Source organism: Pinus tabuliformis, chromosome 9 (genome assembly GCF_031772625.1).
Source record: "Pinus tabuliformis cultivar Carrire ecotype Pingquan chromosome 9, CPIR1, whole genome shotgun sequence".
NCBI classification, from domain to species: domain Eukaryota; kingdom Viridiplantae; phylum Streptophyta; class Pinopsida; order Pinales; family Pinaceae; genus Pinus; species Pinus tabuliformis.
The window spans coordinates 783,206,838-783,278,926 of record NC_142307.1 but is presented as its reverse complement, the minus strand read 5'-3'; positions in this window follow the sequence as shown (position 1 = coordinate 783,278,926).

Sequence of the window (72,089 nt, the reverse complement as noted above, 5' to 3'; positions counted from 1 at the left end):
AGCCAATGTACGACCAGGTTTGGGGTCTAGTGTCCATCGACCATGGTAAGAGGGGACATCTAGATCCTCCTAATCATCTGCATAGTTTATCATATGGAGCACCCCATTCCACACTGAAGGGGTAGAGGGGCATAGAAAAAAGAGGTGGAATGAATCTTCTCTAGAGGAGAGGAAATGACTACAGTGATGAGGGCCATGAAAACCTTTCTTACACAAGATTTCCCAAGTGAGGATGCGATTGTGGGCAACAAGCCATGAAAAAAATTTGAGTTTCAAAGGGAAATTCCATTTCCAGGCCCTAACCATTCACGAGTGAACCCTCATTTTTCTAAGGGGCATAAAGATGAGCTTATATGCTTCCTTTACATTTACTCTCCCCTGCATTGACCCCCCATATCATATCAAGTTTTCATCTTTGAGGGATAGGACTATCCCAAAAAGTTTTAGATTGTAAATCTAAAGTTTCCATTCTGGAATCATTATCTCAAGAATCTCCAACATTAGCTTATCTTTTGAGTGGGTATGAAAAGAAGAGGAGAGGGCAAAAATTGCTAAATATTTATTGCAAATAATCCCATGTTATTTAAGAAGATGATGAGATCAGGAGATAGTAGGTGTGGTCCATTCATACCTGCAAGTGAATCTAGGCCAATTTGTGGAATGGATCAGGCACCATCTACCCATCTGAGATTTCCAAAATACTAGTGTTTTGTGAACAAAAGGTTACACCAAGAGTGGGAGACATGTGAAGGATCAAGAGCCCCATCACAGATTCAGATAATGAAATCCCATTTTTGTAAGTATTTTGCATGGATAACTTGTTGCTAGAGGCCTTCATTGGTGACTTCTCTCCATAAGTTTTTTAGTAAAAGAGCCAGGTTGAAGAACGTGATATCTTTTGTCACCTATCCACCCAAGGCAGTTGGAAGGTTAATCAGTTCCAAACTAAAGGGTGAATTGTTCGCTCTCTTTAAGTGCTTGCCAATATAAAATAACATATGATTGAATTTAATTTCTTGATCACACACTTTTGGAGCTTGAAAATACACATATAGTATATGGGGATGCTAGGTAGGATTGTTTTAATTAGAACAAGAGTGCCCCCAAGTGAAATCCATGTGTGAGCCCAATGATTGAGCCGCTTCTCAATTTTCTTAGTGAGAAAACCTGAGTCCAGAGTTTTGTAACTATTTTATTTCAAAGTGAAGCCTAGGCATCTTAAACCAACATCCATGTGAAAAAATTTGACCACAAAAGTGGTAGCAATCTGAATATTCAATGTAGGGTCTAGGTCATCTCTAATGAGAATGGACTTGGATTTATTCATATATAGTCCTGAGGCAAGACAAAAGTCCTTTAGGATACCATAAAAGGTATTCCATTCTTTGGGGTCTCGTTTAACAATTTCCATCAGATCATCCACCAAAAACTGGTGAGAGAGGGTGATTGTTGACACTATTCTACAACCTGCTATGATGCCCTATGATCGAGTATCTTTGGTTTTCCTGTTGAGTCCAACTATGATTGAGAGGAATAAAAGTGGGGGCATTGCACAACCCTATCTAATTCTTATAGATGCTGAGAAAAAATTCGTATGAAGGACATTGATCAAGATGGAAAAGGATGCAAACTTTATACATGCTTTGATCCAGTTAATCATTGTTTTGCCCAAAGCAATATTCTCCAAAATCATCCGAAGTTCCCAATCAACACAGTCAAAATATTTTGTTAAGTCAATCTTCATGAGACAAGCATCCATTTGGTTTCATTTTACAGAATGATGGCTTCTTGGGTGATTTCAACCACATCATGAATCTACATGTGCTTAAGAAAACCAAATTGCTCCATAGAAATATATTTGGACAATAAGGGTTTAAGTCTATTTGCAATTGTTTTTTAAATCAATTTTTAAATAGTATTACATAATGAAATCAGGTGATAGTCAGAAAATGATACTCAATTTGTAATCTTTGGAATAAGGTAAATGAAGGTTGAATTTATGGCGCTAGATACCCAACCAAGTTCCTTGTATTTTTCAATCATCTTAGTCAACTCATGAATCATTTTATCTTGAAAATGCAAGAAAAGTTCAATGGTTCATCCCTCTGGGCCCAGACTTTTACCTCTGGCCAGATTGTTTAGAACTTGAAGGACTTCTTGTTGTGTTACTAGGCAGTCCATTTGATTTATTTCCTCCAGATGCGCCCAAGACGGGAACATGTCACATACTTCAAGTTGTTTGCATAAATGAACCTGAGCTCAAGGGAAATATAGATTGTTGAAATAGCTTCTAGCCTCCTCTTTGATGTCTTATTGATTGGTAAAAGTCTCACCTGATTCCGATGTTATATACCAAATTGTTTTTCTTTGTCCTCTACAGGAAATCTGGCTGTGAAAAAATATATTGTTATTATGACCAACTTGAACCCATAAGATTATGCTCTTTCGTTATAATTCTTCAGCTTGACCAAGAAGAATTTTTGAACTACAGATTTCCAGCTGAAGGATTTCCTTTTTTTCTCATGTCAGCGAAGTATGTAGGAGAGCTCGTGCCTTCTAATATTTTCTCATGATAATCAATCATGATCAGTTATTGATATGAGAATGGGGCATTTAGGCTTCTTTTCTAACTTACAATAACTTCTCCCACTTCCAGAGCTTTAAATATTCCCAAGTCTTATTGATTAACCAATGCGGAATTGATAATATGCTTGACAATATAGTGTATCCTTATGTTTGTTTTAAATTGATTATATGCTTTAAAATCTATTGTCTGTGCTATAAGTTGATATGCTTAAACCAATATATAAATGCATATAACAGTAAACAATGCAGCAATAAACAATCACACAGAAACAACAATTTAATTAGGCATTCACCCACAACTCTTGCACTACATCTCTGTGAGCTCTAGTCAACTCAACTAGGCTCTCTCGAATTATGGTATAAGTCCATTTTACAAGCTCTTGGCTCAACTCCTGCTTTTTTACACAAAAACAGTGGGTTCAACCACCATTTTATCCCTTGTCCCGTGAATATCTGGTTCTTGGCTCCTGGCTCTGACTCTAGAGCTTTAGATCTAGCTTTGGCTCTTGCTCTTCGGCTCTACCTCCTTTCTGCTCTCTATCAGTTTACAACACTCTTGTCTTTTCACTTGACTTCCAAGTGACTCCCTCGACAACTGTTTTTGCTTCTGCGATGCCTCCTTCACCTTAGCTTCCTGCTTTGGCTTCACTTTCAACAAAAAACCCCCAACAACCAACAACCAACCACCCTCTCTATCTTTTACATTCATGACATTTTAAGCCAATTAGCATTGTCTGTTTGTTTTCCCTTTCGGGCTCTCTGTCTTCCAGCCTTGGCCTACTCAAATCCACTCTCTGAGTGTTAGCAATCATTGCTAAATGCCCTAAGGGATGGTGGCCACCTATTCTGTAACAGAATGGAACCATCGGTGCTTGAAATCCCTACAAATAGTCGTTCCATGTTTACACAGAGAAACGTTGTAAAACACGGGATAAATCACAAAATCTCTGTTTATCAGAGTTCAAATCTTCATAAATGTGCACTATATTCCTATCCGGTCTGCCTAAAATCACTTATCGCATGTTGCCACTACCCTATTTCATTGCTTCCCCTTTGCATTTTAAAAATTCATTGAAACATGGAAAAATCTCGTAAATGGCTTTAGACGGATTTGAAAGAATATGCATTTTCATTTTGGAACCCCTTCGGGTCTGGATTCATCACATCGACGCATCCCTTTGCTTTTTGTTTATTAAATGAAATATGCGAAAATACATAGAAAAATGCCCTTTGGCAGATTTTAAAATATCTCAACTATAGCCTATAGCCCTGTCGGGTCTGGCCATCACATCGCATATATATATATATATATATATATATATATATATATATAGATATATATAATGTATATCCCCACTCCTTTGGGTGGCTCTGATGCAATATTGTGATGTGACTTGTCGCAATCGTATATCACATAAGCCCCGGGCTGTTTGGTAAGCACTCCATTGTTATCGCCGATTGAGATATCTCAGTCGCGATAATCATATAACATTTTCTGATATTGTCCACCTACCACCGCTAATTGTGATTTGACGATCAGATCTGGACCGTTGATTGGCCAGATCCGACGGCTCCTGTTCATTGCTTTGTTGATCATCAATAAGCCCGTTTTTCAATGTTTTCTCTATGGTTTTGCCTCCCGATAGTGTAATATGATATTTCAAAAACTTCTCCTTTTGCAATTGTTTTTGGATTTTTAGAAGACTTTGAAGAATTAGAGGGTTTTGAGGATTCTTAGGGTATTTTACCGCTTTTTCCAAAGGAAAAGGGGCAACTTCATTTTGTTATAACTTGTGCATCCTAAGTCAGTTTTTTCCCATCCAAGTTGCAGTAGATTCAGAATGAGGAGATATTTGCAATGAGACTATTTCTGAGAGTAGCCAGTGACTTTCATTTTTCTCTGATTTACAAATGATTTTTTCCATTTGACACCTTTTACCTCTTTTATGAAGTCTTTTAGACTTATAGGTTTATCTAGGATCCATTTTTGGATCACGCCTTCCCACTAAGAGAACTTTTGGTCTACAAAAGACTGATATACTGATCTAAATAGTACCTGAGAGTAACAACACCCTCTTCTTTCAGCCTCCATACACTTGCATTGCATAGTACCTTTAACCAAAGTTTCTGACCACTTCCCCTCTGGATGGGTTGGTCTTCCGGGGAAGAACTATCTTCCTCCTTGCCTTCCTGTAGAACTTCCGCTAAAATGGTCAAAGAAGGTAGTTTGAATTTCCCTGCCTTGATCATTGATCCAAGGTGGCTCAAAGAAATGTGAAGTACACCTACTCCACAAACTCTCAATTGTACCTGTTTGAAAAACTATCAACAACAACTGTTAACAACAGCAGGCATATAGACAATAACTGGATGTGCTAAACTCCTGCTTCAACAAAAGAGACATATTTCACATCTTGTGAACACCTCCATGTGTTACATCTGCATACAAATGATGGAATAGACAACAAGCCCACAAAACATGCCTTCAAAACAAATGATTCTTCAATTCAAGCATGTAGAAAAAGACCATTAGGACTCTTTTCAAAAGATGAAACATTTCATCACTATCTCCATCTTGGAGACCAAGTTAACTTCTTTCAAGTCAACATTGCATGCATGTTCATATCAAAGCAATCAACCCTTCAAGTTAATTACATACATATTCAAAGACAATGAAAAAATCAACATCCATGTGTTCATGCATATCGTGCTTATGCATGCATTTCATCCTTCAACTTTCACTTAAGTACACTGTACTTTCGACGCTGAAATGAAATATATTGTTGCAGCAAAAGAGTGAGTCCCCTACTCAACCTTTCTCCATTCACCTTCTTGGTATAAACCTGCAAATTGCATCTCACCAACAAAGAAATGCCAATATATGCATCAATAGACATGCAATCCTTAATTGGAAAAGAACTCTAACCATTTCTTACCAATCCAATTCAAAGGGCTTGCCTTTGTCTACACATCAACATCAACATGTGAATCATTTTGACACACATCATTCATGGAAACTTCCTTTCCATTTCTGCCATCTTTTCTTTCCACTTTCTTCAATTTTTGTGGAAGCATCACTGGATTCAAGGTCAAAAATTTTGTAGCAAGATGTCCTTGCTTATGGCAGTAAGTACACTGCATGTGCATTCTCTTGATAGCATGATTTGCCTTGTCCAATGGACCTTTGGCTCTTTGCTTATTTTCTTTCAAAAGTTTCCTATATGTGGCCATTCTCTTCCAACATCTAGAAACATGATGGTTATCCAAACCACAAAAGGAACATGCAATTATTTTCCCATGCTTATGTGGAAATTTACCATGCTTTAAAAAATCAAAAGGAATATGATTAGAATCAGATTTATGCCTGCCTCTTTCACCTTTATTGCCTTCATGAGGAGTTGAAGCAAATGAAGAAGTGGCTCCCTTTGGAACACCATCAATCTCTTCAAGGCTGTCAGAGTTTCCACAACTCTCCGGTTCAAGTGTGTGGTTCTAAACACCTACATCCTGCAAGTGACGTTTCAAGTTATTGCATTCCTCTTGAATACAACCTTCACACTCTACAATGCAACCCCTTCTTGGAGTTGTTTCAATGGCCTTTATGGCAGCTTTGGAACTCTCTTCGGAAGATTGTCCATAGCCAAGACCAAAATACTTAGGCCTCTCCTCAACCATTATTTGTTCAACAATACCTTGTGCATGCTTTTCCAAGCCCTTTCCTTCATAGCCCATCTTGGACATTAGCTTGGAAACTATGCCTCTAGTATGTTTTTCAAAAGAACCAATATAAGCATTCTTAGAAGAATTTGAAGACAAACTAGAATGGTTTACCTCTTCTTCAAGCTGTTACTTGATTAAGGCTTCTTTGGAAACAAAGAGCTATGACTCTAACTCATGCATCCTTTTCAGGTTCATATTTGCAAGATGAAGTTGCCTCTCCATTTCCTGCAGTCTGTCAGAAAGCAACTGCTTCTCTTCCTTCATGGAATTCAACTGCTCTCTAAGTATGCTACTCTTTCTTCCATCCTCATACATTTCTCTCACCTTGTCCATGATGATAAACAAATCTTGCTTCAAGTCTCCATCAAAGATTCTTGTGATGAAGAAGGGAGAATTCAAGGATACACATGAGGAAGTTGTCATTATGCCAATGAACAAAGAACTTCAAACAAGATTAATAAAGAGCTTATTTCAGCAACCTTTTGCAACAAACCTCTTGTGCTTTAAGGACTGCCTTGATGTCCTTGGGATAGGAGAATGCCTTTAGCCCTTCTTCCTATTTTTCCTTCCCGAACTGAGCTATCAGTAGCTTCTCCTTTACCTCTGCAAACTCAGAAAGTAGTCAGTCTACAAAAGAAGCATATAATCCGCCTCTTGCTATTCAAACACCTTTCAGACATGCAGTCTTTGCTTTGTCAATAAAGAATTCTGATATAACCTTCTTAAAGGCGTGGTTAACCAAACTTAGGCTCTGATACCACCTGATCTAAAAATGGGGCACTTAGGATTCTTGTCTAACTTACAAGAACTTCTCCCACTTCGAAAGCTTTAAATATTCACAAGTCTGATTAACCAATACAGAATTGATAATATGATTCATAATATAGTGTATGCTTATGTTTGTTTTAAACTGATCATATGCTTTAAAATATATTGGCTTTGTTGTAATTTGATGTTCTTAAACTGATATGTAAATGCATATAGCAATAAACAATGCAGCAATAAACAATCACACAGAAACAACAATTTAATTAGGAGTTCACCCACAACTCTTGGGCTACATCTCCGTGAGCTCTAGTCAACTCAACTAGGCTCTCTGAGATTATGGTGAAAGTGCTTTTTACAAGCTCTTGGCTCAACTCCTACTGTTTTACGCAGAAACTGTGGGTTTAGACACCATTTTATCCCATGGCTCTTGAAGTTTTGGCTCTTGACTCTGTCTCTTGGCTCTCGCTCTTGGCTCTTGGTTTTGGCTCTTGGCTCTGGTTTTGGCTCTTCAGCTCTAGCTTTGACTCTTGCTCTTTGACTCTGGCTCCTTTCTGCTCTATCAGTTTGCAGCCCTCTTGCCTTTTCACTTGACTTCGAAGTGACTCCTTCAGTTGCTCTTTTTGCTTCTGCGATGCCTCCTTCGCCTTAGCTTCCTGCTTTGGCTTCACTTTCAGCAGCAAATCCCCAACAACCAACAACCAACCACCCTCTCTATCTTTGACATTCATGGCTTTTTAAGCCAATTGGCACTATCTGTTTGTTTTCCCTTTTGGGCTCTTTGTCTTCTAGCCTTGGCCCTCTCAAATCCCCTCTTTGAGCATTTGCAATCATTGCTAAACACCCTCAGGGATGGTGGCCACCTATTCTATAATGGAATGGAACCATTGGTGCTTGAAATCCCTACAAACAGTCATTCCATATTTACATAGAGAAATGATGTAAAACACAGGAAAAAGCGCCAAATATTTGTTTATCAGAATTCAAATATTCATAAACGTGCACTATATTCCTATCGAGTCCGCCTGAAATCGCTTATCACATGTCGCCACTGCCGTATTCCATGGTTTCCCCTTTGAATCTTAAAAATACATTAAAACATGGAAAAATACCTTAAATGACTTTAGACGGATTTGAAATTATATTCATTTTCATTTTGAAACCCCTTCGGGTTTGGATTCATCTCATCGGTGCATCCCTTCGCTTTTTGTTTATGAAATGAAATATGCAAAAATACATAACAAAATGTCATTCGACGGATTTTAAAATATATCAACTATCGCCTATAGCCCTGTCAGGTCCGGCCATCACATCGAATATATATATATATATATATATATATATATATATATATAACATATATCCTCGCTCCTCTGGGTGGCTCCAATGTGATATTGTGATGCGACTTGTCGCAATCACATATCACATAAGCCCCAGGCCTTTTGGTAAGTGCTTTGTTGTTATTGCCGATTGCGATATCGCGGTCACAATAATCATATAACATGTTCCGATATCCTCCACCTGCCATCACCGATTGCGATTTTCTGATCGGATCTGGACCGTTGATCAGCCAGATCCGACAACTCCTATTGATTTCTCTGTTGACCACCGATAAGCCCATTTTTTAATGTTTTCTCTATGGTTTTGCCTCCTAATAGTGTAATCCTGTATTTCCAAAACTTCTCCTTTTCGATGGTTTTTGGATTCTTAGAAGACTTTGAAGACTTAGACGGTTTTTGGGACCCAGTCTTAGGGGATTTTGCCTCTTTTTTCAAAGGAAAAAGGGTAGCTTCATTTTGTTATAACTTATGCATCCTAAGTCAGTTTTTTCCCATTCAAGTTGCAGTAGATTTAGAATGAGGAGATCTTTGCAATGAGACTATTTCCGAGAGTATCCCGTGACTTTTGTTTTCCTCTGATTTACAAAGGATTTGTGCCATTTGGCACATTTTACCTCTTATATGAAGTCTTCTAGACTTAGAGGTTTATCTAGGATCCATTTTTGGATCAGTTATTGGATTTTTTCCCACTTCTTTTTCTGATCCCACAGTCAGAACTTCTTTTTTAGCATACACAACTTGAGGTTGATTGGGTCCATCCTATGATGAGCTAAGTCTTCATAAGGGAGCTGCCAAGTTGAGTGAACCAGACCAAAAAAATTTGATCATTCAACCAAAAATGATTAAATTGAAATGGAGGTGCCTTATGACTGAGTTAACTAGTCAAATTTAGGATGAGGAAGTGATCAGATATTTTGATTGGAAGGATGAAGGAGTGTAGATCCTTTAGGATTTTTGCTAAAGGAACTTGGATATACAAATTATAAAGGTGTTTGTCTAGGCCCTACTCATCCTGCCTTCCATTCTGCCAAGTCAGTTCCTATAGGAATTTACAGGGTAAGTTCCTTAGATAGAACACTAAAGGACACCACTCACAAACAGATCACAGATTAGTACACCAGTATTCTTAACGTGGTTAAAACACTCAAAGAGGAAAACAATCCAAGGCTTGAGCCAACGCGACCACTTCAAGCAATTTATTAATGTAAAAGAAAGAAAATTTACATAATCTTCTCTCATGAATGGTCACCTTACAAATGACCCTCCATGCTCTTTAAATAGAGATCATGGACCGATCGGGTGTTAAGTGTTATGAAACCAGCTCACAAAATGATAGAAAAGATAGATCAAAATCTTGGAAATAAGCCTCTTCGAGGGGGCAACCTCTTTTGCATTACACAAATGAACAATTCTTGGATGATACAAATGACACGACCTCTTTTCTGTATATAGGAATCTAAGGGGTGATAATATAATTAGAGCTGACATAACAATAATAATGTAAGGGCACAACAATATCAATAGTGGGCTTCTGGAATGGCTATGATAAGAAGTGCTTTCTTTAACTAGTCCTGAAAAATCATTGTTAAGCCGGAGAGCGGAGCAAGAGATTGAGAAAATGGAGGGATGAGATTCGAACACTAAATCTACTCTGCAGAAGATACCTCTGCTATCTACCATAGTAGGCCCCATGGATGGAGCTGCTTGGACCCAACAGCTGAAGGAAGAGTACCAATCCCTCATCAAATACATGGGTATGAACAAAGCCAATGATAATGACTGGTTCAGGATCTCAGCAAATGTAGATGGCACTCGATGGACTGGCAAGTGCTGGTACATTCACAATCTCCTCAAATATGAATTCGATCTGCAATTCGATATTCCTATCACATATCTAGGCACTGATCCCGAAGTCAAACTACCAGAGCTCGATGGGAAAACTGCCAAGGAGTGGCGAAGGTTTTTCTCTACGATGACAATGTATTTGATCCAATCTTCCTATGGCTGCAAAACTTCCGGTGAGTCCTTAAACCAGCAACCTGAATCCACACGACTATCACTGGTTAATAATGCGTCGTCGAGAGTAGGGTTTTCTTATTCTCTGCTAAAGATAAGGTTTCTAAGTAGCTCGGAGGTGGAAACCCAGCCAGCTTTATTGCATGCCGTGGCCCCTCTGTCGGATCTTATAGTTGGTAAATCGATCGGCTTTAATAAGTTGGCTTTGCCTTTGAGACACCTGCGGATCATGCCCTTGTCAGTGTGCGCTACGGTAGCTAATGATGGAGACGAAAACGTTGTCCCTTTGGGGATAAGGAAGCCACTGCAGAGTTATGTAGATAAATACCCTGGCCTGATCATGGGTTTTTCCCTCTTTATGTGGTTTCCTGGATTAGAGATTGGTGTCATCAAAGCACTGGTAACCCAGGAAGGGGGATATAATGGAATAGAACAAAGCCTCCATAATAAATTGACAGATGGGTAGTTTCAATCTGAGTTGATATCAACAACGAGGAAACAACCTCCTTTTGGCAATGGATCGGAACATGCAACACAGTTTTGGGGATATATAATTGCCAAGATAGCCAAATGTTGAAGAAGAAAAGAACGATAAACAGAATGCAGTGAAAAATCTTAGAACCCCATTGACTAAATGGATTTGATGCTCAATTAACAAAACAATCCATACCAAACCCAAATCTAGATTCCTGACAATAAAAGGTCTCCTTCCAGGTCAGGATCACAGGCCCAGATCACAGAACGGAGCCGGCAACAGAGAAACCCAAATAGTATGGGCAAAGACCGGATACAAATCTTCATCAAACTAATAGGGGGCAGAAATCACTGCATGCGGCTCAGAAAGGGGCTTTATATTCTAGAATTAGAGAAGGAAATCCAGATTCAAATTGGAACCCCCACAAAATACCAAATCTAATATATACAGGATGCAGTCTACAGGATATCGATAAACTTAAGGAATATGGTATCTACAACGATTCAATTTTCATTCTTAATCTGAGACTGTGAGGGAGATGCAATGGACCCAATTCAAAAAATACAGGTACCTTTCATGATGCAGTCAAAGGAAAAGAAAAAATAATATCTAAACCTGCACCAATATCAAAGCTTCCAGGTCCTTATATTGTGGAACAAAAACTGGAATATCCAACGATCCAAATAACTTTTCCAGAGGTAACTAATCTACACACTGATCTATCCACAAATGCCTTTATCTGTAGATTTAATGGGTTTTGGCCAAAATCCGACGTCTTGCATCAATGGATCCTCACAACATGGTGACCTGACTCTGAAATTCACCTATGCTCAAAAGGTTTTTTCATAGTTAGATTCAACACAGAACAAGAACGTGACAACATTATCAGTCACGGGCCTTGGTTTTGGGTTAATGCTGGCCTCTTCACCACCCCCTGGTTTCCTGAGTTTGATGCAAATACTAAAAAAATTGCAATAATGCTTGTTTGGGTGAGGCTACATAACCTCCCTCTACACTTTTGGCATCACAAAGTTTTAACAGCCATTGAAATTTCCTTAAAATAGATAGAGACAGAGTCAAGCAGGAAATTTTCATATTTTCCAGAATATGTGTAGAAGTGGACCTAAGTCAGGAGCTACTTGATCACATTACACTGAACTATAATAATACACCGAGGACTCAACCACTTTACTATGAAAACACATCATTCAAATGCTATAGCTGCATGCAAATAGGGCAGCTTCAAAACACCTGTCCACTAGCCAGGAAGGACCCCAAAGGGGATAAGAAACAACAAAAAAAGCCCAAAGGATGGCAGCATACCGGCTAGAGGGAAGAAGAGGACATGTAGACAAAACCTACAGTGTTAGAAAATTATATATTACGGAGCAATGGAACACTTAAAATATTGCAGAAATATAAACACAGAAAACGCATAAAACAAGAGAGACACAGATATACGTGGTTCACCCAGTTTGGGCTACATCCACCCCAAACAACCAGTCATTCCTTTCTATTATCTAGCAAAATGAAGAGACACAACCTACAGCAGATCCACTGTAATATCCTCTATTTTCTCTCACAGTCTTGCGTCTCTGTTTCTCGCTCACAGAATACACATCTATTACACAGCCTCAAATACAATGCCCTCATACCAAGAGGGGGTTGCCTTCTAGGGAAAAAATCCCTAAACTAAACATAAGTTCTACCATCAGATCATCCGCCTAATGAACGGCCCAGATTGACTAGAAATTACTATACTTTTACAAGGCAATTTTACACCTGTTTTTAGCTTCGGGGGCGCTGACCCCGAGCCCCCGCCAGAGGACCACTGGCCCTCGGACCCCCCAACCAGGGGGATCGGTCCCCCCAGACCCCTGTGGGGGGGACAAGTCCCCCCCACACCCCCCCGCGTGGAGGGGTGTACAAACTTCCTGGGGTATACATCCGGCTGAAACAAAGACCTCTGAACAATCATGCTCCACACATAACAATCTCCCACTTGGAGAATGATTGTAGCAACTCCACTGCTGCTTCATTTGCTGGACAATGACTCCTCTTTGGACCTGGCTATTTCTCATCTTCATCGTCATCCTTGAAGACTAATTGAAACTGAGCATGTTCTCAGTTTCTCCCTGGTTACAACTTTTGTTAGCATATCTACAGGATTCTGCCTAGTGTGTATCTTTTCCACCTTCAACTCTCCATCTTCCAACACTGATTGTATGAAATGGTACTTGAGATGTATGTGTTTAGTCCTGGAATGAAATGCTGAGTGCTTTACAAGATGAATGGCACTTTGGCTATCACTATATAACGTGCCCATATCATGCTCCTTACCCAATTCACCCATAAACCTTTGTAGCCAAATCATTTCTTTACCAGCCTCTGTAGCAGCAACATACTCTACTTCTGTTGTTGAATGTGAAACAACACTTTGGATTTTTGAAACCCAACTGACAGCTATTCCACCAATTGTAAATGTATATCTTGTAGTGCTCCTCCTGTTATCTTTGTCACCTGCCATATCTGCATCAACATATCCTTGTAGGGAAATGTTTGAACCACCAAAGCATAATTCTTGATTTGTGGTACCTTTCAAATACCTGAGAATCCATTTCACTGCCATCCAATGTTCCTTTCCTGGATTGTTCATGTACCCGCTTACAACTCCCACTGCATGTGCAATATCAGGCCTTGTGCAAACCATTGCATACATTAAGCTTTCAACTGTTGATGCATATGGAACTTTAGACATATAGTCCATGTCTTCTTAGGTCTTTGGGCACATTTCCTTACTAAGTTTAAAATGGATAGCAAAAGGTGTACTAACTGGTTTTGCATTGTGCATGTTAAATCTTTTCAACACCATTTGTATGTACTCATTCTCAGACAATGTTAATTTGCGATTTTCCTGTCTCTAGTTATTCTCATACCAAGGATTTGTTTTGCAGCTCCCAAATCCTTCATTGCAAATGAATTTGCCAATTTTCTTTTGAGAACTTTTATTTCCTGCATGTTAGATCCTGCAACAAGCATGTCATGATCTTCCATCATTTTTCTTTTTCAGATAAACACAATGATCAGAGTGACATCTAGTATAACCTTGTTCAGACATAAACTTGTCAAATTTTAGATACCACTGCCTTGGAGCCTGTTTTGAGCCATACAAGCTCTTCTTCAACCTGCACACTAGTTTCTCCTTCCCTTTCACTTCATATCCTTCTGGCTGCTGCATATATATCTCTTCCTCCAAATCCCCATGGAGAAAGGTTGTCTTTACATCTAACTGCTCAAGATGCAAATCTTCAACTTCCACTAGACTTAAAATAGTTCTGATTGAAATCATTTTAACAACATAAGAAAATATTTCATCAAAATCAATACCTTTCTTCTGTGCAAACCCCTTCACCACAAGTCTAGCTTTGTACCTCTGTTTTCCTCCATCTTCTTCCTTCAGCCTGTAAACCCATTTATTCTGTAATGTAGTTTTACCTGCAGGCAACCTCACTATGTCCCAAGTCTGGTTATGCATTAAGGAGTCCATGGCTACCTCCCACTTCTTCCTCCTTTCAACCTGCATTGCTTCTTCATAACATTCAGGTTCACCGGAATCAGTCCACAATAAATAATATAATGAAGGAGAGTATCATTCAGGGGGTCTACTTATCCTGGTAGATCTTCTAACACCACTTACAGGTGTTTGGGGTTCCTATTGCTATTGTGGTGGTTGTTGCTGTTGTGGTTGTTGATTATTATTATTTTCAGGCACCTTTACTTTTTCAGTGATTTCATCAAGAACTGTGTATTCCTTGTTTTCTTTTTCCTATTTCTTTTCCTACAACTGATTCTTATACAAGACCTTTTCATTGAATATTACATCTCTACTCCTAAATATTTTGTGATTTTCATAATCATATAAGTGATAACCAAAATCATTAACACCATATCCAATAAATGTACATTTATTTGACTTTGCCTCAAGCTTTGTTCTATTTTATTTATAAAGATGGACAACCAAAAGGCTTTAAAAAAGAGTACTTTACCTTTTTGCCTGTCCATGCTTCTTTTGGAACACCACCATCCAAGGAACTTGAAGGCCCTCTATTTATTAGATAAATAGCAGTATTCACAACATCTACCCAAAACTATAAAGGCAATCCTACATGCAATCTCATGCACCTTGCACGCTCCATGATTTTTCTATTCATCCTTTCTGACACACCATTTTCTTGTGGTGTTCTTGGAACTGTCTTCCCTCTACGAATTCCATGCTCTAAACAGTACCTATCAAACTCTTTGTTGCAATATTCACCTCCATTGTTTGATCTAAGACACTTCAATTTATTTCCTGTCTCAATCTCAACCAAATCTTTCCATTTCTTGAAAGTATCAAATACATCAGATTTATTCTTAATACAATAAATCCAATTTTTTCTAGTTGCATCATCAATAAAAGTAACATAATAATGAGAACAACCGAGAGATAATACCTGAGCGGGTCCCCATACATCTGTATGCACAAGCTCTAATTTTTCATTCTTCTTTTCTTTCCCAACTTTGAGAAATCTGACTCTCTTCTTGTTTCCATAATTGCAATTCTCACAGAAGTCCAAATCAACATTCTTCAAACCTAGCAACAAATTCCTTCAGTGAATAATCTTCATCCACCTTTCACTCATGTGTTCGAGCCGATGATGCCATAAGGCTGCATCTGCTCCTTTGGAAGTTAAAGCATTAATAGAGTTAGAAATACCATTTCATAAATACAATGTACCAACCTTTTCACGTTTTTCTATTACCAGGGCTCCTTTGGTGACCTTCCAAGCTTTATTTGTGAAATTTGTCACATAACCTTCACCGACTAACTACCCTGTTGCAATCAAATTTTTCTTTAGATCTAGAACATGCCTTACCTCCTTTAGTAGCCATTGGTTTCCATTCTGCAGTTTTACAAGAACCTTACCCATTCCAACAATTTTACAGGGCTTATCATCACCCAAACGAACTTGTCCAAAATCTCCTTGAACATATTCATGAAAGTATTTCTTATCAGGTGTGGCATGGAATGAGGCCTCTGAGTCTACCAACCACAAATTAGTAATATTTTCAAAAGAAAGAATCAAAGCATCTTGTAACACCTCACTTGTCACATTTGCTTCATGATTGTTTTCTTGCTGTGAATCTCCTTCTTTTCCCTTCCGAGAACTACAGTCTTTCTTTAGGTGTCATTTCTTTTTGCATTTCCAGCACACTATCCTCGATCTGGACTTGGATCTGCCTTTCCTTGATTTACTGTGATATCCTGAGCTCTTTCCTATTTCAATTTTTCTTCCCCTAGACTCTACACTCAAAGCATTTCCCGATGTCTCACCGGAGCATTTCCGTCGCATTTCCTCGCTAAGGATAGCACCGACAACATCATCAAACTTTAAAGTACTAGATCCAAACACAGAGTTACTAATGGCCATTACTAGACCATTCCAACTTTCTGGAAATGAGCACAAGATTAACAGATCTCTAACTTCATCATCAAAGCTTACCCCTACAAAACATAACTAACTTGTAACAGTATTAAAATCATTTAAATGATTTGCAACAGGTCCACCTTTCGACATCTTCATATTAAATAACCATTTCATAAGAAATACCTTGTTTGAGGCCAAGGGTTTTTCATATAGTTTCTCCAACATCTTAATCAAACCCTCTATCGTTGTTTCCTTCGAAATGTTGAAGGTGACCGATGCTGCAAGGCACAACTGTATTGTTCCGAGTTCCTTTCTATCAAGAAGGTTCCATTCTTCATCTTTCATACCCGTCGGCATCTTTGCTTTTCCGCCCAATGGTAAGTATAGATATTTCTGATACAGATAATCTTCCATCTGCATCTTCCACAGTGAGAAGTTTTGGTCGTTAAATTTCTCGACCCTAAACTTACCATCTTCCGCCATTGGTCCCACTTGAACGAGGAACCCTTCTTTCCTACGTGTTTATCAGCCAAATAGACCTTCGGCTTTGATACCATTTGTTAGAAAATTATATATTACGGAGCAATGGAACACATAAAATATTGTAGAAATATAAACACAGAAATCACATAAAACAAGAGAGACACAGATATACGTGGTTCACCCAGTTTGCGCTACGTCTACCCTGAATAGCCAGTCCTTCCTTTCTATTATCCAGCAAAATGAACAGACACAACCTACATCAGATCCGCTATAATATCCTCTATTTTCTCTCATATTCTCGCCTCTCTATTTCTCACTCACAAAATACACATCTATTACACAACCTCAAATACAATGCCCTCATACCAAGAGATGGGGTTTTCTTCTAGGGCAAAAAACCCTATACTAAACATAAGTTCTACCGTTAGATCATCCGCCTAATGAACGGCCCAGATTGACTAGAAATTACTATACTTTTACAAGGCAATTTTACATCTATTTTTAGCTTTGGGGGCGCTACCCCCGAGCCCCCGCCGAGGGACCGCTGGCCCCGGGAATCCCCAACCGAGGGGGATCGGCCCCCTCGGACCCCCGCAGGGGGGACAAGTCCCCCCCGCACCCCCCCATGTGGAGGGGTGTACAAACTTCCTGGGGTATACATCTGGCTAAAAGAAAGACCTCTGAACAATCATGCTCCACACACAACATACAAAGAACCAATCAGAACCTGACATACGAATGGGGTAGAAATATACACACGAAGAAAATACCCCAAATTCACATTTGGGGCCTAACAATATGAAACAACAACAAGAACCTTAGCTAGAAGTAAGCGGCATCAAATGAACTCATGGATCTGAAGGATTGGAATCTGACAAAGAACAACTAATAAACACAATGGAAAACCAACTTGCTATAACTGCACCAACTTCCAACTTTGAAGGTTGGTGAAGGGTGCAGAAGAAGAAGGGCAGGAAAGTATAGGCGAATTTATTTTTTTTATTTATTTTTTTATAATTGTAATCTATTTTCTCCTGTGATTACAGGGACAGCCAACTACATATGCTTAAGCATCTACAAAATGTAATTTTTTCATATGAATAAAATTACAACTTTTTCTACGGGGAAAAAATCAATATCGGGCTTCTATGGTGCATAATACAATATGGGGACTACATGGGCACAACAATATAATAAGGGGGGTGTGCTAATAACTATAAGGGGTTACACTAGTAGTATAGGGACCTAACATGCCCCTCTCCTTCAAAAAGTTTTGTCCTCCACGCTTGAGTGGTTATGGATGATTCTGTATAAATTTTTCATCCTCCCATGTGGAATCTTCAACACGTAAGTTCTTCCACTTGATGAGATACTCTGAAATTAATCGATTTTGTAGCTGTCAATTTCTTGTTTCTTTGACTACTTCAGGTTCCAATATGATTTTTCCTTCCTCGTCAAATTTTGGAAATATTATTTGAACTGGGATCTTCTGCAACTTTTGAATGAGTGGCCACACTTCTTCACCATTATTCCTTTCATCCCTTCATTTATCAAATCTAGTTGGATAATGGAAATAACAAAAAAAAATGCTTCCACATCCTCATCCTTTCTTGAGAGTGCATATGCAACAACATTTTTCTTCCCTATTTGTAGATGATTTCAAAGTCATAACCCAACATCTTTGTGACCCATTTTTGCTTCTCTTCAGAGGATAATCTTTGTTCTAAAAATTATTTAAGACTACCATGATCTGTTTTTACCTTGAAGTGTCTTCCCATTAGGTAGGGTCGTCATTTGTTAAGTGCATGTAGTATTGCAACTTTTGAATGAGTGGCCACAATTCTTCACCATTATTCCCTTCATCCCTTACTTCATTTATCCGATCTAGTTGGATAATAGAAATAACACAAAACAATGCTTCCACATCCTCATCCTTTCTTGAGAGTGCATCTGCAACAACATTTTGCCTCCCTCTTTTGTAGATGATTTCAAAGTCATAACCTAACATCTTTGTGACAAATTTTTATTTCTCTTAAGAGGATAATTTTTGTTATAAAAAGTATTTAAGACTACCATGATCTATTTTTACCTTGAAGTGTCTTCCCATTAGGTAGGGTCACCATTTCTTAAGTGCATGTAGTATTGCCAACATTTCCTTCTCATAAATAGCTTTGTGTAAATATTTTCCTTTGATTGGACAACTTCCGAAAGCAATGGGCTTTTCATATTGCATTAAAACATCACTAATTCCATTTTCTGAAGCATCACATTCCACAATAAAGGTTTTTGTGAAATCCAGCGTAGCTAAGACCAGTGCTTGGCACATTGCTTTTTTAAGATGTTCGAAGGCCTTTGTTGCTTTTGGAGTCCATGAAAATGCATATTTCTTCAATAATTTTGTTAGAGGTGCCGCTATTCTCCCATAATTCTTAACAAACTTGCAATAATACCCTGTCAACCCGAGAAATCCTCGCAGATGCTTTATGGCTGTGGGGATTTTCCATTCCTTAATGGCTTTAATTTTGCTAGGGTCTACCTTAACACCTTCATGAGATACAATATGACCAAGATATTCCACCTCTTGTACTCCAAAGAAACATTTGGATCTTTTTGCATATAATTGTTTCTCCTCCAATAGTTTTAGCACCCTGTCAACATGTTGAACATGATCCTTCCAAGAATTGTTGTAGATTAGTATATCATTGAAAAATATTAACACAAACTTTCTAAGGAAGGTTTTGAAAATGGAATTCATCAAACCTTGAAATGTATAAGGTGCATTGGTAAGGCCAAAAGGCATACCAAAAATCCATAATGACCCTCATGATTTCTAAATGATGTTTTTGGAATGTCTTCATTCTTCATTCTGATTTGATGATATCCTGAACGCAGATCAAACTTGGTGAAGTAAATTGATCCATGCAGTTCATCCAATAATTCATCAATGACGGGAATGGGAAATTTATCTTTAATAGTGAGCTTGTTGAGCTCCCTATAATCCGGACACATGCACCATGATCCATCCTTCTTGTGCACCAATAGTACTGGAGAAAAGAAAGAACCTTGACTATGTTGAATTATACCAGACTCTAGCATTTCTACAACCATACATTCAATTTCACTCTTTTCTGCATAGGGATATTTGTACGACCTGATGTTTAGAGGAGCACTTACTGGAATCAAATGAATAGCATGATCATGGTCAAGAATAGGTGGGAGGCCTGTTGGAGTCTTAAATACCTTGGAATGATTGTCCAAGACTTTTTGGAGATGTGGAGAAATAGATGATTTCGTTGTGGGAACCTCTAGCGAACATAATTGTGCAATTACACCTCGTTGTTCCTTCTTTAGAAGCTTTGTCATACCATTAGAGCTGATTATCTTTCCTGGTTTCCCTACAATACCCTTTAATTCAACTTCCTCTCCTTCCGCATAAAATTTTGTGAAAAGTTCTTGAAAATTAAAAGCTATTGTACCCAAAGATTGTAGCCATTAGACTCCTAGTACAACATCAACACCACCCATTGGAATTGAAAGCATTGGGCTATTCAATACATATTCTCCCATGAATAGCTTGATATTATGGCACTTTCGAGAGCAATTTATGGTTCCTCCACTTGCAACCATCACTTTACACTTTGGTGCTAGGTATAGGAAGCAATTCAATTCCTTGGCTATCTTACAATGAATAAACTTATGGGTACTGTCTGTATCAATCAACACTACTACCTTTTTCTTCTTGATATGTAATTCTATCTTGATAGTTTGAGGAGTGGTGATACTGGCCAATGCATTACAAGATATGGTCGGATTCAATTCCTCTTTCTCGATGTGATCTTTCATTTCTTGAACCCTTTTATTCTTGATATGTCCTTCTATCTTGAGATTTTGAGGACTGGTAATTATTGCCAATGCTTTACAAGATATGGTCAGATTCATTTCTTCTTTCTCTAGGGTTGGTTCCTGCTATATATGCTCTCTTTTGATGTTTCTTGATCATTTTCTTCCTCCTCTTCATAATCTATGTAAAATAATTTCTTCTCAGCACACTTATGACCTTTAGTGTATTTGCTATCACAAATGTAACTAATCCAGGTCCAGGTGTGACGAAGGACCCTTCCAAGACCTTTTAATTTCATGATGTGTTAAATTGCATTTTTGAAAGAACATTAATGAATACATCTGCATGTTGTAAAGAAGAGGAACATGTCAATCATCAGTAACATAAAAAACATAAGCATTGATAATGGAATTCTTCCAGGACGGACTACGTCTCCAGGCCCCAGTGTCAAGATGGTGTAGGTCGCTGCATTAAGTGTTGTCAATAGTGATGATGTACATGTAGAAGTGATGTCGCTATCATACAAGGAAAATTCCCTCACGCAGGAGTGGCTCCAAGAGATGTTCCACTACAGGAACTCTTAGTCAAAAGACTCCTATCAGTATGAAACAAACTCATGCATGATGAGCATCCCGCCAACATGGCATAAAAGGGATCTCAATGTAAACATCCATGACGACAACCTGAGTATCCCATCAACATACAAAAAAGGGATCTCAAAACATGACATGACGAATCATGACACAAGTACATCACATAGACGATTCCGCATCACATCAGGCATGAATCATGAAAACAAGTAATAAACAAGATCCACCATCAACAACCAGGGGCCATCTGAAGAAGTGGATGTCAAGTTGTTGAAGTTGCTCGGACCATCGATCTCACGACATCGAATCACATGAAAATTGCTACTCGCATATGAACGTTGACACCTACTTTCCACTTAGAAAAGCGGCTGGAGAAAAGAATGATAAAATGAGAAATCTAAACGAACCATCAACTTTGTGACATCAAATAGTGCAGAATTGACTGTCCAATTTTTGAATTCTGAGAAATTGAGAATCTAGGGCTCAAGGAATCTTTTAGATTCCCCATATATTCCTCAAAGATTCTACTCCATGGGTGGACTGGAAATCTACAACTCCAAAGGCAAATCTAACCTTGCCATTGTGATCCCTGCGAAAAACAATGAAAAACGACTATAAAGTTGACTATATTTCGACATGGAGAAAAGTTACCTCCTCGGGAAAACTTCATGGATCATGGTTTTGCTCCCTATTTCTGCAACAGTCATGGTTCCACCGGCATACTGAAAAATGACCAAAAAATGCATAAATCTGATGTAGATACAAATAGCACCATTGCGTTCATGGCGTCAAGAAGTGATGAAACCATATAAAATTTGTCAAAATCTGAGCCTTGTAGGTTGCGGAAGGCTAGGAGAAAAAACAATTCCATATTTATAGTTGTGAGTGGTGGGCTTCCTTGTTTCCATAATTTCACTTTCAATTTTTCTTGCCAACATGAATCCTTCTCTAATGAATTAGGTTACCAAAGATGAACCTCATGTTGAATGTTATCCTTTAAAGTCCCTATGAAGACATCAATCCTTTGCTTCTCTGAAATATCACTTACCCTTATATTCCATTTTTGAAAGTCCTCAATGTGCTCTGCCATTGAGCCCTTTTGTTTGAGATTTATCAATTAGCTAAAGAAGGTGTTTCCTTTTGTATCCTCATAATGTGCTATCATTTCCTCCGTGCAAACTGACCACGTAACAAGTGGTTTACGAGAAAAAATCCCTTTATACCATAAAAATTGATTCGGCTCTAAATAATTAGATGCAATACATACCTTTTTTAATAGTGGTAAACCATGTAGATCAAAATATTTCTCCAACTGTAGTATCCAATTTACCGGATCTTTGCCATCAAACTTCCTCATCTTGCTTTTTCTTGATTTTAGGAGCTCGATGTTGAAATGACTATAACTCTGAAATTTCAGATCTTTAAGTTCTAAAATTTTTCCCTATAATATCCCTCTGCATCCTCTTTCTAACTCCGCAAATATGATCACAATTGGATTTGTGAAAAAAAATTTATTTCCAATATCCCATGATGACCTAATTATAGAAATGATGTGCCACGTGTCATTGTTTCAACCTTAGGTTTTGAAAATTATAACCAAACAAAACACAGTCCATACAATTTCTGTAACTTCTTACGAAATTTCAATCTGATGCTCAGAGAGAAAGTTATGATGATTTTCCAAAAGTCACCTCGTTAGGATGTAATTCAGGAGTATTCAAAAACCCTAACTTCTTCAGATCATATATTTGAAAATGTAGCAAGACAAGCTCTGAAATATGGACCTGAAGTTTAGAACCATTTCTTCTCAAATGGGTTTTTTCTTTAGCTTTTTAAACTTTGTAGAAAAAATGTTACAGCGAAAATTCCACAATGACCTGTTTTAGATCAAATTTTGGAACTTGCAAAAACCCTAACTTCCACAGATCATATATCCCAAAATATAGCGAGACAAGATCTGAAATTTATACCCGAGGTTCAGCAAGATTTATTCTCAAATGGGTTGTTTTTTTAGCTTCTAAAACGTCGTAGAAACAAAGTTATAGCAAAAATTCCACGATGACCTATTTGGAGTAGAGAAACCCTAGAATCCAAAGCTTTTATACCAAATGTTATGAATCCATCTCACAAAAGGATATAAAACATAGATCAACGCCTTAGAAATAAGGCTCTTCTAGGGGGCAACCTCCTTTACATTACAAAAATGAACAATTCTTAGATGATACAAATGACAAGACCTCCTTTCTATATATAGGAGTCTAAGGGGTCACAGTATAATCAGAGCTTACATAACAATAATAATGTAAGGGCACAATAATAACAATAGTGGGCTTCTATGGGGCACAATATAAAAATATGGGGACTAAATGGGCACAACAATATAATAAGGGGGTTGTACTAATAACAATAAGGGGTTACACTAGTAGTATAGGGACCTAACATTAAGCCACAGATCAAGTGTCGGTAATACTGACGAGAGAATAAACTGTCGGATCACTTCATGTCTAGAACATATCGTGACCATTAGATTGTAAGTTACAAAAGTACATAGTAATGAAGCACACTTTACCTAACTCTACACTAGACCAATTTATACCTAACTATTTCGTATGTGTCGAAATATCCTAACAGTCCCAAAGGGTCATTCATGATGTCTCGTAGGACCTTCTGCGTAAAGAGATCTTTAAAGTAGCCTCCTAAAGGGTCTGGACAACAGAGTGAAACCGATGTATCTGTAGAACCAATTGTGAAGTTTAGATCCGGTTATCACTCAGAATGAACGTCAAGGCTGAGAAGAGGTCGTTACGAGGTAACCACAAACAAAGCTTTCGATCTGGAATCTAGCCCTGCCAGGCCAGAGAGGGCTCTCTCTTTGCCGCCTAAATGTGGCTACATTGAGAAAATCTTAGGCTAGTTATGGAGTGTGGGGATTTGTTTGAAAGGTTTTGGGTCGAAACAACAAGAGAAAGGACGATTGGGCTATGGAGTCAATACCAGTTTCTGCTGGCAAACTTGGGGCAAATTAAGTGCCATGTTTAGCCATATAGAAGATTGCAAATGTGAGAATAAGAGAGGGGAGAAATCCTGTTGCCTTGCATCCATAAAATAGGCAATGGATCTCTAATAGTAGCATTAGACGAAAGAGAAACATGAGGTTGCTCAATAGAGCATCTAGCAAAGGATGAATTATGCAAAGGAAACCATTACATCTAACAGCAAAATCATCATGAAAGGAGCATCATAGGGGATGGATTCCTAACACATCTCTTAGATAATGCTGTAACAAGGTAGAGAAAACAAAATATGTAAGTGAATTACAGGAAAAACATACTGAATTGTAAACACCATGATGGATCCTAGGTCCAAAGGGCAAGAACTACTTTATTAAAATGATATTCAGGAAAACTTTACACAGTGCCAAGTAGCCTCTTTTTTGCCAAAATTGAACCTCTATATTTTAAAAATAATCCTATATATACTAAATTACAAATCTATTTTTATTTCCTCAACATAGGAAATAAAAAATAAAAAATAAAATCGTATCATAAAACGCTATTATAAACTAATTTGCAACTAAAATCCCAAACTATCTCAAGAACCATGAGAAATAGTTTTTGAAAACCCAAATTATGTGAAGGTTTTCCAAGTGGATCAATATTACTATATCTACTCCTTAAGGTGTGGAACTATATTCCACAAAATCTTCATTTTGACTACCAACTTGCACTTGGCTGCACGAATTTTGGAGTTGTTTGATCGATCTGTTATTCTTGTCCCTCCTTGAATGTTCTCTGACTGCCTTTTGTAATGCTCTTACTTTTATTTGCTCACCTTCTATTTTTATATTGTTTCAATGATGAATATAGGTGTTCTTCTCTCATAATAATATTTTTGGAATTCCTTCACATTGACTTGTTTCAAATGCAAGACTTTCTCGACAAGCCCCATCTATCAATTTCCATGTTGGTTTTGTCTGCCCATTAATTTTTTCAGTTCCCATTTCTTTATATAAAATATCTCTTGCATTCAGTGACACATCTAAGAGGCCATGCAAATAAGTAGATATGATTCCTACGCAACCAATGGCATCACGTTCCTCTATCGTGCTTGCAACAATGCATGTTCCCTTTCGTATTTCTGTTCCTCGACAGATTTCATCTATCAATACAAGGTTTTTGTTTGTAGCTTCACAAAGTGTTGATCGCATTTCATACATTTCCATCTGGAATGAGCTTTTTCCATCGGCTGGGCTTTCATATGAACCCATATGAAGCAGGATGGAATGAAAGGTTGGGATAGTATGAATTTTTGCAAGAAGCATCAATCCATGAATGCCAAGCAATGTTGTTGAACCAACGGATCTAAGTAAACTGGACTTTCCACCACCATTTGGACCAGTAAGAAGAAATAATGACCATATTTGAATCATATTCTGAAAACAAATTTTATAAACTCAACAAACGTTCCAGCACAGTTCAACAAACCTTGTTTAATAATCATTAATAAAACAACTAGTTTGTTGTCTGTTTGCTGAAGGTGTCATCGTTGGACATCTGGAACATTTAACAGTTGTACTCTACCACCATTTCACCTTCCAAATCCCCTATAATGGCTTCCAGATCAATCTTCGCCATATTCATATCCACCACCAGTGCTTGGCTCACTACTAGTTGCATTAAAGACATTCTGCTCGATTCTGGGCACCTGCAGAACTTTGTTTTATAGGATGGACCTACGCGTAATGCCAAAGGGATACACACAGCACCATAGTCTAGAAGCATAGCGCCATAGCCAAGAGTGCAGCGCTACACTCCAGATAGGCTTGATTTCAATTTTTGACTTGTGTGTGTTTGTGGATGCAGGGGCACTGATTTGGGCCTTCAGCTCTCATCGTAAGCATGACAAAAAAAACAAGAATCCTTGGAACCAATATGCAAGTTTCAATGCCTACAATTTTTCTTCTTTCTTTCTCGATTTTTCTGCCTTCTCCTCTTCACGTGATAGGAAAGCTTCAGAAGAGTCTTCTTCATGAGCTACAACAAGGGCTGCAGCTTTTACCATAACATTTGCAATAGAAGCATCATCTCTCAGTATTTTTGGATCAACCAACCTCATAATAGATCCAGATGCACCTGAAATATCTCCAGACTACTGACATGGCAAACAACCATCAAGAACAAATTTTGAACCAGAACCAGAGACTCTAGAATTATTCCTAGCCTATAGAAAAGGTATACCACCGCTGCTTGATTGAAGTGAGATGCATTACCATCTTGACTAGGACTCACACCAGCACTTCCAATCCCATCACTCTCTTCTGACATACCTTTCAGTATCTTGTGTAGAATCCCTCCACATAAAGTTCCAGGTTTAGATGCTACTCCCTGTTGAGGCCTCCGTGAACCCCTGGTAGGAGCCATCACAATTACAGCAGCTGTTTCAGCACTCATCTACCTTTTCTTATCACTATCCTTAACTTCTGTGGTACCTTGAGAAAGACCACAAAAATCTTGTCGGCATCTTTGTAGCTGCTCTAACAGCTGAAGCAGCAGCTTCGGAAGTCATGCCAAGAGGCTTTCCACTCCCATGATCGTATCCATCGTTCTTAGAGCCACCAAGTACTATTTTGAATTTTGTATTTTTAATCTAGATTTGGCGTCTTTTTGGCATGAATAGGGTTGATATATTTTGAAGAAGAACCATGTGCAGCATGTAATGACTCATCGCCTGTTGAAATATTCATTTTCTTAGGTTGGCTAGTTTTTCAATTTTCACTGGTTCGAACATCTATTGGAGAAGTTTGGTTTGACCTCAAACCCTTTTCATGCAACTTACCCTATTATGTTGCCTCAAGGACTTTGAGATAGTATGGATCATACTGATTTGTAGGCAAAATAAATGGGAACTGTCCCTTCACTCTATCTTGAGTAACAATAAGACCTTTGAATTCCTTTCCAATCCTTGCAATAAATTCAACCATCTTTTCTTCTACAGGCTTTAAAAATGATGGTGGCTCCCATATTGGTGAAATTTCTCTATGTGCTTGATTTCCTAAAGTTTTAACTGACTCTTTGTTATTCTCACCAATTCATGTGAAGGCGAAGCATGGCTTCCTAAACAATCACCTGAAGGATGTCTAGAACCCTCTAAAACAGATGGTTGGTCTATGATAGATGTATCATGCTCGAGAGCTACATCTGGTGTAGTGTTACAAATATCATTTTGAAGGTACTTTCCTTTTGAAGATTTAGCTATCTCTAAAGCCATGCTACTATCTGCACTACAAGCAGTGTTATCAACAGAACAATCTTGGATGGAGGATGCCCCTTCTTTTGAATCTATAGAGACTTGAACCGTTCCTTCATCTTCATCATCTCCAGTACCATACACTAATCCAAGAACGGAGAGGCCCTCTCCTTGAACAGTGCCCTTCTCGACATGTTTCTTGTCAACTTTGTTATCAGGATCCAAAAGTTCTCGATGATCCACCAGGAACTTGAAGTATATATGAATATGGTGATCAGGCATTAGGAACCCAAAAATTGGATTACTTCCCTGCTTCACCCTTAGAACAATTTCTGGCTTCCCTCGATGCTCACTGAAAAACTTTGCAGTTCTAGCCATTCTGTGATGTGTCTTCTCCATAGGTGGTTGCACAATACTTAGTCATGACTCATCAGCAGGATTAAGGCCTTGAGCTTCCCATTGAAAATCATTTCTTGACTGAAAACATTACTCCTATAAAGATTCCAGATTCATCCTTCAAAACTATAATTTTGACCGAAGAATTCTTGCAGGTGCTTTTCTTTAATGTTCTCTGACACTTATGAAATTGCCATAATTCTTTTTTTTTTACTATGTATAAGCGTACAATGAGATGGAGCGAAATTCTGATAACAATGGTATTTTGATTAAATAGGACAATTTCATATTTCCCTTCACTTCAATTTGGCCAGACACTGGGAAAGCATCATTTCTAGTGCCATCATTCAGACCAAAACACTAATGGTTGCCTGCTACAATATTTTCAACATTTGAACACACTGATGCCGTAATAGAAGCCTCTGAATTTGCAACTTTTATTTTGCTCTAGTATCATGAATTTCATGGAAGAATGATTTTTAGGGTTTCAATAAGCATGGAGCCATCTCACCAAAATCTTTTAAAAATATCCATGTCTTCCTCATAGCCATGCACTCTGCAAAGTGATTACTTGCAGAAAGAACCCTAATGAAAAGATCTATCAGACCCTATGACAAAGGGGGAGCTTTCCATTTGTTTGACATGTCAAGTATTTTTGAGTTGAAAATCTTGGAAGAAATGTAGGTAAGGATAACAACAAACACTGTATGAACATCTACAAATCTTCAAGTAATTCCTCTCTAAAACCATGAGACAGCAGTTGTAAATCAACCTTTCACCAGCAATATCCTTGTCAACAATGTACAGTGCCCTCTGCACAAGATATCTCTTTTAATGAAAGAAAAAATTTCTCACCATATATTGAGATGAGGATTAGCAACATAGAAATAGACCTCAAATGTTATGTTCTCTTCTTCTCTATCACAATATACCCACAAGACCATCCACTGACATCTCCTAGCTTCCTCTGGATCATTCAATACTTGAACTATTGCACAGGAGGCCTTTGAGTCAACCATTTGTTCGGTCATATCTTTTGATCTGGGAGCTGCTTTTGTGAGTGTGGTATACCATTGGAAAGTTCTTTCGGAGCTGCTCTTGATCAACATGCTTATGAGATGTTTTGCGCTGAAGATCATGTGCAAAACATCTAACCTAACCAAACCTAGTAAGAGGCCCATTTTGATCACTGCAGGAAGGCCAAAGGACTAACTCTAATAGTGGCGCAATCATGGATGGCAGTTCCTTGGAGGTGCCAAGAGCCTCAAATCTCTCGGAAGATGTAGATTAGTGCCTCATCCATTGGACAATACGGTCAAATAGTTGCAAACTCAGAACAACTCATACCAATCCAAAAAAACCATATACATACTGCAACCTGTACATTTGGAAACTAAAACAAATGCCAAAAATTGAAAAGCTTCTTTTAGTAGCTTATTTATTTAAAAACCTATTATACTTTGCAACAAAATCAATATATCAAGTGATTTTGTAATGTGAGATCAACTGATCAAGTAATTGTGACAAGGATGCTGCTTGGAAGTGCTTCAACCAGGACACAACTGGAAAGGCTAATAGCCATACAAGCACATAATGAGTTTGGTTGTGTAAAAGGAAATCTGATCTATCATTCAAAATGAAATTTTTTTCCATATATGCAACAATAGGATCGAAGAAACCAGACTTTGTTCGCTGCCCCAACTCCTCAATACATGCTTCTAGTTGCAAATTATCAATGAAAATATCCACGGGCAGCCTTACCTTCTCTTCCTTCTGCTGAAAAAGGTCCCCAAATAAAGGGACTCGATAGTCCAGATCTTGGGACTGTATTTTGGTCTCTAATTCAGTTAGATCTCCTTCAATTTTGATGGCAAAATCTTGCAAAAAATTGAGCTTTTCTTCATGGCTACATCGACAAGACTTCTAATAAGAAGAAAGAGATGAAGGAAAGTTCTCATCTACCTCATCATCTGTCAACATATCTTCCCATTCTCTAAATCCTTGAATAGAGGTCGCCTCTATTTCAAATTCTTCCTCTTTCTCCATCCATGTTTCAAGAAAGATATGCCAAAAATTTGCAAAATACTTAATAGATCTCATAGGAAAAATTTTGATCCATTGTCTACATTTCACTTGAAACGAATCATAGAACAATCTGATAAAAACATCCTCTTTTTTTACTCTAAGAGATTCTATAAATGTTTTGAAATTTGATACATGTTTAAGAGTCAAAGTCAGATTTTCCCCATTGAATTTAGGGCCATTGCTCAAAATATATGCATCCTTCAGTAATTGATTAGGAAAACCAAGAAGATTGGAAAAATCAATACATGAATACCTTGAACAAATAGAAGCAACATATGAGTCCTTCATTTACCCAGTGGAGCCACCATCAATACTTTGAAACTTGGAATCTCGAATAGTGGAGTCGTCAGGTAGATGATTTCAGCCTCCTTATGTGTATGACTGTTGTCCACCATTAGCAATCAGATTTGACACATGAATGATATTTCCCAGAGAAGATCTGTCACCTCGTCCCTGACAACGGCACCAATATGTTATCACTCAAAATGAATCTCAAGGTTTAGAAGAGGTTGTTCCAAGGTAACCACATGCCAAGCTTTCGATTTGGCATCTAGCCCTACCTAACCAGAGAGGGCTCCCTCTTTGCCACCAAAATGTGGCTACAACCAGTGAATCTTAGGCTATTTGTGGAGTTCGGGGATTTGTTTGAAAGGTTTTGGGTTGAAACAACAAGAGAAAGGATGATTGGGCTATGGAGTCAATGCCAATTTCAGTCGACAAACTTGGTGCAAATTAAGTGCCATGTTTAGCTAGATAGAAGATTGCAAATGCGAGGAGAATAGAGGGGAGAAAGCCCACTTCCCTGTGTTAGGTTCCCATTTTTTCTATTTTTTACTGTATATTTTGCCATTGTATTACCCTCTTCAACCCTTAAGTGAAAGCCTTTGCTAGTGTTTTGGCTTAATCACTCCAAAAGGTATACAAGAACTTTCCTCATTACTACATGTTTAATTATTTAACACGTAATCATGCTATCTTTATAATTATTCCCTGAAGTTGATTAAAGTGTTGACTAATTGCTGAAACTACCTACCTAGCAGGATCACATTTTGTCGTTGCTGAAACAGCGGAAACAACGCAAACTGTGAAGCTGAAACAACAAGAATATCATGAACCTCGATGCTGAAACAGCACGAACAACACGCTCACTTTGAGGAACAGTTGGGATTTGCGTAACAAATATGCATCGGCAAAGGAGTCTGACCGATTACTATGTTGGTCGTAATGATCATGATCCTCATGGCTGTAACAATATTTTGTTATCAAGAACTAACTTTCTTATTTTTGGTACAAAAGGGTTGAATCCGAATGTATGAAAATCTGTTGTAATAGATGTCTCCTCTATAAAGAGGAGACTACATTAGAGGAGGGGGGGAAGAGGGAAACATATTGTAACACAGAACTTATAGTGAAGGGATGAGACTAAATCTCTTTTTTTAATATGGTTTATTGGCAGATGAATACAATTCTGTTCTGAGTATTTTATTTTAATTCCTATGTTCTGAGGGATCTTGTGAGAAGGACAGAGGCCCACCTTCATCACAAGATTCACCCATCTTCTTTCTGTTGTGTGGTGTGTGTGACACTTCTGGTTATATTATAGTTACTGCTTCTAATGATATTTACTTTTGCTGAAACTCTATTTTCCTTTTAGGTGATTGATGTTGCATATGAGTGCCTCACCGGTGATTAGGATTTACAGAGTGTATGTGTGAACTGGACAAAAGAGGCAGGTGCTGAAAGTCCTTACTCTGAGGATAGGGTCCTGATCCTTTGTTGCAGGAAAATCATCACTCCCTTTTGCAGATTTGTTTCCTTTAAGTTATTTGTTCTTACTTCATTTTCTGCAATAGGCTGGAACTACTATAACTGCTGTAAGACAGAGTAGGGATTTTATAAGATAGTAGACTTTTTATACTACAACTTTTAATACAATTAAGATTGAGTACCTACAGTACGTAGTCACCTTTGGAATAATCAAACTTTCCTGGGTTGATAATTAATGCGGCACATGACTGTTTTATTATTAAACAATTAAAGTGACCAACATTTTGGCGCCATTGCCGGGGAAGGTGACTGAAGATTTTAAGGGTATTAACATTTTTGTTTAGGAATGCAGGATGCATGAGAGGACGCAAGAAGGTTAACCATTCAGGTGGCAAAGGAAAAGGAGGAGGAAGAAAAACTTTTATTGACGATATTATTTCAAAAGCTGAGACATCCAAGAGGTTAAGCTCTCGGAGGCCACAGACCCAACACTCTTCCCAGACAGATTTTCAGACAGAGGAAGTAGTGGGGCTAGAGAGGGCTACGAATAATCAGAATATACTAAGGAACTGGTGGAAGAAGACGAATGACTAGTAGAAGAACCAATAGAGGAAGTTAAGGTGGAGGAACCAGTGCAGGACATTGAAATCCCAACAGAAAATTCCGAAGAGCGGGCAAGCGCATCAGGAAAACAACCAATGGAGGATAACAATGAAGGACTTTTCGGTGGAGGTTGCAGAATAGAGGGAAGGGGAGAAAATTCTCTCTCCACCCTGGAATTCCCCATTGGAGATCTCCCGAGAGGAGCAACTCCTATGAAGAATATCCCACTTTCAGCTTTACCCAATTTCCATGGGTTATCCACAGAAGATCCTGATGAATTTCTCTTTAAATTTGATATACTGTGTAGAAGCTATGACTATGTTAATTCTGCTCAGAAATTAAAATTGTTTCCAGCCACATTAAAAGGGAACACATTAAGATGGTTCATGAGCTTGGGAGCTCATGTGATTACAACATGGGACCAGATGAAGGAGAAATTTTTGGCTAAATACCAAGATTATTGTCGAACAAGAGAAAGGAAGGAGGAATTATTCAAGATGACTCAGAAGGAGGACGAAAGTCTAGAAGACTTCGTGGAAAGGCTACAATATAACTTACAGCGATCTGATCATCTTGATATGAGTAAGGATATTCTCAAGTCAATATTGCTAAGAGGGGTGTGAGATGATTGTTTAGATATGCTGAATATGCTTGGAAAAGGGGACATATCTAAGGAATCCTATGATGAGATTATCAATCTCTGTAAAAGATGTTCGAGAGGAGCAGCAAGCAGACCAAAGAGTAAAGACAGTACATACTCAAGAGTCTAGAAATCAGCAAGTGGAGGAGCAACACGGGCCGAAATAGGTAACTTACTTGAAGAATTTAAAACTGAAATGTTAAGCTCTTTTGCTTCACAAATTGATACCTTTCAGGTTAAAAAGAAGCAGGCAGAAGCAGAAGCTGCTCTGGCTATTTTCTTCTCTAAATGCAGGGAAAAACACCCACTAAGGGAATGCCCCCTGGACAAGGCACCAATCTGCACTATCTGTGAAAAGGACCATGAGACTCAACAATGCCCTTCTTTGCCGGAATAAAGGCAGCACTGCAGCCAACTGAAGAAGAAGCTGAAGCAGTGTACCTCCTCACACAGAGAAGATAATGGCAACCATGAGGACCAGGTACGAATTCTAGCATGTCGTTTAATCATTGGAATAATCATCCTCCTTTTCAAACAAATTACCCACCCTTCAACCAAATGCAGTACCCACACGTTAATCAAATTAATTTTCCACCCATGCAGCAACCAAACCCTCCTTTTGTTGATCCTACGATGTGGAATCCCTGGGCTCTACAGCAAACCTATTTTAATCAATGGAACCCGAATTGGACAGCTCCACAGATCCCATTTCCAAACCAAATACCTCAGTATCAGCAATCTCTCTCCTTACCATCAAATGCCCCACCTAATAATCAAACAATAAGACCTTAGCTGCCTATACAACCTAACCCGAACCCGAATAATAATAAAGCTCTGCAAGTAATTGATGTTCAAAACCAACTGGTTTCCCCTATGCAATGTAATGACATTCATTTACGCTCTAGAAGAATACTTGAACCCATCATTGATGAAATCACTTCCGATTCTGATAAAGAAGAAATCGGAAAAGAAAAGTCATCTAATGCTGAAACAGTTGGATCATCCTCTAATAACAATGCTGAAACAGTTGAAACATCCTCTAAAAAGACTGCTGAAGCAGCAGAACCACCATTCCCTGAACGATTGGCTCTTACCAAAACACTTGAGCCACCTGCTTTTAATCTGTTAGGAGAGCTGCAGAATTTATATGTTAAAATTCCACTCGTACAAGCACTAAGAGATGTACCGATTTATGCTAGAACTGTTAGAGATATTTGTATTAAGAAACCTGGGAGGAAAGCTAAAGACCCCCTCCCAGTTCATGTGATGGGTGATCTAGCTGCTCTAATGTCAGAAAAAAATCCCCCTGTGAAATATGGTGACCCTAGTCACCCTACAGTCATAGTCCAGGTTGGTAAAAACTTTGTTTCTAAAGTTCTGGTAGATCTGGGTGCTGCAATAAACATCATGACGCTTGAAACAACATAATTACTGTAGTTAAAAAAATTTATTAGGGAAACCCCAACCATTCTAGAGCTGGCTGACCGCTCCAAAATCAAACCTGAAGGAGTCATTGAAGACCTAATAATTTCAGTTGAATCTTGGAACTACCCAGCTGATTTTGTGGTGTTACAGACCAAAAATAAGTTGGGGGGTCATCCATTGATTCTAGGGAGACCTTGGCTGGCTACAGCAGATGCCTTCATTAGCTGTAGGTCAGGTTCAATGACAATTTCTAATGGATGTGAAACCAAACAGCTTACTCTGTACCCTCATGCCACACCTATGATTAACAATGATAAATCAGTGTGGTTAGATTATGAGGATGATGAGACTCAACCCATTTTGACTGTCGGACAAGCCCTAACTTTTAAAGATTCAACCGAAGATGAATTAATTAGTAGCTTTATTTCTGAACCTTCTTCGGTTAACTCTAAAATACATGATCACTTGACTTCAATCTTGGAATCTGAATCACAACAGACTCTTAAAACTGAAGACTTATCTCAGACATCAGCTGACACCCCCTCCAAAAGTATAGCAGTCGAAATCGAGCCTGGCAAAACATTAAATATAAATCCTAACTTAACAGATGCTGAAACACAACAGTTAATGAAGTTACTCCACGAGAATAAACAAGCATTCGCATGGGATTACACAGATATGAAGGGAATTTTTTCTGAATTATGTACTCACCGAATTTATATTAAAGAAGGATCCCACCCAGTCTGCCAACCCCAACGACGAATGAATCCCAATTTAAGGGAAATTGTAAAAGAAGAACTTCAAAAACTGTTGAATGCAGGATTTATATATCCTATATCTGATAGTGAGTGGGTTTCACCATTAGTAATGGTACCTAAGAAAAATGGGAAATGGAGAGTATGTGTGGATTATAGAGCTCTGAATAAGGCTACTCAGAAATATCATTTTCCCTTACCATTTATTGATCAGGTACTAGATAATTTGGCAGGTAAGAGATTCTTTTCCTTTTTGGATGGATTTAGTGGTTATAATCAGATCAAGATTGCACCCCAAGATCAGGACAAGACCACTTTTACTAGTCCATGGGGGACTTTTGCCTATAAAGTTCTTCCATTTGGACTATGTAATGCCCCAGCAACATTTCAAAGAGCGGTGATAGGAATTTTTTCTGATATGCTTAATTATTCCTTAGAAATATTTATGGATGACTTTACTCCTTATGGTGTGATTTTTGAAGATGCTTTACAAAATCTAGAAAAAGTACTTAAACGATGTATAGAAGCACATCTTGCCTTAAGTACTGAAAAATGTCATATGATGATGAATCAAGGTATTGTTTTGGGACACTTCATTTCATTCCTAGGAATTCAAGTTGATCCAGCTAAGGTACAAGTAATTCAGACTCTGCCTATCCCGAAAACACAAAATGATGTAAGAAGTTTTTTAGGACATGTTGGATATTATAGAAGATTTATCAAGGACTTTTCTAAAATAGCTTCTCCTTTGTTTGTGTTACTTATGAAAAATGTTGAATTTAAGTGGACTGATGGTTGTCAAAAAGCATTTAATGAACTTAAACATAAATTGTCTACAACTCCCATTTTAAGAGGACCTGACTGGGCACTCCCCTTTCATATATCCTCTGATGCTTCAGACACTGCAATTGGAGCTGTCTTGGGTCAAGAAGAAAACAATCTTCCCTATGCTATCTATTTTATTAGTAAAAATATGACCCCTGCTGAACTTAATTATACAGTCACCGAGAAAGAATTCTTAGCAGTTATTTATGCTATTAATAAGTTTCGACATTATATTACTGGTTACACTACTTTTGTTCATACTGATCACTCAGCCATTAAATATTTAATAAACATATCAGTTACAAATGCTCGAGTTACCAGATGGTTATTATTATTACAAGAATTTGATATCACAATTGTAGATCGACCAGGTAAAGAAAATGTAGTTGCTGATTTTCTTTCTCGGTTAAAAACTGATGAAAATATTCCAATAGATGATTCTTTTCCTGATGAATATTTATTTGCAGTATCTGCTCACTCACCTTGGTATGCAGACATTTCCAATTACTTAGTTGCAGGGAAACTACCATCACAACTATCGCACAGAGAAAAAAGAAAGATCGTTCAGCAAAGTGCTAGGTACAGCTGGATAAGTGGGTGTCTCTTTCACACATGACCTGATCAGGAAATTCGAAGATGCATTAGAGAAGATGAAGTTTATGATATATTGAAGGCTTGCCACGATGGCCCTTGTGGAGGGCATTTTGCAGATAAAAGAATAGCACACAAAGTTCTCAGAATGGGTTACTATTGGCCCTCACTTTTCAAGGATGCAAAGAAATATGTTAGGGCCTGTGATAGCTGTCAGAGAATGGGCCAGCCTAATCACAGGGATGAAATGCCACTTAACCCCCAGGTAATACTTGAACCTTTTGAAAGATGGGCACTAGATTTTATGGGTCGCATCAATCCTCCATCCAATCAAAGAGTTTATATACTGGTTTGCATAGATTATATGACTAAGTGGGTAGAAGCTAAGGCACTCATCAAAGCTAATGAAGAATCAATGTTAACTTTTCTATTTGAAGAAATCTTTGTTAGGTTTGGTTTGCCTAGAGAACTAGTCACAGATGGGGGACCTCCTTTTAATTCTCATGGCTTCAAAGATACACTCCAGAAATATCACATTAAGCATAAAATGACTACACCTTATCACCCCCGGGCAAATGGGCAAGTGGAAAGTACAAATAAAGTCATAGAAGCCATTTTAACAAAGACAGTCAAGGAGAATAGAAGGGATTGGTTTCAAAGGTTACCTGAAGCATTATGGGCTTACAGAACTACTTGGAGGAACACTACGGGTTTTTCACCTTATGAATTAGTCTATGGTAAAAATATTGTTTTTCCTGTGGAATTTGAAATCAAAACCTTAAGGACTGCTTTAACTGTTAACTTTGATTTGACTGATGCACAGACAGCTAGCTTGCAGCAGCTTCAGGAATTGGATGAAAAAAGGTTGGATGCCATCCATCAAACAACCATGATACAACAACAAAGAACCAGGTGGCATGACAAAACTATTAAGCACAAGCAGTTCCAAAAAGGTAATTGGGCCTTACTGTATGACTCCCGTTTTGAAAATTTTCAGGGGAAATTAAGAACAAGGTGGCTAGGACCTTATGAAGTAGATGTTGTTTTTCCAAATGGAACAGTCAGACTCCTAACGATTGATGATAGCAGAACACCATTATTAGTGAATGGGTATCGACTCCGTTTGTATCAACAACCTATTTCTAAAGAGGATTTCAAAGCTACTTGCATGCAAGACATACACTATACCTTTTTGGGAGAACCTTCTATCCCTCAATGCACTTAATTTCCTGTTTATGTATTTATTTTTAGATTAGATTTCTTAACTAATAACCCCTGTCAAGGGTTGCCATGTTGCAATTAATTATTTTGCAGGTCTTAGCTTTGGATGGTGGCTGAAAAAGAAAGATTCCAATATAGGAAGAATTAATTTGCGGATTGGAAAAGCATTGTCATTCCGGATCATAATCCATTTCCCGTTGTTGATACACCATTTCCCGTTACTGATACACCATTTGTCGATGCTGATACACCATTTCCCGTTGTTGATACACCATTTCCCATTACTGATACACCATTTCCCGTTACTAATACACCATTTCCCGATGCTGATACATCATTTCCCGTCATTGATACACCATTTCCCGATACCGACACACCATTTTTCATTGCTGAAACACTACTTTCCAGTGTCGAAACACCAAATCCCACTGCTTAAACACCAATATTTTCTATTTTTCCTAAATATCCCCATTTCTACTCCCGAGAATGAACTATTATTTCAAAAAGAAATATATCATTCTTTATTCAAAGGAATCAGCCATTTATCCTGTTAATAATACCCCTTCACTACTGCCTCTCTGTGGAGCACTTGAAAGGTATGTTTTTGACAAACAATTTAGTGACTTTTCAGTAACATTTGTAACCTTTTCTGCATCATGAACTCAAAGAAATAAAGAATTCTAATAAAACGAGTGAGAACTAACATGGGAAGCTTAATCGCTAATAATTGTCATTTTTTCTATGCAGGAAAAGGTGGAAACGAAGAGCTGCCATTCAAGAAGGAAAGGCAAAGGAGGAATAACTGCTGTCCCTCTAGAAGGGAACCGAATGCAAACGAGATCGAGCAGATCGAAGCAGAACGACCCAGGAAAGGAAGAAGGGATACCAATTCGGCGGAAAAAGGAAAGAAAAGTAAAGGATTAACAGCTTGGCGAATCCCTCAGGATCTTTGATCCTGAGGGATCGCTGTTTTACTTATTTTGTTACCTAGATATCTCTGCCGTTACTTTTATAAAAAGGAACAAAATCGTTAAGCAAAGGGACTTTTGGGGGATGTAATTTTCAGTTTCAGACTAAACTTTGATCATCGACTCTCTCTGAGACTTGGTTTACTGTACATTTGTTGATGCGTTAATATAAAAGACTTGGTGTTTATTTCATCTTTGCGTCTGGAGTAATCTAAGGTGGTGTACCATTGGAAGCTAAGGGCCCGACTCCGAAGGACACTTGCTTTTGTATCATTATAACTTGATTTCTGCGTGGTTTGCTTATCTTTATTGCTCGGTAATCTGATATGCTTTTCATGTGCTATTCCATGCTCTACTACGATTAATTCATTAACGGTTCTTTCAGGAAATCCATGTAGAGACTCTGCATTGCATGATTGAATCTTTTCAGAGTTGATTGCATGTTATTAGTCTAAACCAGCTATTTCTGTTACAGAGCGTTTGTACTGAATATTACTGTTATTGGATTCATTTGAAATCCCGATTATTGGAATCCAAAAGTAATGTTGTTCTATTTTGGAAACAAAGTCATATTCTCCTCAATCGTCAGATTACTATATTAGCGTGTTGCGTGTATGTATGGTTGATTCCTGCTGTTCCATAATTCATCAATGAGTGTTGTTCCATAAAGTACATTCCATCCAATTTGCTTTAAGAGAGAAGATTGTTATTTTATCGCAGAGTGTGAGTTTGGTTCAATAGAGCAAGTTTGGTTCTGACTCGCGAGACTTAGTTTATTTGATTGCTGTTCCATTTATTGCAGTTCCATTTTAGACTTGTTGTTCCATTTCCTATTTGTTGTTCCATTTTACTTGTTGCCGTTCTATTTACTTGCATTTGCTGCTTTGGTGTGAGAGAAGGTCTAAGGCTGTAGTGAGCCTCAGCAGTCGCTGCCTAGCTCCCAGACCTATGGTCCATGCTCTAATTTCCTTTCCATCAGTTTCTAGAGGGATGGGTTATCGCTTCCGCACCCTTGACTGATAATCTGTCTTGTGTGATTTTATCCTTTCGAAGTAGTTTAGTCATATTTTAGCATCCGTTTACTCTTGTATTTTCTGAACACTGTACTACTAAGCATTACTCTGACGAATAGCCTCGGATTGAGCTACTCTTTGCAATAACAAAACGTTCCCAGATTGACTTGTTAATGTGGGATAACTAGAGGTGAAAGAGACCCTTGTTACAACTCTACATTTTGGCGCCGTTGCCGGGGAAAGAGTATAGCCATTTGTCTTTTACAGAGTAGTGTACGAATCTGCTAGGGGAGAGTTGGATTTTAAAAACGAAAGGTAAGAACCTGCGTACGGAGCATGTAAAAGCCCTGCTCCACCGTCCGCTTTCCTAGCAGAATTGTTGGTTGAATAGGATTTAGTAGTTTATTAGAGTGCATGACTAAGCAGAAAAAGCCAGAAAAGAATATCAAACCTCCATTCAAACCCGAAAAAGCCAAAGGGCCGGTGACCCTTGGCCGAACAACCTTCATAGACGAAATCTATAAGAAAACTGAATCTCAGCCATCAGTAGGCCCCAGGAAAACCAATTCTAAACAGCCTACTAGCTCCCTTCAGGCCACAGGATCACCATCTGTAGCCTTCGCTGAGGTGCATAGTCAGACTGATGAACAGGACTTTCAAGAAATTGAAAATTCTATTCCAGAACGACTGCAGGAAGGGAATCTAAGCAATCTTTGTGAAGGAGAAGGGGAAACAGGGGAAGTTGGGGAGCCAAGATCTCCTCCTAGGATAATTCAGCCATTAAATAGCCCAGATAAGGGGAGCGTGGTAAAAATTATTATTGAAGACACCCCATTTCCTCAGACAGAAATTCCAGATAGGGGAAGTGCTATTAAAACTGTTCCTGTTAAAAATATTCCTCCTCAACCTAGGAATACCCTCTTAGATCTTCCAGAAGGTTATTGGCATATATTTGACCTAATGGCTCAAAATCCGCCAAACACCCAAACTTCTACATTACAATACCCCATAGTGGATTCCGCAGCAAATGCTCCTATGAAAGAAATCCCCCTTCAACACATTCCTACATTTCACGGGCTTACATCAGAGGACCCCGATGCATTCTTATTTGAATTTGATGTGCTATGCAGGGGATATGATTACACCACTGACCCCCAGAAATTAAAATTGTTCCCCTCCACTTTGAAAGGGGCGAATTTAAGATGGTTTATGGGTTTAGGTGGTGGAGTTATAAATAACTGGGAACAAATGAAAGAATCTTTCCTAAAGAAATATCAGGATTATTGTAGGTCTAGAGAATTAAAAGATGAAATATTCCAAATGACAGCTAGACCAAATGAAACATTAGAGGAATACGTAGAACGTTTTCAGTATAATTTACAAAGATCTCCCTATGCATCACTACCTCTGCCTGATAATGTGTTAAAAACTGCATTGATCAGAGGCATGAAGGAACAGTGGATTGAAACATTAAATATCATGGGAAAAGGGGATATTTATCAAGAGAATTTTGCTGACATCATTGACTTATGTATCAGGAGTTCGAGAGGCAGCACAAGGATAAAACCAGCAGAATATGATCGGTTTGTCAAAGATAACAAAATATCAACAGAAGGAGTAACACGTGTAGAACTTGGAAATTTATTAGAAAATTTTAAAACTGATATTCTGGGGACATTAACTACACAACTTGATATTGTGCAGGTTAAACAGAAGCAGATGGAGGCAGAACAGAATTTGGCGATCTTCTGCCCCCGATGTAGAAGAAAACATAGCCACAAGGAATGTCCACTGGATGCAGTTCAAACATGTGCTATCTGTACAAAGGATAACCTTACTGAGAGCTGCCCCTCACTTCCTGGATTGAAGGCAGTATATAAGGAAGCGGAAGAAGAGCCAGAATCAGCATACTTCATTAACCAGCGTCGCCAATGGCAACCAAGGAAATTTGGTATGTTTACAGACCCAACTTCTTCTTTCCAGCCTCCGCAGTATAATGCTCAGCAATATACTATGTGGCAAAACCAATCTCAACCCCCATTTTCGAACTGGTCACCACAGTCGTTTCCTTCTCCAAATCCATGGATAAATCAGACAAGCCAATTTGGTTGGCCGAATTTTCCTTACGCCCCACCTTATTGGCAGAATAACCCATATCCTCCACAATGGACTCCCCCTACTTCACAAGGTTCACCCTGGCAGACAAACTGGCCAAAATCGACATATCAGCCAGCAGGAACTATTCCGCTCCCTCAACCGACTCTGTCAGCTTTACAACAAAACCCCTAGTCTAATCTGAGGCCGCAACTCCCAGCCCAACCCAATCCCAATCCAAATAATAGACCGGTCCAATCCCTCCAAATCATGGAATCATCAGAAATCGGACCTGACCTGAGGGAGTGCAATGATATTCAGTTAAGATCTGGACGTATAATAGAAACGGAGGGAGATAAAACAGTTCACATTGAAGATCAGTTACCAACAGAACAACCGTTAGAACAAGAGGGTGTAAATAAGGAGCAGACTCATCATCAAGCAAGTACATCCTCTCCTCCCTTCCCAAAACGATTAGTCATACCACAACCTATACAATATCCAGAATTTGACATCCTGGGAGAGTTACAAAACCTGTACATAAGAATTCCATTCCTTCAAGCCATTCAAGACATCCCTATATACGCAAAAACTATAAAAGAATTGTGCATAAAGAAATCAAGGAGGAATGCAACCACTAACCCAAGAGTCCAAGTAGTCGGTACTTTATCTGACCTGTTATCAGGAACACCCATTAAATATGAAGATCCGGGAAATCCAATCGTAACTGTTCAAATCTATGGTCAGACCCTGACTAATGCTTTAGTTGATCTAGGAGCTGCAATTAATATTTTGACAACTTCTACTTGCCAAAAGCTCGGCATTACATCGGTAGAACCTACTTCTACTTTGTTAGAATTGGCCGACCGATCTGTAGTTCGACCAGAAGGTACTCTATACGATGTCATGGTCTCTGTAGATTCCTGGGAATACCCAACCGATTTCCTGATAATTAATCCAAAAACCCGACTGGATGGACACCCGCTAATTTTAGGTAGACCTTGGCTTGCTACCGCCGATGCTTACATTGGTTGCCGGCAGGGAAATATGACTATAACCAGAGGACCATATATTAAAAATCTAGTTCTATACCCTCCAGCACAACCAAGTCTTACAATGATAAAAACTAACCAGCGCCCTGTGTCATACCTTACTGACAATATCAGATCCCCATTGACTGTACAGAAGGCTCTAGACTTTAAAGACCAAACAGAAGACGATGCCATCAATAATTTCATTAGTCAAACTGAATCTAGATCTCACACACAATGTTTCATGATAGAAGCAACATTCGATAGTGAACTAGAAGAAGATCCTTTGCAAGATGCGCATGACCAAACAATACCTGTGACTTCTGTTGCCAATAGCAAAGTAGTGGAAATTGAACCGGGAAAGACTCTAAATATCAATGCCAACCTTACACCGGACCAAGAAATAAAACTCATTCATCTGTTACAAAAGTATCAAGAAGCATTTGCGTGGGATTACCCTGATATGAAAGGGATTGATCCCCAATTGTGCACCCACCATATTTATATAGAAAAAGATGCAAGACCCGTTCGTCAACCGCAAAGAAGACTCAACCCTCATCTAAAAGATGTTGTAAAAGCTGAACTTCAGAAACTTTTAGATGTTAATTTTATCTATCCTATTTCCGATAGTAAATGGGTCTCTCCGCTTGTGGTGGTACCCAAGAAGAATGGGAAATGGAGGATTTGTGTGGATTATAGGGAGTTAAACAAAGCCACACAAAAAGATCACTTCCCTCTCCCATTCATAGACCAAGTATTGGACACTTTAGCAGGAAAGAAATTCTTTTCTTTCCTGGATGGCTTCAGTGGATACAATCAGATCCAGATTGCCCCTGAAGACCAGGATAAAACTACTTTTACTTGTCCTTGGGGAACGTTTGCCTATCGAGTTCTACCCTTTGGTCTATGTAATGCTCCTGCTACATTCCAAAGGGTTGTCCTTAGCATCTTTGCAGATTTAATAAATGATGGACTTGAAGTGTACATGGATGACTTTACACCATATGGAGATGATTTTGATCCAGCTTTAGACACTCTAGAAAAAGTCCTACAACGTTGCATTGCTACCAGACTTTGCTTAAGCCACGAAAAATGTTATATGATGATGACTGAAGGGCTTATTCTAGGACACTATGTTTCAGCAGCTGGCATTCAGGTAGACCCGGCCAAAATTCAAATACTTTTGCTTATCCCCACCCCCACTACTCAAACAGAGGTACGCAGCTTTCTTGGATTTTTTGGGTATTATAGACGATTTATAGAACATTATTCACACATTGTCGCACCTCTATATGCACTAACTGGTAATGTTGATTTCTTGTGGACAGAAAAATGCGACCGTGCTTTCAAGGAATTAAAGAAGCTTGTATCAACAGCTCCAGTCCTTCGAGGACCAAACTGGAATTTACCATTCCAAATCTCATCTGATGCCTCAGATACAGCAATCGGTGCAATCCTTGGGCAGGAAGAGGATAAAAAACCATATGCTATCTATTATATCAGCAAAAATTTATCCCCTGCTGAATTAAATTACACTGTCACTGAAAAAGAATTCCTGGCTGTAATACATGCTGTCAATAAGTTTAGACATTATATCACAGGCTATCCCGTTATTTTATATACAGATCATTCTGCTATCAAATATTTAGCAAATAAGCCTGTCACAAATGTTAGAATAACTAGATGGTTGATTTTATTGCAGGAGTTCGATATCACAATCAAGGATCGACCTGGCAAGGAAAACCCTGTAGCTGATTTTCTCTCACGAATACCGAAATCAATTGAAGCAGCAGCAGTGGAAGATCAATTTCCGGATGAGCACCTGTTTGTTGTTGCTGTTCAAACACCCTGGTATGCTGATGTTGCCAATTACCTTGCAGTAGGTAAGCTACCAAAACACTTAACCCCTAATGAACGTAAGCATATTGTTCAGAAGAGTAATCGATTTTCATGGATTGGGGGCTATTTGTTCCACACAGGGGCAGACATGCAAATTAGGAGATGTATTCGAGAAGATGGAATTTTCGACATCTTAAAAGCCTGTCATGACGGACCATGTGGGGGACACTTTGCTGAAAAAAGAACAACACATAAAGTATTGCACACAGGATACTACTGGCCTACAATTTTCAAGGATGCGAAGAAATTTGTCCAAGCCTGTGACAGCTGCCAGCGAGCAGGACGACCATGTCAAGCCGACGAAATGCCTCTGAGGCCACAATTAGTCATGGAACCATTTGAACGATGGGCTCTTGATTTCGTTGGACCCATCAACCCATCATCAAATCAGAGAACATATATCTTGGTGGCAGCAGAATATGTCACCAAATAGGTTGAGGCCAAAGCATTGCCTAGAGCTACAGAAGATTCTGTAATACAGTTCCTGTTCCATTTGTTTGTACATTATGGCTTTCCGACAGAAATAATTACAGATGGAGGACCACAATTTGTCGGAAACAAATTAGCTGCAACACTTAACAATTATCACGTCCAGCATAAAATTACTACCCCATATCACCGCAGGCGAATGGGCAAGTAGAAAGTAGCAATAAGGTAATAAAATCAATTTTAACAAAAACCATTGCTTCACATAGGCGTGATTGGGTCGCCCGATTACCTGAAGCACTGTGGGCTTATAGAACCACATGGAGAAGTACCATCGATTATTCACCCTATCAATTAGTGTTTGGAAAAAAACCTATTTTCCCCATAGAATTCGAAATCCAAACGCTACGAACTGCACAGGAAGTTGGCCTAGATCTAAGTGAGGCACAAATTAATCGATTACAGCAGATGAATGAATTGGACGAAATCAGGCTCTCTGCATTACAGAATACAACACTTATTCAACAGCAGTGAGCTAAATGGCATGATGCACTTATCAAGAGAAAAGTCTTTCACGAAGGAGACTGGGCTCTGTTATATGACTCTCGGTTTCAGGACTTCCCGGGGAAACTTCAGACTCGTTGGTTGGGACCATACGAAATCCAGAAAGTACATGATAATGGGACCCTCACTCTGATCACAATCGATGGTTCTGGATATGCATTCAAGGTAAATGGCCACCGAGTTCGTTTCTATCGCAAGCCACTCACTCGGGAATCCTTCTGTCAGCAGCTACATTGAGACACTGATATGGAAATTTTAGGAGAGGAAGCAAAATCTTCCTCACCTATAATTCAGTAAAGAATTCATTTTCTTCTATAACTTGTACATAAGTTCTTTGTATATATGTTTTCTTAACATTTTCGTTGATCTTTCTCTTTTTTTCAAAACTTTGATTTTTGCATTCTGCGTGTCTTTGTTGTTCCTTTTCCAAAAGGAACAACATTTGTGTGTTTCTGTGTTTCTGCTGTTCCTTTTCAAAAGGAACAGTATTTGTGATTTTCTGCTGTTCCTTTTCAAAAGGAACATGATTTGCGATTTTCTGCTGTTCCTTTTCAAAATGAATAGCATTTGCGATTTTCTGCTATTCCTTTTCAAAAGGAACAACACTTGCAATTTTCTGTTGTTCCTTTTCAAAAGGAACATCATTTGTGATTTTCTGCTGTTCCTTTTCAAAAGGAACATCATTTGTGATTTTCTGCTGTTCCTTTTCAAAAGGAACAACATTTGTGATTTTCTGCTGTTCCTTTTCAAAAGGAACAACAATCGTGATTTTCTGCTGTTCCTTTTAAAAGAAACGGCATCTCAAGTATTTGTTTGCATGGATTCTTCTCTACTGTTCCTTTTTCAAAAGGAACACCATCGGCATGTTTTTGCTCTCTGTGATGATTTATATTGAGGATGCTTTTCGCCCATGTTCTCTCCAGTCCTTAAGGTACAACTGTGCACTTATGCAATGAACATAAATCACGACATACCGAAGTCAGCAGATCATAGATCGCTATCTTTATAAGGCCTAGTATTGATAAGAGGACAAGAGGAGGGACACACTTACTTCTCATCTTCGTTGTCATTGTCTTATTACCGTTGCTCTGGTTGGTTATCTTTATCATGACGATTTCCCTAAAAAATTTCTTTGATTATTACTTAGGGATAAGAGCAGAGGATTTATCTCTTCCTGTTGGGATGATAAGACTTCTTCCACCATTCCCACTCTTAAGGAGTGTTGAACCACCCTTATGTGTAAATAAATAAGAGAAGTGCTCTGCAAAAAGAAAAAAGTAAATATGGATTATCAATTGTCAAATGCAGGATAGTGGGTCTCATCAAGAGCCAGCCTACCATGATCATAAGGATGGAAGCGAAGTGGCATTCCCATTATGGCCACCACACCAGGGATATGGTCCAAAAGGTACACTAAATAAACATACCTTGGAACAGGAGGTCTCACCACGAGCCGGCCTGCCCACGTTTCACACCTTCCCTGTGAATGGCATTATGGCTACCTGGTTACCAAGCCAGCATAATGGCCTACATTTTGACAAAATACTCTTCACAATACACACAAAGGATCATGGTTCCGGGGGTAAAATAAACAAATCTGCCAAGGTTATGAACACCTTTCGGCAGCAGAGCTCTCTTAATGGTATCGAATTCGTAATGGTTACACCAATAGGTATGATATCAATACTTCTTTGTCTCTTATATCCTATGAATAAGTCATATTTTATGTTCCGATGTATACATCGCATGAACACTCATTACCACCAATCATGGCAAAGGAACTGACAATGACCTCTGGAGATTTCGTACGATTGACAGACGTCCCATCCCCCGGCCTCTCATCATATCGCGTAGGCTCTTATGTAAAACACGATCCACCTTTTTGCCTCGATTTCGGTATTTCGTTGTCCATCTAAAACATGGCATAATTTTATATGTTGTTCCTTTATGACTGGGTTACAGAATGGCTGCTGCTCCTCTATTTGACGGCTGGGACAACCTATCATATCGCGGGGGGAAGGTAACCTCATTACTCCATGAATTACGTGTCAGCACACCATTCGGGGAAGATAGTGTACAAAGGTATGGCATGGTTTAACGGTATGATAATTCTATTTTTACGAAAGTTGCCATTCACAATCCATTTTTGTTGCATACTCTGTTTTTTCTTGCGACGATCACTCTCTCTGCGTCTCAAACACCACAGGCAGTTGCTGTTCCATTGGAAATTCTTAGTGGAACCATGGGGGGAAAGGCAATCCGAAGCGAACCTCAGGAGTTGACAGTCTCCGTTGCTTCCCGGGAGATCCTGGAAAAGGCAGGATGGCTGAATTATTTCAGTCGCCTACAGGAATCAAACGAAACAGTGGCGTTGGAGTTTCTGCAAAACCTGCAGGAGAACTACTCCATAGTAAGAGAGAGGCGGATAGCAGTCACTGATGATATAATTGCAGAAGTCTCGGGACTACCAGCCGCCGGACCTATATGGACGCTGAAGAAAGAAAGATTACAAAAGATTATGGAGATTTTCCAAGATGAAGGCCAAAGCTTGACAGTTAAGGGGAAGGGAGTTCTACCAGAAACGTTAGGAGAACCCTGGACCGAATTAGCAAAGATAGTGCAGAGCTACATCACTTGTGAAGGAAGGAAAGACGTGGTAAGACCACGTCATCTTAAACTCTTAGCTGTTTTGAAAGAAAAATGTTCTGTAAAACTGCCTGCACTTTTAAATTCATTATTGCATGATACGGCCCGAAGCCTGAAAAAGGCACAGCACGTAGAAACAGTTGTTAGCCACCATGGATTGATTCGATTGATAGTGAGCCATAGTCTCACTCAACAGCAGAGCATCTGGGAGGAGCTTGTTGCAATGATCGAGGGGGGATTGGCTGCACCATCCCCAAAACCTAAGCATTCCTCTAGCACACCGGAACGATCAGAAAAACGCAGAGAATTGGCAGCAGAAAAACATGTTGCTCCAAAACAAAAACATTCTTCAAGTACACCGGAACGACCAGAAAAACGCAGAGAATTGGTAGCAGAAAAACCTATTGCTAGTACACTCGAACAACCTGAGAGACCAAGAAAATCAGCCCGGCTAGCCCGGATAAGAGGGAGGCTGGAAAAGATTCAGGAGAGCACCATCCAGCTAATCGAGATTACGGACGAACCTCCAGAACTAGAAGGAGGACCTTTCAAAGAAAATGCTAAACAATCTGGGGGCGAGGCTGAGCAGCCCGGAGAAGGAGTCGAGGAGGGAAACGAGCACTCTGAAACGGAAACAAAAGCTGAACACTGCAAGGCGGTCACTGAGCAGGCCAATCAAGAGGAGGAAGTAGTACAGCCGGAGGGCAGCCCGCCGCGGGACCCTATGGGTGAAGACGAATTGGACGCAATCCTGGCCAATATGGGGGAGTATGGCCAACCCTCCAGCCCAGCAGGCCTCCCTGACGGACCTCCGGAGGAAGACACACCTGAGAAATCACATGCAGAAAAGGCAGGAGAAGAAAACCTGCCCGATCATGATGAGGAAATAGGAGACACCAATCGGGAACAATCTATTCCCAAGACACTAGAAGAAATTATAGACGGAGTAGGAGCAGATTTAAGGGCCAGCCATGAGCCCTCTGCTGAGGCAATAGAAATCAAGAAATTAAGAAGGAAACAGCAGAGGTTGCTGAACACTATAGCCCAGCTCCGACAGGAAATTCAGATTCTGAAGGCCAACCTGAGGATACGAAGGACCACAAGGAGAAGAAAAAGGGCCACTGCAGCAAAATCCCGTAGGACAAGAAGACGAAGGACTTATAGCCGCCCTGTTGGTCAAAACCCCGCTAGAAGACCTACTTCCGTTCCAAATGACATTGAAGAACAGACTGTTGTTCCAAATGACATTGAAGAATAGACTGTTGTTCCAAATGACATTGAAGAACAGACTGTTGTTCTAAATGACGTTGAAGAACAGACTGTTGTTCCAATTGACACTGAAGAACGGACTGTCGTTCCAATTGAGGCAGAGGAACAGGATGATGTTCCATTAACAGGGGGACCACAACAACCTTTCATTCGTGTTAAGAAAGAAAAGGAGAGTAAGGAGATCCAAACAGAGGCACCACCCTCAGGGGTAATTCGGGTTCTGAACTCCAAACATTATAACAAAAAGGTTCAGGTAAAACTCCCGGCCTCTAAGGCTCTATGGAAAAAGGATCCGAAAACAAGAACCTTGCACAACATGATGAAGCAAGCTCAGCAAGAAGCTGAACAGCTGAGAGAACAAACAGTGCCCCGAGAGAAATACGAAGAGTTACAACAGCAACTTCGGGATATTAGTCAGTCCGAGAGCCAGGCCTTCGAAGGATGGCAAAAGGAGCAAGAAAAGGTTGCCAAGGTAACTCATCGATTAGATATTGTTATTAGGAAGATGGACACTGTGTGTTCTCTGTATAATGACGTTCTGACCTGTAGGGCCCGTGCTAAAAACTATGCTTTATTTTTGCTTGAACGATATTTACGATTAAAGATAAAAGCTGTTAGGGCGGGTGCCCCTATACAAATCAATACTGTTAATGATTTCATAGATTGTTGCAAGCATTATGGAATTAAGGTTCAAAGATTATTGTGTGAATTTTACTTGCACAACCTCGTGCTAGACCAGGAAACTGATTTAAATCCTGGCCCTTTTATTGGGGACATACAATTGCAAGCCTTCGTTTCATTCGGGGTTAATCAGCTGAAATGGCTCAGAGCTTATAACACTTTTCAGAGACAGGAAAATAGCCTAGAGTTGTGGGTGAGAGTCGAGCCTAGAGACCCAGTGCTGTTATGGAGAGCACATAGGAACCTTATGAGAACCCCGGGTGTCATGGAGACATTAGGACCCATGCACGAGGACCTAATCCGACACAGTCTGGAATATTTTCTGACTATTAAAGACCTCGCCATCGATGCTGCAAAATTCTGATACCAGATTTCTAACCCAAACATCCAGCTCAGGGAACCATTCAAATACGAAAATTTTGAGCTGGCTGCCAGCCGATTGAACCTTTATGGCGAGCGTATTTTGCAAGTAGGGCCATCCTGGTTAGGGTATCGATTTCGTAGTCCAATTATTTGGCACCCTGCACCTGGATATCAGGCCTTGTATGAAATGCCTGAAGGTCAAACAAATCAGTTCTTTGATAATCTAGTTGCTCATCATGGTTGTAGGCCTCCACACGAGGTTCCCTCTCCGACCTATTCTCTTACCGCCTTGCATGTCAACTATAATGTTTTCATGAGGGCATGAAACAGGGTAAGCAGGGGGGTGTGTGGAGGACTTGAAAGGTATGTTTTTGACAAACAATTTAGTGACTTTTCAGTAACATTTGTAACCTTTTCTGCATCATGAACTCAAAGAAATAAAGAATTCTAATAAAACGAGTGAGAACTAACATGGGAAGCTTAATCACTAATAATTGTCATTTTTATATGCATTAAAAGGTGGAAACGAAGAGCTGTCGTTCAAGAAGGAAAGACAAAGGTGGAATAACTTTTGTCCCTCTAGAAGGGAACCGAATGCAAACGAGATCGAGCAGATCGAAGCAGAACGACCCAGGAAAGGAAGAAGGGATACCAATTCGGCGGAAAAGGGAAAGAAAAGTAAAGGATTAACAGCTTGGCGAATCCCTCAGGATCTTTGATCCTGAGGGATCGTTGTTTTACTTATTTTGTTACCTAGATATCTCCGCCGTTACTTTTATAAAAAGGAACAGCATCGTTAAGCAAAGGGACTTTTTGGATGTAATTTTCAGTTTCAGACTAAACTTTGATCATCGACTCTCTCTGAGACTTGGTTTACTGTACATTTGTTGATGCGTTAATATAAAAGACTTGGTGTTTATTTCATCTTTGCGTCTGGAGTAATCTAAGGCGGTGTACCATTGGAAGCTAAGGGCCCGGCTCCGAAGGACACTTGCTTTTGTATCATTATAACTTGATTTCTGCGTGGTTTGCTTATCTTTATTGCTCGGTAATCTGATATGCTTTTCATGTGCTATTCCATGCTCTGCTACGATTAATTCATTAATGGTTCTTTCAGGAAATCCATGTAGAGACTCTGCATTGCATGATTGAATCTTTTCAGAGTTGATTGCATGTTATTAGTCTAAACCAGTTATTTCTGTTACAGAGCGTTTGTACTGAATATTACTGTTATTGGATTCATTTGAAATCCCGATTATTGGAATCCGAAAGTAATGTTGTTCTATTTTGGAAACAGAGTCATATTCTCCTCAATCGTCAGATTACTATATTAGCGTATTGCGTGTATGTATGGTTGATTCCTGCTGTTCCATAATTCATCAATGAGTGTTGTTCCATAAAGTACATTCCATCCAATATTTTTTAAGAGAAGATTGTTATTTTATCGCAGAGTGTGAGTTTGGTTCAATAGAGCAAGTTTGGTTCTGACTCGCGAGACTTAGTTTATTTGATTGTTGTTCCATTTATTGTTGTTCCATTTTAGACTTGCTGTTCCATTTCCTATTTGCTGTTCCATTTTACTTGCTGCCGTTCTATTTACTTGCCTTTGCTGCTTTGGTGTGAGAGAAGGTCTAAGGCTGTATTGAGCCTCAGCAATCGCTGCCTAGCTCCCAGACCTATGGTCCATGCTCTAATTTCCTTTCCATCAGTTTCTAGAGGGATGGGTTATCGCTTCCGCACCCTTGACTGATAAGCTGTCTTGTGTGATTTTATCCTTTTGAAGTAGTTGAGTCATAGTTTAGCATCCATTTACTCTTGTATTTTCTGAACACTATACTACTAAGCATTACTCTGACGAATAGCCTCGGATTGAGCTACTCTTTGCAATAACAAAACGTTCCCGGATTGACTTGTTAATGTGGGATAACTAGAGGTGAAAGAGACCCTTGTTACAGCTCTACACTCTCGTGAATAATAAAAACCTCGTGGATAAAAAAACCCTCACACCTTACAAACCTTTTTTTTTTATAATGATCATTAACCTATTAAGGACGAGGTAACACTTTTCGGCGCAACAACCAAAGGTAATTGTAAAGGTATGCATGTTATGTGTGAATATTAAATTGTAGTTAATGAGGAGATAATTGACATGACCGCTAAAAGCGTCGTACTGCCAACCATATCATTCAGCCGCAGTTGGGGGGATTACCAAACTATCGTAATCATTACAGGACACGCCTATCACCACCATCCCTATTCCTCCCGGTTGTGTCTAATCCACCTCGCTTATACCTGACCACGTCATAATTTCATTTTTCAACGTTCTGCTCTGTTTTCACTTCGGCAACTCGGCTCTGCACTCTATATTCTGCCTAAAATAGTAACCATGGGTGGAGGTGTTGTTAGAAATGAACTGGGCTCGACGGCACTACTGGAACTTTAGCCAGATGCATACCAAATCTTCCTTCAGGCAGGATGGGTGGACTATTTTAGAAGGCTTCTGGAATTTGATTTGCAGCAAGTTCTCAAATTTGCATGCAACTTGAGGGAGGGGTATTCTACTATCCAAGGGGTCAGAATCCTAGTAACAGAAGAAGACATAGGACAAGTTTCGGGGCTTCCAACCAACGACATTCGCTGGTTCAGCAGGAAGCATCTTATCCTTAATGCGTAGCAAGATTTCCTGCTACCTGGGGAGCAGGTGGAAGCAAAAGGCAGGGGTGTTGCGCTTCAGTCATTACCACCACCTTGGCCAAAAGTTGCAGAATTCGTCAAGCACTACTTCACTTGCGAGGGCCGCTACCAGGTAGTCTACCAAGATGATTTTGTCTTATTAAATCATTTACGGCATGGTCGTCTAGTAAATATGCCTTATTATCTCCTTGGATGTCTGAAAAATATGGCACATTACCTGCGAGCGCTAGGCATCAACTCCTCTATCTCACGCACCATCGTTTGGTCCAACTCCTGATAAATAGAGGCTTCGCCCTGCATAACCCACCTCTCCCCATTAACCCTCCCTAGCAAGCTGAGGAAAATCCTCATCAAAATGAAGAAAATTCCCAGCAAGAAGCTGAAACTCAGCAACCAACAGCAAGAACACCCCAATTAAGTATTGAAAACCTGCTGCAATCCTCACCCCATGATGAAGTCGAACCGTCCACTCCCATAGTTCACATCCCTACCAATGATTCAGACGAGGATACCCTTATCACTTTCCTTAAAAGGAAAAAGCAACAGAAAACTACAACCCCGTCAAAAAGAAGAACCAGGGCCTCTGTCAAGGCAGCTACTATTTCTAATGATTCCCTGAGTAAAAGTCCTCGCAAGAGGAAAACTACTGTCTCTCCTGGTTTCCTACCTCGGCAACGAACAAAGTTGTTTGCAGCAATCGAGATCATTCCTCCTATCATTTTAAAACCCCGTATTCCCCATAGCCCTGAACCTTCACCTCCTTCACCCTCAGATGCCGAAATTCAAAGTGTTCACGATTTTGTAACATCATTTTTCTCAACAGAGGCAGCTGCTCCACAAGAACCAGCTGCCAACAAATTCAAACCAGACATCCAAGCTGATATAGGATATGTGGCTGTCACACAAGAACCAACCACAGACCCAATAGGTGAAACACAAGAACCACCTATTGGGGAGCAAAAAGAAGACAACCTACATGGGGCTGTTACACAAGAACCAGCCACAGACCTAATAGGTGAAACACAAGAACCACCTGTTGGGGAGCAAAAAGAAGGCGACCTGCATGTGGCTGTTACACAAAAACCAGCCACTGACCCAATAGGTGCCACACAAGAACCACCTGTTGGGGAACAAGAAGAAGATGCCCTAGGTGAAATTGATACAAAAACTAACCCAATAGGTGAAACACAAGAACCACCTGTTGGGGAAGCACATGATGAAGATATTGCTGAACAACAATTTTCTTTTCCTTCGGAATTCGTAACTGTAGAAGCCCCAGTCACTCTAGCCTCCCTACAAGAAGAAAATGAGTTCTTAAAGTCAGAAATGAAGGCCTATCAGAAAGAATTAGCAATGGCTAGGGAATCCTATAAAGAAGAACTCAACCTGTACATGTTAGCTCAAGTAGCATCTCAAGCTGAAAAGATTGTAGAGAAAGAGAAATACAGTGAATACATGTGCAGTGAATGTGGGGATATCTATACTCAGGCAGGATATAAAATAATTGCAGTTCCATTGACTAGAGCCAGCCCTGTTATATTCAAAAAGGAACACCCTGCTATTACACAAGAACCAGCAGGGTCTTCAAGGATTTCAGAGGAAGAAATGGAACCACTCCAGCCTACCCAAGTTATTGATGAGCAGAAATATGAAGAAGAAGCAGAACCACTCCGGCCTACCCAAATTATTGATGAGCAGAAATCATAGGAAGAAGTGGAACCACCTCGGCCTACCCAAGTTATTGATGAGCAGGAACCAAAATCAAAATATTTTACAAGTCTGCATATACAAACTGAAGCTCCCTGTGTTAGCGATGCTCATGCACAAACTTCTACTTTTCAAGAATTAAGCAACACATGGAGAGCAGAATACGAGCTTTCCCAAGGAAAGGAATTTCAACAGCAGAAAGCAATGGAACAGTCTCGTGCACAACACAAAGAAAATAAGCAATTAAAGGCCAGATTGTCCCTTATCCTCGATTTGGTTCAACACTTACTGGCTACAAGAAAACCTTCTTTTAATTACTCTGTATTCTTGAGAGAACGCTTAGCATTTCTCCAATTGAAAGAAATAAAGGATGGCAGACCACACCAGGTCTCTACACCATAGCAATTCATTGAAACTTTTGCAGAAGCACCAAGCAATGATCAGAATTTGCTGTGCAAACTCTATCTTCATAACGAGGCTATGCCTGAAGATAGAAAGATAAATTTACTTCCTATTTGTGGTGATATTCAAGTAAGAGCTTTTATTTCCTTTTTGGCCAATCAATTCACTTGGCAGAATGCTTTCATGTCTGCACAACACAATGAGGAGAACTGTCTTCTATGGATTCGTCCAGAACCACAGAATGCAGCCATCTTCCTCATGGAACATCAACGGAATCTACGAGAGATAGGCATGACCAATCACATTAGGAATCTACAAGCAGTAGTCTTGGAAGACTGCCAGCATTATGTCAAAGCTAAAGGACCTCTGGCCATAAAAGCAAATGAATTTTTCTGGGAACAGTGTCCCAAATAAAGAAGGGAATATCATCCCTACAATCCCCTCAATCTGTAGGTAGCAATCTCAAGGATACTTGCTTATGTAAAATGCATGAGACAATGTGCTGAACGGTGGATTGGTTACCGTTTTCATTTCCCTCTCTTATGGCTTCCTAGAGAACAATACAAGGCTCAATTTACATTGACTAAAAAGGAAGAATTGGTAGCATGGAAAAGCATTCAGAATGCCCAAGGGTTCAGAGACATGGTTGACAAAACTTTCTACACCTATTGTATAAGAAATCTACATTGTTCAGCCCAGTATTCTGATTTCAATTCAGATTATGTGTTGCATGCGGAAATGCAACATTTTCAGTTGGGGGGGATGTTAGGTTCCCATTTTGTCTATTTTTTACTGTATATTTTGCCATTGTATTACCCTCTTCAACCCTTAAGTGAAAGCCTTTGCTAGTGTTTTGGCTTAATCGCTCCAAAAGGTACAAAATAACTTTCCTCATTACTGCATGTTTGATCCGGATTTAAACAGGAACGCAACAAATTACAGAGATAACCATATACACAAAGATGCAGCGGAAATAATACTTCATTTCATTAATGGAGAATACTGAAATATGCTTACAACCAGAAATGGAAATAAACCAGCTAGGGCGATGGTAGCTTATCTCTGAGAAGAGATGTGATGGCTACATGCCTCCGAACTGTGTTACAATGAGGCTCGAAGGCCTATTTATTGTTGAGAAACAATGGAAAACCCTTAACATTCCAAAACCTAACCCTAGGAGATGAAACGCCAAACTGTGGGCCCCGTTTGGGGGTAAATTGGTAAATCAACTTCCCGGGGTCGTAACTTTGGCATATGATCTTCGTTTGACGCGTACAATAGCTCATTAGAAAGATCTGTCCGAGCACTATCATTGTTGGAACAGGCAACATATTGCCCCCGGATTCCCCAAAAAACGTCGTTTAGGGCCTCAAAACGGCTCCGGAAGTTCAGGACCCGAAAAACTGCTAAAAATAGTAAGTGGTGCTACAATTAAGGAAACTGAAAATGCTGAGAAAGACAATGGTGGGGGTCCAGGTGGACTTGGCAGGTGGCCACCAATATCCACCTGGATCATTCCTCCCCCCTTAGGAAGCAATGGTCCCCATTGCGTTGAGCTCCTCCATGAGATGAGGAAACTTCTGCTGAACTTGTTCCCTGGTGAGCCACTTGCCCTGCTGAAGGAGTTGGCCTGCTTTGACAACTCGATACAGTTGGATATTCTGTTGGCGAGTGTTCTTGATCTGTGTGTCCATGATCCGATCAGTTGCAGCTTGTTCCATGCAATTTGGATTTAATTCTGTGGGTTTGAGCTGTTCTGCAATGTCAGATGTGTCTAGCAATGGTGGAAAGTATGGCCGAAGGCGGTCCACATTGAACACTGGGTGCAGGCCAAGGAATGGCGGAATGCTGAGCTCAAATGCGTTGTCTCCCATAGCCTTAGTAATGGTGTAAGGACCATATCAGAGTGGTCTCAATTTCTGATAGGCTCCAGTAAGGCGTTCCTTTTGCAAATGCAACCAGACTTTGTCGCCCACCTGAAACTTGTGTGGCACCCGGTGTTGATCATGTCGCTGCTTGTACTTGGCATTTGATTTCTCAAGAATTTCATGGACCTGCTGGCGAATATGTTGGATGTGCTCAATGAAGCTGGTGGCCTTCTCTGTTTCGGACTGGACATGAGCTAAATTCATGTGAGTAGCTGCAAGGGGCATGGCCACATCAATGGGGCATAGTGGCTGGAATCCCAAACCCACCTGAAAAGGGCTATGGCCAGTGGAGCTGTGAAGAGCTTGGTTGTAGCTGTGCTGAACATAGGGGGGCTCTTGTCCCATGTGCGTGGATGCTTTGAGTTATACATCCACAGAATGTGCACAATCATCCTGTTGACAACCTCTGTCTGGCCATCAGTTTGAGGATGGAATGTTGTGGACTTCCAGCATTGACCAGAGGCTGGACCAAAATGTGCTGAGAAACCGACTGTCCCGATCTGAGATGATAGACTGTGGGATCCCAAAGTGCACCCACACTCATTCAAAGAAGTGTTTAGCAGTGGCTTCCGGTGTGATATTCTTCTTGCAGGCCATCATAATGGCCATCTTCGAGAACCTGTCGACGACCACAAAAACACAGTCATTTCCATGCTTAGTGGAAGGAAGGCCTGACATGTAATCCATGGAGATGGATTCCCAAGGTCGACTAGGGGTAGGCAACGGGGTATAGAGGCCGTGCTTCTTAATGGTCAGTTTGGCAATGGCGTAGGCAGTACATGATCGAATGTACTTCCCAACATCCTGTCGAAGATTCGGCCAATAGAAATAATTTTGCAGTACTGCCACTATTTTCTCGACCCCGAAATGCCCATCAGCCCAACTGTAGTGTGCTTCCCAAATCATCTTGGCACGCTTGCTTGAAGGAACACAAAGGTGACCGAGGTGGCATAATAGGGCGTCCTGGAGGTGAAAATCTGCAACATGCCGACCCTCCAAGAGTGTCTGGTATGTGTGGCCGAATTCTGGGTCGCTTTTGTAGAGAAGTGGCCAATCAGAAGTCTCGTGCCCACAAGAGTTGAGCACGGTGGTTAGCGCCATGATCGGTGGCCGACTGAGGCAATCTGCAACATTATTGGTGCTGCCCTTTTTATACTTGATATTCAAGTGAAACTGTTGCAGGTATGTAGACCACTTCTGATGGCGATCATTCTGCAATTTCCCTTGGGTCTGTATGAACTGCAGAGGTCGGTGGTCTGTGTGGATGACTGTTTCCTTTCCCAAAATGTAATGCTTCCATTGTCGGCAGGCCTGTACAATGGAATACATCTCTTTATCATAAGTGGGGTACTTCCGGACTGTGTCTGAAAGTGTTTCACTGTGATATGCCACTGGATGCCCATGTTGAGTAAGGACTGCCCCAATAGCATAGTCAGAGGCATCTGTCTCGACCTCAAATGGTTGTTGTAAATCTGGTAACGCGAGCACTGGTGCCATGCAGAGGCGATCCTTCAACTCCCTGAATGCCTTCTGTTGAGATTCAGACCAAAAGAATTTTGCTTTCGCCCCGCCCTTGGTGACTTGACTCAAGGGCCAAGAAATATGAGAAAACCGCAACACAAACCTGCGGTAGAAGTTGGCAAGACCTAGAAAGCTGCGGAGCTCTGTTAGAGTGGTTGGAGAGGGCCAATCCCGAATGACTTGGATCTTGGCTGGATCTACATGCACCCCCTGTTCATCAATGATGTATCCCAGATACTGAACCTGGGTCATGCCAAAAGTGCATTTCTCCAAATTGGCACATAGCTTGTGTTGCCGCAGTGTTTGGAGAACCTGTCGGATGTGGTGGAGGTGCTCTTCCCAACTCTGGCTGAAGATCAGAATGTCATCCAAGTATACTACTACAAAGGAGTTGGTGAATGGCCGCAAGATGTCATCCATTAGCCTCATAAAGGTTGCAGGAGCATTCGTCAATCCGAAAGGCATGACCAACCATTCGAAGAGGCCCTCCTTGGATTTGAAGGCAGTCTTCCACACATCGGAGGGTTCGATTGGTACCTGGTGATATCCTGACTTCAGATCGATCTTGCTGAAATATTTAGCCCCCTTTAGTTGGTCTAGGAGGTCATCAATCCGCGGGATCGGGTACCTATTACGGACAGTGATCTTGTTCAGCGCCCGATAGTCAATACAGAGTCTCCACGTCCCATCCTTCTTCTGTACCAACACGATCGCGCTCCCACAGGGCGATGAAATCAGGCAGATGTGACCTTTCTGCAGGAGCTCCTGAATTTGCCTCTTGATTTCATTGTTCTCCAGAATGGAGCGCCGATAAATTGGTCCATTGGGTAGCGGCGCACCTGGGGTCAGATCGATGGAGTGCTTGACTTGACAGGGCAGAGGAACCCCTGCTGGGGAGGTGAAGATGTCCTCGTACTCCTCCACAACCTTGTCCATCTGTAGTTGTCGTGCAGAGGGACCCCGTTTGGAGGCCGCGACCACTGTCTTCTTCTTTCCTTGAGGGCGTATCATCAGGAAAACAAATTTCATGGTTTTGGAAATGATCTTACTGCATTGTTTTGCAGTAATCAAAGAGATGGCGGCAGGTGGTGCTACCTCTGGTATCCTGAACAACTTATTTCCCAATGTAATAATAACAGCATGGGGCCTTGATTCATACACAGCATGTCGCTTCCACAAGTATGGTTGTCCTAGTAATACATCACAAACTTCAAGGGGAGCAATGTCACACAATACCTCATCCGTGAAGGGCTTGATGTTGTATGGAAGGCGACACTACTGGCTCACGCGAAGATCTCGTCCTTGGTGAAGCCACCCAATGGTGTATGGTTGTGGATGTGTTGTGGTCGGTAAGCCCAACCGCTTCACGACCTCTGCCGAAATGAGGTTCTTTTGACTCCCGCTATCAACAATGAACTGTATCGGGGAGCCCTTTACCCACATCTGGGAGTGGAAGAGACGCTCCTCCTCCTCTGTATCTTCAGGTTCATTTTTCTGGATCTTTGCGGTAGCAACAGTGGTGCTGGGATCCGCATCAATGATCTGCTTCCCTTTTTCATACCCCTTATCGGGTTCTGACTCAGAGTCGGAACATGCATCTGATTCTGAAACCTTCAGCTCAGCCACCAGTGACTGCTTGGCCCAACACTCACTTGTGTTGTGAGTGGAGCTCTTATGGAACTCGCACCATTTTCCAGTATCCTTTCTCGGCTTCGCGGCGCTGTTCTTTGCTTGCAGCTTCGGCTAGTTGTCCTGGGCTGTCCCGCCTTGGCTTTGTCCTTTGTTCTGTGGTTTAGGGGCACCTTTCCCCTGCTTTGGATTCGCAGATCCAAAGTCTCGCTTCTTTTGTTTAAACTTCTACTCGACCTTGACGACATATCGGTATGCTGCGCCGAGCGAGGGGATGTTTAGGAATTGTATTTCTTCCTGGATGTACTTGTGCAGGCAGCCACGGTATTTGAGTATCAAATGTTGCTCCGAATTCTTGATACCCAACTTTGTGCGAAGGGTATGGAAAAGATTTGTGAACTCCGGCACATCTTGGTCCCTTCCCTGCCGCAGCGTGGTCCACTTTATGTATTCATCCTCATAGCTTCCGACAGGGTAGTACTGCTCCTTGATGGCATCCCGGAATGAATCCCAGGTGGGTGCGGCTGAAAATAGTGAGCCAGTACTTTCATCCTTCTGCTCGTAGTAGGTTTCCCACCAGTCCTTGACGTGGGGGGTTGCTTCGAGAAGAGCAAAAACAATCTTTTCCCGGCTCGAAAATTCATGAACAGAAAAATAACCCTCTAGCAGATTTAACCATTTATCTACGGCATCTGCGTCTATCTGACACTCGAATATGGGGATTTCAAAATTAACTTGTACCTTAAAGGGTGTGGCGTTTCCAGAGTAGCTGCTGGAAGCCGATGCGTTGCTTCTGGGTAGCCACTGAAGGATCTGGGCAAAGCTGTCCATCATCGCGTTCCGTTGCCGCTCGAGGGCTTCTTTGAGTAATATTTTGATGGGATCTCCTGCCCCCTCTTCCTGGATGTACTTGTGCAGGCAGCCACGGTATTTGAGTATCAAATGTTGCTCCAAATTCTTGATACCCAACTTTGTGCAAACGGTATGGAAAAGATTTGTGAACTCCGGCACGTCTTGGTCCCTTCCCTGCCGCAGCGTGGTCCACTTTATGTATTCATCATCATAGCTTCCGACAGGGTAGTACTGCTCCTTGATGGCATCCCGGAACGAATCCCAGGTGGGTGCGGCTGAAAATAGTGAGCCAGTACTTTCATCCTTCTGCTCGTAGTAGGTTTCCCACCAGTCCTTGACGTGGGGGGTTGCTTCGAGAAGAGCAAAAACAATCTTTTCCCTGCTCGAAAATTCATGAACAGAAAAATAACCCTCTAGCAGATTTAACCATTTATCTACGGCATCTGCGTCTATCTGACCCTCGAATATGGGGATTTCAAAATTAACTTGTACCTTAAAGGGTGTGGCGTTTCCAGAGTAGCTGCTGGAAGCCAATGCGTTGCTTCTAGGTAGCCACTGAAGGATCTGGGCAAAGCTGTCCATCATCGCGTTCCGTTGCCGCTCGAGGGCTTCTTTTAGCAATATTTTGATGGGATCTCCTGCCCCCTCTTCTTTCTTCTCGTCCGCCATGGGAGGCCGTCGGGATTTGTGAGGCTGGTCTTGCAAAGGTTCAACCATTTCAAGCCCTAACTCCTTATATCCCGACCTTGTTGGGGACATGCAAAGAAAAACAGAGAAAAAGCATACCGCTCTGATACCACTGATCCGGATTTAAACAGGAACGCAACAAATTACAAAGATAACCATATACACAAAGATGCAGTGGAAATAATACTTCATTTCATTAATGGAGAATACTGAAATATGCTTACAACCAGAAATGGAAATAAACTAGCTAGGGCGATGGTAGCTTATCTCTGAGAAGAGATGTGATGGCTACATGCCTCTGAACTGTGTTACAATGAGGCTCGAAGGCCTATTTATTGTTGAGAAACAATGGAAAACCCTTAACATTCCAAAACCTAACCCTAGGAGATGAAACGCCAAACTGTGGGCCCCGTTTGGGGGTAAATTGGTACATGAACTTCCCGGGGTCGTAACTTTGGCATATGATCTTCGTTTGACGCGTACAATAGCTCATTAGAAAGATCTATACGAGCACTATCATTGTTGGACCCAGATTCCCCAAAAAACGTCGTTTAGGGCTTCAAAACGGCTCCAGAAGTTCAGGACCCAAAACACTGCTAAAAATAGTAAGTGGTGCTACAATTAAGGAAACTGAAAATGCTGAGAAAGACAATGGTGGGGGTCCAGGTGGACTTGGCAGGTGGCCACGAATATCCACCTGGATCAATGTTTAATTATTCAACACGTAATCATGCTATCTTTATAATTATTCCCTGAAGTTGATTAAAGTGTTGACTAATTGTTGAAACTGCCTAACTGGCAGGATCACATTTTGCCGTTGCTGAAACAGCGGAAACAGCACAAACTGTGAAGCTGAAACAGCAAGAACAACATGAACCTCGATGCTGAAACAACATCAACAGCACACACACTTTCAGGAACAGTTGGGATTTGCGTAACAAATCTGCATCGGCAAAGGAGTCTGATCGATTACTATATTTGTTGTAATGATCATGATCCTCATGGCTGTAACAATATTTTGTTATCAAGAACTGACTTTCTTATTTTTGGTACAAAAGGGTTGAATCCGAATGTATGAAAATCTGTTGTAATAGATGTCTCCTCTATAAAGAGGAGACATCTACATTAGAGGAGGGGGGGAAAGAGGGAAACATATTGTAACACAGAACTTGTAGTGAAGGGATGAGACTGAATCTCTTTTTGTAATATGGTTTATTAGCAGATGAATACAATTATGTTCTCAGTATTTTATTTTAATTCCTGTGTTCTGGGGAATCTTGTGAGAAGGACAGGGCCCACCTTCATCACAATATTCACCCATCTTCTTTCTGTTGTGTGGTGTGTGTGTGACTTCTGGTTATATTACAGTTACTACTTCTAATGATATTTACTTTTGCTGAAACTCTGTTTTCCTTTTAGCTAATTGATGTTGCATATGAGTGCCTCATCGGTGATTAGGATTCACAGAGTGTATGTGTGAACTGGACGACAGAGGCACGTGCTGAAAGTCCTTACTCTGAGGATAGGGTCCTGATCCTTTGTTGCAGGACATCCATCACTCTCTTTTGCAGATTTGTTTCCTTTAAGTTATTTGTTCTTACTTCATTTTCTGCAATAGGGTGGAACTACTGTAACTGCTGTAACAAAGAGTAGGGATTTCATAAGATAGTAGACTGTTTATACTACAACTTTTAATACCATTAAGATTGAGTACATACAGTACGTAGTCACCTTTGGAATAATCAGACTTTCCCGGGTTGATAATTAATGTGGCACTCGACTGTTTTATTATTAAACAATTAAAGTGACCAACACCCTGTAGGCATCAAATAAGGGATGGATCTCCAGTAGCAGCATTAGACGAAAGAGAAACACGAGGTTGCTCAATAGAGCATCTAGAAAAGGATGAATTCTGCAAAGGCAACCATTACATCTAAGAACAAAATCATCATGAAAGGAGCATCATAGGGGATGGATTCCTAATACATCTCTTAGATAATTCTATAACAAGGTAGAGAAAAAAAAATATGTAAGTGAATTACAGGAAAAACATACTGAACAGTAAACACTGTGATGGGTCCTGGGTCCAAAGGGCAAAAACTGCTTTATTAAAATGATATTTAGGAAAAATTTACACAGTGCCAAGTAGCCTCTCTGCTGCCAAAATCAATCCTCTATATTTTAAAAATAATCCTATATATATTAAATTGCAAATATATTTTTATTTCCTCAACATAGGAAATAAGAAATTAAAAATAAAATCCTACCATAAAACTCTATTATAAACTAATTTGCAACTAAAATCCAAAACTATCTCAAGAACCTTGAGAAATATTTTTTGAAAACCCAAATTATGTGAAGGTTTTCCAAGTGGCTTGATATTAATATATCTGCTCCTTCAGGTGTGGAACTATATTCCACAAAATCTTCCTTTTGACTGCCACCTTGCACCTACCTACACGAATTTTGGAGTTGTTTGATCGATCTGTTGTTCTTGTCCCGCCTTGGATGTTCTCTGACTGTATTTTGTAATGCTCTTACTTTTATTTGCTTGCCTTCTAGTGTTATATTGTTTCAATGATGAATATAGGTGTTTTGCTCTCATAATAATATTTTCTGGAATTCGTTATAATCGACCTATTTCAAATGTAAGACTTTCTCGACAAGCCCCATCTATCAATTTCCATGTTGGTTTTATCTGCCCATTAATTTTTTCAGTTCCGATTGCTTTATATAAAATATCTCTTGCATTTAGTGACACATCTAAGAGGCCAGCAAATAAGTAGATATGATTCCTACACAACCAATGGAATCAAGTTCCTCTATCATGCTTGCAACAATGCATGTTCCCTTTCGTATTTCTGTTCCTCGATAGATTTCATCTATCAATACAAGGCTTCTGTTTGTAGCTTCACAAAGTATTGATCGCATTTCATACATTTCCATCTGGAATGAGATTTTTCCATCGGCTGGGCTATCATATCAACCCATAACGAAGCAGGATGGAATCAAAGGTCAGGATAGTAGCAGTTTCTACAAGAAGCATCAATCCACGAATGCCAAGCAATGTTGTTGAACAAATGGATCGAAGTAAATTGGACTTTCAACCACCATTTGGACTAGTAAAAAGAAACGATGACTATATTTGAATCGTATTCTGATTTTTTTTTTATAAACTCAACAAACATTCCAGTGCAGTTCAACAAACCTTGTTTAATAATCATTAATAAAACAACTAGTTTGTTGTCGATTTGCTGAAGGTGTCATATCTGGAAATTTGGAACATTTAACAGTTGTACTTTGCCACCATTTTGCCTTCCAGATCCCCTATAACATCTTCCAAATCGATCTTTGCCATATTCATATCCACCACCAGTGATTGGCTCACTACTAGTTGCATTAAAGACCTTTTGCTCGATTCCGAGAACCTTGAGAACTTTGTTTTATAGGATGTCCCTACACGCAACGCCAAAGGTCTACGTGTAGTGCCATACTCTAGAAGTGCAGCGCCACAACCAGGAGTGTAGCGCTACACTCCAAATTGGTTTGATTTCAATTTTTGACTTGTGTGTGTTTGTCGATGCAGGGGCACTGAGCTGGGTCTTCAGCTCTCATCATAAGCATGAAAAAACAAACAAGAAACCTTGGAACCAATACACAAGATTCAATTCCTACGATTTTTCTTCTTTCTTTCTCAAATTTTTTTCCTTTTCCTCTTCACGTGACATGCAAGCTTTAGAAGAGTCTGCTTCATGAGTTGCAGTAAGGGTTGCACCTTTTACCATAACCTTTGTAACAGAAGCATCATCTTTCGGTGTTTTTGGATCCACCAACCTCATAATAGATCTAGATGCACCTGAAATGTCTCTAGACTGCTGATATGGTAAACAACCGTCAAGAACAAATTTTGAACCAGAACCAGAGACTCCAAAATTCTGCCCAGCCTATAGAAAAGTCATACCGCCACTACTTGAATTGAAGTGAGATGCATTACCATCTCGACTAGGACTCACACCATCACTTCCAATCCCATCACTCTATTTTGACATACCATTCAGTATCTTCTATAGAATCCCTCCACGTAAAGTTCTAGGTTCAGATGTTGCTCCCAGTTGAGGCCTCCATGAACCCCTAGTAGCAGCCATCACAATTGTAGCAGTTGCGTCAGCACTCATCCACCTTTCTTACCACTATCCTTAACTTCTACGGTACCTTGAGAAAGACCACAAAAATATTTTCGGCATTTTTGTAGCTGCTCTAATAGTCGAAGCAGCAACTTCAGAAGTCATAGCAAGAAGCTTTCCACTCCCATGATCGTATCCATCCTTCTTAGAGCCACCAAGTACTATTTTGAATTTTGTTTTTTTTATATCTAGATTTGGTGTCTTTTTAGCATGAATAGGCTTTATATCTTCTGAAAGAGAACCACGTACAACATGTAATGACTCATCGCCCGTTGAATTATTCATTTTCTTAGGTTTGGTAGTTTTTTTATTTTCACTAGGTCGAACAACTGTTGGAAAAGTTTGGTTTGACCCCAAACCCTTGTCATGCAACTTACCCTGTTGTGTTGCCTCAAGGACTTTGAGATAGTATGGATGATACTGATTTGTAGGCAAAAGAAATGGAAATTGTCCCTTCGTTCTATCTTGATTAACAATAATGCCTTTGAATTCCTTTCCATTCCTTGCAATAATTTCAACCATCTTTTCTACTACACACTTTAAAAATGATGGTGGCTCCAATATTAGTGAACTTCCTCTATGAGCTTGATTTCATGAAGTTTGAACTGACTCTCTATTATTTCTCGCCAATTCATGTGAAGGCAAAGCATGACTTCCTAAACTGTCACCAGAAGGATGTCTAGAACCCTATAAAATAGATGGTTGGTCTATGATAGAAGTATCATGCTTGAGAGCCGCATCTGGTTTAGTGCTACAAATATCATTTTGAAGGTCCTTTCCTTTTCAAGATTCAGCTATCTCTAAATCCATGTTTCTGATAACACTACAAGCAGTGTTATCAATAGAACAATCTTGGATGGAGGATGCCCCTTCTTTTGAATCTACAAAGACTTGAGCCATTCCTTCATCTTCATCATCTCCAGTACCATACACTGATCCAAGAAGGGAGAGGCCCTCTCCTTGAATAGTGCCCTTCTCAACATGTTTCTTATCAACTTTGTTATCAGGATCCAAAAGTTCATGATGATCCACCAGGAACTTGAAGTATATATGAAGATGGTGATCATGCATTAGGAACCCAAAAACTGGATTACTCCATTGCTTCACTCTCAGAACAATTTCTGATTACCCTCCATGCTCACTGACAAACTTTGCAATTCTAGCCATTATGTGATGTGTCTTCTCCGTAGGTGGCTGCACAATACTTAGTCATGATTCATCAGCAGGCTTAAGGCCTTGAGCTTCTCATTGAAAACCATTTCTTGACTGAAAACATTACTGCTATAAAGATTCTAGATTGATCCTTCAAAACTATAATTCTGACTAAAGAATTCTTGCAGGTGTTTTTCTTTAATGTTCTCTGACACTTATGAAATTGCCATACTTCTTTGTTTTTTTTACTATGTACAAGGCCGCAATGAGCTGGAGCGAAATTCTAATAACAATGATATTTTGATTAAATAGGACCATTTCATATTCCCCTTAACTTCAATTTGGCCAGATGTTGGGAAAGAATCAGTTCTAGTGCCATCATTCAGACGAAAACACTAATGGTTGCCTGCTGCAATATTTTCAACATCTGAACATACTGATGCCGTGAATTTGCAACTTTTATTTTGTTCTAGTATCATGAATTTCATGGAAGAATAATTTTTAGGGTTTCAATAAGCATAAAGCCATCTCGACAAAAGCTTTTAAAAATTTTTATGTCTTCCTCACAGCGATGTGCTCTGCAAAGTTATTACTTGTAGAAAGAACCCTAATGAAAAGATCTATCAAACCCTCTGGAAAAGGGGGAGCTTTCCATTTGTTTGACATGTCAAGTACTTTTGAGTTGAAAAGCTTGGAAGAAATGTATGTAGGGATAACAACAAACACTGAATGAACATCTATAAATCTTCAAGTAATTCCTCTCTAGAACCTTGAGACCAGCAAGTGTAAATCAACCTTTCACTAGCAATATCCCTGTCAACAATGTACAGTGCCCTCTGCACAGGATATCTCTTTCAATCAAAGCATAACGAGCTCACCATATGTTGAGATGAGGATTAGAAACACAGCAATAGAACTGAAATTCTATGTGCTCTCCTTCTCTATCACAATCCAGCCACAAGACTAGCCACTGACATCTCCTAGCTTCCTCTGGATCATTCAATCACTGAACTACTACACGGGAGGTCTTTGAGTCAACCATTCATTGAGTCATATCTTTTGATTTGGGAGCTGGTTTTGGGAGTGTGATATACTGCTAGACATATTTTTTCAAGTTGTTCCTAATAAACATGCTTATGACATGTTTTGCGCTGAAGATCATGTGAAAAACATCTAACCAAATCAAACCTAGTAAGAGGCCCATTTTGATCACTGTGGGAATGCCAAAGGACTGACTCTAACAGGTCCCCATAAAGGATGAGAAAGTAAAGGTTCCCATTAAATTTAAATGGAGGTGCCTTATGACTGAGTAAACAAGTCCAATTTAATACGATGGGGAAGTGATTAGAGATTTTGATTGGAAGGATTCATGAGTACAGATCCTTCAGGATATTTTCTAAAGGAGCTTATATATACAAATGATAAAAGTATTTGGCTATGCCTTACTCATCCTGCCTTCCATTCCACCAAGTCAATACCAAAGGGTCATTCATGATGTCTCGTAGGGTCTTCTACATGAAGAGATATTTAAAGTAGCCTCCTAAAGGTTCCAGACAACATAGTGGAACCCATGTATCTATATAATCAATTGTGAAGTTTAGGTCCCCATCAAGGATGAGAAAGTCAAGGTCCAAAATGCCATTATTATCAACACCGTTCCAGAAGCCCTTTCTATTTATATATGCAGCATAAACATTAAAAATTCACATCCAATTCTTAGTGCCTCTTCGACCACCGGAGATAATAATGCTCATCATAGTGATGTATGCTTTGAAGTGGTATACCTCAAGGTTCACATAACATCGAACCCCACAGAGAGGCCTTTGGTGCTAATGGCCAATACAATCCATTTTGGAAAGATCTGTAGCAAGTGTCCCCAAGTCTTAACCCTACTTGTCATAGTTTCCTATAATAGAACTATCCTAGAATTGTAGATTTCAATTATGCTTTTCAAGAATTTTTTTTGTAGGTTAATCCTACGCCTCAAACATTTAATGACAAGATTCAAATTATAGGAGATCAAATTCAAGTGGCTCTTCTCTAAGGACCTGAGTTTGTGGAAAATTTACATCATGGTGACCCACCCTAAATAAAACAAGTTTAGCTTGGGAAGGTGGAATATCTTTGGAATCATGGAAATGATCCATCAAGTTTGATGGGAGCATGGTATAGTTTGAAAACTTTTTACGTTTTATCCCTTTCTTTTTTTTGTTGGTTACATTCTTGTGCAAGGCCGGGAAGGGGATATTCTCATGTTCATCAAAGAAATATTTTTTTTATAGTCAGGGGTTCCATGGTATTTTGTGAATCTCTGACCAAGGTCTCCAGCTCCAAATCTTCTGAAAAACGTGAGGAAGTCCTATTAGATGGGGCCCCAAATTTAATTGGGGAGCCACTAGGTACCTATCCATTTTTTCATTTGTACGCTATTGTATCACCCGAATATCTATCGACCAATAAGGGCTTGGGATTTTAATTTAATGCATTCATCAGTGTCCATTGGCCTAAAGAACTAAACTTTGTGACAAAATCATAGCTTTGATGACCTTCGCTTTGTGTTCTATAAAAAAAGGCTTCTCAGTCATCCTTCGACATTCCACGACCCAAACCTATGTGAGAGATCGTGTGTATTTTTCTTTTGCCTGGACTATAATGTCTATCAATGATGTAGAATTTATACATGAAGGAGTATTTAAGATGTCTTCCATTTTTCCAGCCAGTCGAAAAAATAGTCAAGAGCTAGCTAGACCAAAAAGAGGAGCGTTCATGAGGGTCGAGCTTATCTTGATTTTAGGTTTCCAAAGCTCCTTGATGTGCCCAGTGGGCTCCTTATGCTTCTTTTTCCGGTTCCGTTCCCGTCGATATCCAGACTCGCTATTAAAGTCGGAAAAGCCTGAGGAATACCATCACTGAGATGTCTTTTCAGATTGATGATTTTTTTGTTCCCGCCAATTACACCTTACAGCTCATCCTAATGGATATATGGATGCTAAATGACATAATCAATCTTGACTATACGCATGCACGTTGCCCAATTTGAATTATAAATTTTGAATTTTCCCGCCTGCTAGGTCCGTGATTTCTGGTTGGACTTCGAAAGAGTGAGAAAAAGTCATTGCTCCCATTCTCATTCCCAAATAGAAAGGGTACTAGATATAACAGAATGAACTCCTTATGGTTTCAAACCCACTTAGAATTCTTTGCAATTTTTTTAGTGGAGGAGTGCAAGTTTCTTTGCAATTTTTTTGGTGGAATTATCATGGATCATGTGGCTGTGAAGAGTAGCTATTGGAATCCTCCAAAAATCAGTGATGGAAATGGTGCAACATTTCATCGGTGAAGAAAATGCATTAGCCGGAAATCTAATTACTAGAGGACTTGAAATGAAGTGTTCGAAGTATGATAATGGCGGAATGGATAGATAAGGATCACCAATTACCAGGTTTTGCCCGAGACCACTGTGCTTCTGCTTCTGCTTTCGCCTTCGCTAATTGCCTAGTTTTGGTTGAGACCACTCTACCTTATTTTTTTTATTTTTATAGGGGAGTGTGATATATTCAGACATGAGGCAAAGACATGCTACAAAATTCTTGCCAAATAATGTAAAGTAGTGAGGTTTCATGGCATATTTTCACACATTGCCTACTCTATCTATGTCAATAATTCACTAAACTCTATGGGATTATTGGTTTGCATTTGAAATTAATTATGTTTATTTTTTATTTCATTTTGTTTGAAAGATTTTGGCGCCCGCCTAGATAATCTATAAATATTAGAGTTTTGTCCCATCTGTTAAGATCAACAGATAGATTGTATACGATTTTTAATTGATTTAATTTGACATAGTTTCTCATTGGAACAAAAAAATAGGATGCAATTTGATGTTAGATATTTTGAACAAAAAATTTAATATTGACATTTTTATTCACTTTAAATCAAATTAGATAAAAATGTTATCTAATTTGTGATTATAATTCTGGTGTAGAACGATATTTTTTTTATTGAATCATTGTCATCTTTTAGTACAACGTTTAGTGAAGTGATATTGATTTATATCTTTGAGTACAATGTTTAATGAAGTGACATTGATTTATTTTATTGAAATCACATTTCACAATGTATGTACAATGTAGTTATTATATCTGCCTCTAGTAGGATATAATGTATTCAGTTATTCATTGACTTGCTATTAATTTTCTTTTGCCAAAAAAAATAAAATCTATCTAAAGTTTAACCTTATGAAATTAAATTTATTATTTTTAAACAAAATTTATTTCTATTTATCTCAAATATGATTGGTTGAAATGTATGATGGAAAAAATTGAATTTTGTGTACTCTATTATTAATTACTATGTACTATATTACTAATTACTATGTACAATAAATATAAATAATTTGCAAAATAACATTATATATTAATTACTATGTACCATAAACACAAATAGTTTGTAATTAAATTCAAAAATTCTATTTTTCATTGGTGTACAATATTGAATAGACAATTTTTATGGGTTTTATTTTTTTAATTACAAAAAATCAT